A 60,948-nucleotide genomic window follows, 5' to 3' on the forward strand; every position below is an offset into this window, starting at 1 on the left:
CCAGCATCAGAGCCAGAGCACTCATCAGAATGAAGCTCCTCATCATGGGACTGTTGTGGCACCTCCTGCTGCTGGTTAGTAGATCTCGAGACTCTTTTTGTCAGGCGTTCAGGGATCCACAGCGGCTACGTGCAATCCTGGGGAAAAACACATACAGATCCTTGTGCCCATGTGAGCATGGGGTCAGGGCCGTTCCATTGGCCCGTAAGAACATCCTTTCACTTAACATAGCCAGTCACAGAGGCCTGAGGGGACACATGTCTATCAGCCGCAGAGCGGCCATGAATATCCAAATTCAAAAAATTAATGGTAAAAAGAGCTAAGGACAGGCGTTCTTTAGGAGTGTGGTCAACTCCTATTCCCCCTTTTTGTTTTTCTAAGGTTTCTTTTAAGGTGCGGTGGGCACGTTCGACAATGCCTTTCCCTTGAGGATTGTAAGGCAACCCATGAGCAAGTTTTACTCCCATATTAGAACAAAAAGATGTAAACTGTCTGCCAGTATAAGCAGGTCCATTATCAGTCTTAAGGGATGCAGGTGCACCCCATGCTGCCCATGCCTCTAAGCAATGAGTAATGACATTACATGCCCTTTCTCCCGATAAAGCAGAAGCATGAATAATTCCAGAGTATGTGTCAATAGAAACATGTACATATTTGAGGTTACCAAAGTTAGGCACGTGAGTTACGTCCATTTGCCAGACAACCAATGGCTTCAATCCCCATGGGTTTACACCATAAGTAGGAGGATGAAGAAATGTGACACAATGGGGACATTGTAATACTATCTGACGAGCATCCGATCTTGAGATTGAAAAACGTCTGTGCAGTGTCATAGCATTGACATGAAAGTTGTGATGAAACAATTTAGCTTCTTCTAAAAAGGAGGCCAAGCATATCAACTGGCTTCTAGTTGCCGAGTCAGCACAGGCATTACCCTGTGATAACGGGCCAGGAAGAGAGGTGTGAGCCCGAATGTGCATTGGATAGAAAGGGGCAGTACGGCTACAGATAAGCTGTTGAAGCTGATTAAAGTAAGTAGATACATTGTGGGTGTCACTAATAGCTCCTACAGCCTCCAGAATTTTGAGCGCCTGCACCACATAGATGGAGTCCGAAATGAGATTGAAAGGAAAAGAACACTGTTTAAAAACTGCAATGACAATTTGTAGTTCTACCCATTGTGGATTTCCAGGAGCAAATTGATGCTGGACAGGGGGAGAGTCATTAATCACATAAGCTCCCATTCCAGACTTAGAGCCATCAGTAAAAATGTTAACAGCCCCCGGAATTGGAGTGGGCAAAGTTACTCTAGGGAAAATGATAGGATGTTCTTTAACAAAATGGAGTAATGGATGAGAAGGGTAATGATTATCAATATCCCCTTGAAACGAGCAACATAGAATGGCCCAGTTGTCCAGAGTAGCACACAAAACATTAATTTGAGCTTTAGAATAGGGTATGATAAGAGAAGAAGGTGTTTGTCCGAAAAATTGAATGCTCTGTTGAATCCCTCTAAGTGCTAATGCTGCAACAGCATCAGGATAGTATTCTAAAGATTTTCCTGGGGATACATGTGGGTGGATCCATAGTAAAGGCCCATCTTGCCACAGTACTCCAGTAGGCTGCCGCATAGTGGCAAGCACACATAACTGGAAAGGTTTATCACTCTGGAGCCTGCATAGAGTAGCATGTTGTATAGCTTCTTCTACTTTTATAAGGGCCGCTCTGGCCTCTTTAGTGAGGGTACGAGGGGAAGTAAGATCTGGATCACCCTTAAGAATAGCATACAAAGGCTGGAGCACGATATTAGGAATATGTAAATAAGCTCTTATCCAATTAATATCACCCAACAGTTTTTTAAAATCATTTAGAGTTTGGAGATCTTGAGTTTTTATAGTAACCTTTTGTGGTTTTAACATGTCATATCCAATCATCGCTCCCAAATACTTAATAGAATCCCCTGTTTGAACCTTTTCAGGTGCAATATGTAATCCATATTGAGCTAACAACTTCACCAAGTCTTTATAGGCCTCATTAACTGACTGTTCTAATTTGGCTGCCAATAATACATCATCCATATAATGAATAATCTTGATGGAAGGATATTTTTGTCTGAGAGGTGCGAGTGCCTTCCCTACATACATCTGACAAATCGTAGGACTGTTAGACATTCCCTGTGGTAAAACAACCCACTCAAACCTTTGATCTGGTTCCTCATGATTACACGAGGGAAGGGTGAAGGCAAAACGCTGTGAGTCTTTAGGATGCAAAGGAATAGAAAAGAAACAGTCTTTAATGTCAATAGCAATGATATGCCAGCCCTGAGGAACAGAGGAAAGCAGTGGCATCCACCATCCTTGCTACAAAATCTGAAAAGGGTTCTGTAAGGCCTTGTGTAATTTTAGTCAGGTTACCAGACACCTCTCCTCTATTTGGAAGTGATTTCCATGCCCGAATGCGAATATTATTAATCTGGTCATATACTTTAAGAGGAAATCCTGTCTGTTGATTAGCAAATCTCCCTTGCCCCAAAAGCATGTCTTTGTCCCAATGGGGGTGTCCTGCTGCATGATTTTGGGCGGCCTGCTCTGCTGCGCCCTCTAGCACAAATGCTCTCCAGTCCAAATATTTGTCTGGGGAGACGCAAGCCCGAACGAGGCTAGCCCAATCAGAGGGAGTCATGCAGTATCTAGACAGATTCTCTACCTGAGTTAGTGTAAAAGCGGCATCGACCCCATAAGTGCGCACAGACTCCGCCAGGGTCTTTACAATTTTGAAATCCAAAAGCTCATGAAATCTTCCCCTATTATCATCCTGAAAAACTGGATAAGCAAGACCCATCTTAGCGTTAACAACCCTCCATGTTTGGGCGTGGAAACTTCGTCCCGAAACACCCCCGCCATACGGAGGCGGATCGGGAGGCTGTCCTTTTTTGAGCCCTTGCTTATTTCTGTTCCCTGTACCTAAACTCCCTAGCTGCCGAGACAGCGTCTCCAGCTCCTCCTCTTCATTATCTTCTACCTCTGACCCACTTTCGCATGGGGGCGTGCGCAGCACACTGAGATCTGGATAAAGTCTCCTCCCGTTCTCCACGCCCCGCACACTCCCCCCTTCCTGAGACACTTCACTCTCTGTTGTTTTTGATTTTTTCCTCATGCAATTGTTCTAAAACTTCTTGCCCTTTAACAAGCGCTTCTTGGCATCTGCCATCTGTAAGGCAACTACGGACCATCTTCCAGAGGGGTATCACCCTGCCCTCTAACATGCCCTGCTCACAAGCAAAATCAAGGTCTTTGCCTAATTTATCCCAGTTGGGTGTAGTGAGGCTGCCCGAAAATGCAAACCACGGTGCAGCTGTATCTACCCTCTGTAAAAATCTCTCTAAGGTACTGCGTTTCACCTCCAGTCCCTTGGAACGTAAAAGGCCATCTAGGGCCAGAAGAAGTGGACTTGAAGTCACGGCACCCATGACGCAACACAAGAAAACAAAGAAATCGAAAGTGAAAGTACACAAAAACAAAACGAAAATACACAGAAAACAAAACGAAAATACAGAGTGCAATTGCTATGAGATGTAACGCCCTCTCTTTATTTACAGAGGAGTAGGTACCTTTTAACGCTCCCTCTTTATTTATAGAGGAGCCTCCGCTTTTTAACAGCAGGTCCCACCTTACTTGGGACTTACCGGTGCGCCTCCCTGACTGCTGAAAGTTCTGGTTCCTGGGTTTTTCTTTTTTTTTTTTCTTTTTTCTTTTCTCCCGGGTTTCAGCACCACTTGTCACGACCCCCTTGCCCGCAAGGAAGACGCGACTCAGGAATCTTCTTTCAGCAGTTTATTCAGGCCCTTGACATTCTTCTAATAATTCTTCTAATTCCCGGAATAATAATTGGATGCCCCTCCCAGCCTTAATAAAGCACCTCGAACCCCGAAGCTGCCACGTGGATCCTTCTCACAGGGTGCTAGAGAACGACACGCCAACTTTCTCTGATAAGGAGTTGACAATACGCCAACTCTCTCTGATATGGAGTTGTCCTTCACAGACCACAGCGGAGCCAGCGCCATCATGTAATGGCGACCACAGTCCGCAGGAACGGCTCACCACAGTGCTGGGGGCAGGAGGAGTCAGGAATCCCCACATGCATGAGAGATATTCCTTTTACATTTGTTTTGCAGAAGACAAAAAACCCAGAGGATAAAGGCAAAACCCAAGCAAACTGGTTGTCCCCGAAATTCTCAAAGCTCGAAAGGGTGAAGTTTACACTGTACATAGTAATAACTTATTCATTAGCTGTATATGTTTATTTCTGGTTCATTACACTAGGTGCAAACTCAGAGCTAATCAGATCATCCCCAGGAACAAACCTCACCACCAAGCCATCTACCCAAAAGAATATGGATTTAGAGGTGGGGAGGAGCTCAAGAAGTCTGTCCAAGATGAAGAGGAACTTCTTAAGTGTTCATAGCAATTTCAATTGCATCATTTCTTTGATCTTCCAAATATAAGGGAAACAGAAACCTGATTAGGCCTCCAACTCCAAGGTTCCAGAGGAGAAAAGGCTAGACAGCAATTAAGAGTGAAATGCAGACAGAAGTCCGATATAACCTGTGTGGACTTCTGTCTCAATTTCAGTCTTAAGTGCTGCTAGCCTCCTCTTCTCTGGAGTTGGGGGCCTAATCAGGTTGGCGCTCCTAATGGTGCTCCTTATAGATAGAGGAGCACCAGGCTGATAGATAGGAGGACTCAGGTCTCTATGGAAGAATTTGGGATCAGATCCATCACCACTTTTTTTCAACACTTCTGTCTTCTGAATTTTCCTTTTGACTCTGGGGGATGCTGTTTGGAGAAATGTGCCTGCAGAGCATCCCTTCTGTGCCAAGTGGTGCAAGGCCAGTTTATGTGCTGGAAAATGAGGTGAGACAAGAGCTACAGCCAGAAGAAAGGTCACTGTCTCCATTTCCTGAAATTGGAGGGTGAGGTGTCCTTTTTGGAGTTGGTAAAGAATCATGCACTGTCTTACATTGTCTTTTTATAATAAGAACTTCAAGAAGCTACCTTTGGTAAATGCAGTGACTCTGAGGTCCACTGTTCAGTGGGTAACTAAAAGCAGGATAAAGCTTGGTGTTCTGCCTGTATTTGGTATCATTTACTAACTTAATATTTTTGACTGCTCAGCTATGCACATAGACATGTTAATCATTTAAGTAGTGCTCATCTAAAAACTAAAAATACCACATTTATTAACCCAAATTTACCTAATATATTTGATACCCCCTTGAAAACTGAGGCAAAATTGAGGAAACATTAAATCATCAGCTTTTACAGTACCTTGTTTCAGAGACCTGGTGTGGTGCCTAGAAGTTTTCAGTCATTGCTCAATCCCTTCTAAAAATGACACAGCATTATAGACACATCACCATGAGGAGATTCTTCCCTCAACAGGAGCAATCATTTAATGGGACCTACACTGCCCCTTCTAGCATCCCAGGTCTGGTAAATGAACATACTATGCAATACGTTAAATTTACCCACTTCAAGTGATAAGGACTTCTCAGAGTGCTAGAACTGAGATAATGATCCATCAGACTACAGTTTGGCCAAGACTACTTAAAAATGCATACTTCTTCTTCTCCACTTCTCCAATTATTCTTCTATTTAAACCTTCAGGTCATGTCAGCATGCTGAATATATGCCTAAAGCATGTATCACATTGTGGCTGGTATTAAAGTTCTTTTCTTGCTTTTCACAATTAGCATTTGGGTTTGTTTATTCAGGTGAGTGGCCAGATCTGGCTTTTGTACCTGGCCTGGAACTCCTGTAATACTTTTAGTTTATATATTGTGGGAAATCAATAAATCATTGTGTAATTGGTAATGTCATAGGTTATTTGATATCGTGAGAAACCAAAGCAAAGCCACTAGCTTAAATCTCCTTATGTGTCTCTGCAACACAGCTGCTGTTGTTAAAAACAGACTTTCATCAAAACATTCTGAAATCTTTGCCCACACAGTTTTGTCTGCCTAGTATGATTTTGTGCCTCATAAAACATTCCTGCTCAGCCTCCAAAACACATCTCCTACAACGCTTATTTGGTACAGTCTTTCCTTATTTATCTCAAACAGTAGGACAATTTATATTTTGCCTATAATACCCAAGACTCTGGAGGCTGAGGCAGGAGGATTGCAAGTTAAAAACCAGCCTCAGAAACTCAGGGAGGTCCTAAGAAACTTAGATCGACCTTTCCTCAAAATAAAACAAAAAGAGAAGAATAATAGAATGAATCACACATTATTACTCTATGCAAATGATTACTCAACCCTCGTATCTCTACATAGTGTACAACCAATAGATTCATTCTAATATCTTTCTTATCTCCTATCCCCTCTCCTCCCTTCACTTCCTTCTGTGTAATCCAAAGTAATTCTATTCTTCCCCAACCCCCAACCTTTATTGTGAATTAGCATCTGCATATCAGAGAAAACATTCGGCCTTTGGTTTTTTTGGGATTGGCTTAGCACAATATTTTCCAGCTCCCTTCATATACTAAAACATTTCATAATTTCATTCCTTTAGGCTGAGTAATATTCTGTTGTGTATATAGAACACATTTTCTTTATCCATTCACCTGTTGAAGGGCACCAACTTTGGTTCACTGTTCATCTATAAATTTCTGCTCTAAGTACTTGGTTACACAGAAACTCAGCCCCAGATATTTTGATGATTTGAGAGAGGCACACATAAACAGGCAATTTCAGGATGCCAAATAAAGTAATCATAGTGGAATGAGAAACAGCATCCTATCAATCCTGAATGGTGGAGTTTCTTTCTTGCCATGGGATGGTCCGTCCCCTTGTTCTTCATCAGCACATGTGACATCTCTTTGAGAAGCCTGTTCTGACATTCAGGGGCAAGTAAATTGCTCAAGGTGGAATAGTCCCCACATTTCTCCAGTTCATGCAGGAACCAAGAGATCCTATGATCAGGATGCATAAAAGGTGGAATAAACTGGTTTATGCTTTACATTCAAAACACAAAAGTCATAAAATTAAATATGCAAAAAGTAAAAAGAAAGAAATGAATAAAAGAACATAGAAATATTATCTGTGTACCTCAGTTATCAAATGCCCTTTTTTAAAAGTAGGGACTACCTTCATCTTGCAAGTTTTGAGGGGCAGGTATCTAAGCTTTGTAGCTGAGAGAGGGAATGGCCAAATTGTCTGGCCTTTTTGTTTGTGTTGGTGAGGAGAGGTTCAGATCTAGGGACATTCCCTCTTGGCACTGGAAGAAGTATATACCTCACCCCAGTATCACTGAAGGGTGACTGGTCTGGCATGCCTGCTGTATTTAGGATCTGAGCCATGCATTACACATAAGCCAGGCAGAACCTTGGCCTTCACGAAGTTTAAATTTTCCTGGGGGAAAGAAACACTAAACAGCAAAAACAAAAATTCCACTCATACAGATTTTGAATTACAGATTGGGATAAATTCTGTGAAGTAAAAGAATTCTTTACTGAAATCTTTGCAGCAGGATTTGACACATTCATCCTTTTTTTTTTCCTTCAAATCACTCGTTCTTTAAAAAATATAAAAACAACAGGATCAATGGGACTGGAGGCGTGGAAAGTGTGAGGCATTAAGTCTGCCTGGACCTCTTTCGTTATGTGGGAGAAGTTGACCAAAAAGGTCCAAAAGCCTTGTTATCTCAATCAGAAGACCCACTCAGCACTGCCTGCCTATCTCAGGTTTGGCATGAAACACACCCCTTCCACATTATTCTAATTATCTTGTATATTATAGTCCCCAAATTTCTCCAATTCATGCAGAATCCAAGAGATCCTATGATCAGGATGCATAAAAGATGGAATTAACTGGAACTAAAAGATGACACACCTGCCACAGATTTCCTGAGCTGTAAAATCTACAGAGGTCTGTCAATTGGGAGTGCAAAAAAAAAAAAAAAAAAAAAAAAAAAAAAAAAAAAAAAAAAGGAACCGCACACAGAAATCAATAACTCAGGAAAGAATAGCTAGAATTAATTTACTTATCCATATTTTTTATTTAGTCATTTTAGATTTACATGACAGTAGAGTGTGTTTTGACATTACACATACATGGAGTATAACTTATTTTAATAAGAATAACATTTTTGTGGTTGTACATGATGTGGAGTTTCATTGGTCTTGTATTCATATATGAACATAGGAAGGTGACATTCAATTAATTCCACTGTCTTTCCTAGTGTATGTTTTTTTTTCTGTTTGTTTGTTTTAAGAACTTCTTCTTCATTATCTGGCACAATCTATCCAACAACTTTATGAGATTTGTGTGGTTATAGTCATTATTTTATGAATGAGTAAACTAAGTCCCACAAGTTTTACTCATCCACCCATGGTTACCTAGATATTACTACTAGAGCCACTGTTCTAATTTAAATCATCTAACTCTAGAGCCCAGGGTCTTAATCTTGCAACATGGGATTATCCTCACCTACTGCAACATATGTTGAGATAAGGGACTGAAATGTGGCCCAGATCTTCTGAAAGTGTTGTACCCAGAGCTCTGTCTTCTACAAAGGCACAAGTTGAAGATGCCATTTTAGCTCTGTGTGGAACATCCTATCTCCCCTCCTAACTGTGGAAGAGGAAACCTTCTGAAAATTTTGAGGTTAAGAGTAAGAAGATTTCATCATGGCTGCTCACATCCTGCTCCATCCCTGAGCCTTTCTTCTTTTGAAAATAACCAATAAGGGAACAGAGTACCTCATAGTTTAGAAAGCTCATTTACATCTCTCTTAATGATAGATCCTATTTCTACTCTGTGAGACAACTAGAGTTGGTTGTTTTAATTCCCTTGTTATAGCCATGAAACCAACACTGATTAAGAAAATTGCTGAGGCAATTTAATCCTGAAGTGGGGCCCTGGAGCCAGAACTTCTCATTCCAAATTTTGCTGAAGGGGCAAGAGATTCTCTCAAAAACCTGGCTGATGTTTCAGCCTCACATGGGTTAAAATTTCTTTTCACACCTCCCAGAATTCTTTCATAATTGTTATGAAATGGTGCAGAACTGCTTGTAAAGACAAATTCACAGACAACCTTTAGTTTATTACTAAATGTGAATTCACTGAATTTCTGGAGTCAGCAGACAGTCAGAGGTAGAAAGAGTTCAGTCATTTTATAATCTGAATCATTTTGATAGTCAGGAAAGCAGGAAGTAAATGAGGACAAAGCCAATAAATCAAAGAAAAATCAGAATTCATGAAAGAGAAAATGAGTAAGGAGAAGATGAGCATCATGGGGTCATGTTGAAAAGCACTGCAAAACCTGCACACTCTCCCCTCCACATGGGACAGTGAATTTATAACTTGCTTGATGGGACTGCAGGCTGGTATTATCCAGGAAATGCCCTGCTCAGCACTAGGCAGAGCCTTGTAAAATGGGCCTTTTAATATTTATTTATTGATTTTGGTACTCAGACTTTTTACTTTTTTCTTTGAATCTTGGGTCTTGCTAAGTAGGCTATGACCTCACTAAGTTGCTAAGCCTGCCGTTAGACTTGTGATCCTCCTGCCTCAGCCTTTCATGTCACTTGGTTTACAGGAGTGTACCACGATGCCCAGCTGACATTTCTTTTGTACTAAAATCCATCCAAATGCTACTAACACCCAAAGGATAAAACCAAATTGCCTTCAGCAACACCTGATTCTTCTTTACTAAGACATGCTGGCCTCTTCAGTCTTGTCTCACTCTATACCTCCAGAAGATGTTTTAAGGGATTGTTATCATTTATCACATCTCAAGCTCCCTAAATGTGACATGTTCTTGTTTTCTTTTCTCTATACAGGATAGTCTTCTCCTGGAGCGTCCCAACCTGTTTTTCATTAAGTGAATTTCTAACCAACTTTCAGAAGTCACACAGGGCATCATGTATCCCCACTAACCCCTTCCCCTGACTCACCAGAGAGGTGGTGAAGAGCTCCACTTCTGCTCTCTCATAATTCCTACAAAGAATCACCCAGTGGCTGTAAACACAGGATTCCCATTAAAATGGATGTGCATAATCATACAACATGGAATATAATTTGCTCCACTCCAGACCATAGTAATTTCTCTGTCCCTCCTATTCTCATTCCTTTTGTTACCCTTTCTCTATTCTACTAGTCTTATTTCTACTTTTGAAAATTAGTGCTTTATTTTTATAATGAGATTACAATAAATCACTGAGTCAAACTCAATATAGGAATTGGAACTTTTATTCACCACTGTCTGCACTACTTGGCCCACTCCAAGGGTTTGAACACATCATTTATAGTTAAAAACCACAAGTAAAGCATGTCCTACATTAAACATAAATGGCTGTTACTATGACACAAAACAATACACATAAATCATAAGCTCTAAAATCATAAGCAGAGGGGGGAATGAATCAAAACAAACCTAAATGAGTATAACTGAAAGAATAGTTACTAATATCTAGACAATCATTCTATGTAGTTAGGGTACATTGCCAAAAAAAATGGGAACCAAAAAGAGAATAACTTTACATTGTACAAGAAGAAGAGAAACATTTGCATTTATAAGCAGGGTGTGCTAAGCAGGATCAGGATGGCAGTGGCAGGGTTTTTTTCTGGCAAAAGAATTTCTTATATGAAATGGAGTCTCAGAGTAAAATGGTTTGTCTGGTTAAGGGACTTATATCCTGGCCCATAACTTTTCCCCCTTTTGAATGAGGTAGGGGGTTGTAATGGCATATATATATATATATATATATATATATATATATATATATATATATGAATATATATCAATGAATATATATTGTGAATCATATATATATAACAATGAATATATAGTATTTTATATGCAAATGAATATATATTGTGAGTCATATATATAATTGATTCACAAAATATGTTTTTTTATTAATTCTGGACTTAGAACACAGTCTGAGTAAGAGAAAAAATATAATTAACTTTTCTTTTTTTTTAGTTTTATCTTTAGAGGGTGGTTGAGGTCTCTTAGTCTGTCCAATCTTTTGCAGGAGATATTTTTTTGTCTTGACTCAGGTGAGATAAATCCACCCTGTGAGTTCATTTACCTTCATGGCCATTGGGGTAGTCAGGATGAGTGAATAAGTTCCCATCCAACTAGATGTTAATACTTTGTAAAACAATTTGACATAGACAAAGTCATAGTCTTTGTTTTACTTAATAATGAAATTAACAAGACTAAAAATATGCTTAGTTTGTGTAATAGCTATCTTGAAGTTTGGCTATCTTATACATTATATTCCTCTTTGAGATCAAAGTAATCTTTAAAAAATGTATCACTCTTCCAAACATAACTTTATTTGAACTGAAATCCAGCTCATTTTGGAGCCATTTTAACACGTAGTAGGTGGAAGGCAGAGTTTTGTCTCAGGTAAGGTGGGACTTGACAAATTTTAGGTAATGAGTTTTACGTTTGAGATTGATTTTGCCTTTTTAAATGTCATTTTATAAAGTTGGCATATATTATTTCCTGAGTCTATATGAATATTAGTTAACACAATATAACATTACATTTAAAACCTGGATCAGAGAAAGGCTAAGGGGGCTGTTAACTTTCCTTTTGTGTGGGTAAGTGGCAAAATGTTTTCATGTTTTACAAGTTTACCTTAAACAGATAAGGCTCTCATTATTTTTAAAAGTGCATTGATATTTCAATTGTAATGTGAAGAGTAACACAAAATTTTATATATAACTTATTGACAACAGATTACTTTATCTGGTTGTAAAACATTTAATGACATTAATAAATATCAACCCAATTTGTTATTCCTATACATATCTGAGACTTTTGTTACAGATAATTTTAGTTTGTAGAACATCAACATGGCAAAGTGCTCTATTAAGCTTTACATTTTACTGTGTTTAACTTTTACAGTACAGTTTAGTATCCAGAGTACAGTACAAAAATCATACATCTGCATGGGTTTACAAAAATCAAAAGATATCCTTAAATTTATTATACATTTTGTAAACAGTTTAACAATCAGAAACTGCCTTGGTGAAATTAAAGAGATATAGGAGAGATCTCCTGGGACAACATGTGGAAGAAGTAGAACAGACCAACATGGCCCCACACATGAAGGAGGTGGATCAGAGAGATCTAAGCCCCAGAGCAGAGGAAGAGCAGACTGACCACAGACAGACACACAGAGGAGGAGGAACCTGACCTCATCCCAATGTGGGTAGGAGGAGGAAACTGACCTCAGCCAGACACATGGAGGAGGAAAAGGAGATTGACCACAGCTGCGTGTATGGAAGAGGAGATCAACTATGCACATGTGGAGGAAAAGTCCAAACCACATCTACCAATGCATGGCTCTTCTGGCTTAATTCCATCTAGAGACAACATCCAGGACATGCAAGACCATCACCAAGGTTCTATCCTGGTTACACCAGGGGTATCCTTGCTAGCCTACTTTGCTTCATACCCCTTTCACTCTCCCTAGGACCTAATATCTCTATATTCTCACCTTCTACCTCACAAATCCCATATCCTAAAGCCTCCGTTTTGTTCATCATTCAAAACTGTATACCCTTATGCAACCCTACTATTTTTAATGTGGACACTAATTGAATAAATTATTTCTGTTTATTGTGACAAGACTATAATTGTCTAAGTAGGAATTACGTAGTTTAAGGCTGCATATTGTTTGCTTTTGATGCTGTAAATATTAATATACCCCTTAACGTTGAGGTATTGGTAACCTGCAGGGACATTACAAGATTATAGAGTAGAAACTGTAATACCTCAGATCTATACTGCTATAGAGGAAGACCCATAAACAACATTAAAAAAAAAACAAGGGAAGAAAGTGACCCCAAACAAACCAAGATGGTACAATAATAGAATACATTGACAGCTAAGTAGAAGAAATGTCAGAGAAGGACATCAAAATATACACAATTAAAATGATTTTCAAGGCACAGAATAATGTAACACAGAAAATACAGGAGACAATATATCACTCCAATAATGAGATAAGAGATAAAATAAAGGTAGCAAAAGATTACTTCAAGAAACACATAGAGATTCTGGGGAAAAAACCCACAATCCTCAAAAATGAAGGAATAAATAAACCAAATTATAAGTTCATTACAAAGCATCACCAACAGAGTATACCACTTAGAAAACAGAACCTCAGGTGATGAAGACAAAATATATAATCTTGAAGATAGAGTTGACTCTGCAGAGAAGATAGTCAGAAACCATAATAGAACATCCAAGATTTATGAGATAACATGAAAAGAAAAAATTTAAGAATTATAAGAATAGATGAAGAAGCAGAGATACAAACCAAAGGAATGCAGCAATAATTTAATGATATAATATCAGAAAATTTACCAAACCTAAAGAATGGAATGGAAGATTAAATATGAGAGGCTTACATTACCCCTGATGTACAAAATTACACCAAGATACATTAGAATGAGAATGAATTACAGAGAATAAAGGTAAAATTCTAAAGGCTGTGAGAAAAAAATCAAATCACATATGGGGGAAACCAATTTTCATCTCAACTGTTTTCTCAACCTAGACCCTCAAAGGTAGGAGTTCCTGGAATTAAATATTTCAAGATGTAAAAGAAAATAGATGCCAAGCAAGAATTTTACATCTAGCAGAATTAAGTTTTAGATTTAAAGATGAAATTAAAACCTTCTATGATCACAAACAATGAAAGGATTCACAACTAGAAAGCCTGAGCTACAGAGCTTTCTCAACAAAATATTTCATGAGAATGAAGTTAAAAAAGTGGAAACCAGCAAAGGGAGAAACTACACTAAAGTAATATTCAACCAAAGGAGAAACTAAATCAAATTAAAAACCAGAAGCAAAATGACAAGGAATACAAATCATATCTCAATAATAACCTTGAATGTTAATGGCCTAAACTTATCAATCAAAAGACCTAGACTGGCAGATTGAATTAAAAAGCAAGACCCAACAATATGCTCACCTCCTCCAGGGGCATGCTTTCCTCTTACCTCATGAGCTCTCTCCTCGAGTTCTCATAGAGTTAGGAATCTTAAGACACCAGTGGTCTGCTTCGACCAACAGACTTATGTACATCCCAGGCATAGTGTGGAGTAGAAAGTGAGTAAGTGAGCAAATATCAGAAAACTTGCCTCCTGAGTTCCCACTCAGCATGGAGAGATGGAGAACTGCCACCTCTACACAAGGAGAAGGCAAGGTCAACACTTGCTCTGAGTTTCCACTTCTGAAAGTTAAGAATAACTTTTTCCATTGTTAAAATGCAAAAGTAGGTCACAGGAATGTGGATTTTGGGACACATCTACTGAAAAGTTGATTTGGGATAAATGGAGAGGAAATTATTGCTTTTTCAGAGAGAAAATGCATGGAGTCTTTCACTGGAACAAACAAAATCCTCTGAATGTGCCAGAGATTTTGGCTGTGAACCTGAGGCAAACACTAGGCTCCAAAGAAATGAGGTTAGAGCCCCACGGAAATCCTGGCTATACTCTGTGGAGCCCACACACAGTTTCTGAAACCTCAGCACTTTTTCCCAAGGAGCAGAATCTAAATGGAACTAAGTGGATCTTTGCAACCAGGAGAAGCAAAATGGAAACTTAAGCAACCCTTACCTTGCAGCAAGCCAGAATAGTTCCCCCAAACAACAGATGTTTTGGTCCCAGAATCTCCAGCTCCTTTAAAAGTCCACATGAGGAGGTCCCATAGCTATACTGTAAAAGAGAAAGCCAGAACACAGGAATTGTGAAAGTATATGGGGCTTGCCTGTCACAGACTCAGAAACCAGAGCAGTCAAGCCAGGGAGGTGACATGTAGGTGATATAATGACAGCAAAATCCCCAAAGCAATAATTGCATTAACCCACCTTCTTTCCCTCCACCTCCAGTGAGGGACCTCCTAAAACTCATGATTAACTAAAAGAACCTGAATTCTTTATGATCCCATCCTAAAATGAAGAGTTGATAAACATCCTCAAACTACAGTGTTCCTGAGAGCTTCAGACTGAAATTCTGCCAGGGCATTTGATTTGCCTATGTGGATTGGTGAAATTGATTATTCCATGAAATTATGATTCTCATTAATGGAATAATAAATGTGCTAGAAATAGAAAGACTTTTTTTCTTTTCCTTGAATGATAAGATTTTGCTTAAGTGCATCTTCTCAACATCACAAAGTCATGAAGCACCTGTGGTAATATCGTTCTTACAATTTGTTCTGAGGGTTTTATAATTTTTCTTTTCTCTGAAGCATGCTCCTATTTTAGGATCTGGAAGTTCGATCTGTCTTCTCAGAAAGATCTGGGAGTGCTCACAGTGCTCTTATATATATATATAGAATGACAACAGGGTCCAAGGCTTCCCATGATATCAGAGAAATCTGAACCCCTTCAGAGATACCAAAATTGCTGTTGTCAGACACTCCGTATGATTTGACATTTAGGGAAGGCTGATTTTCCACATTTCACCTGAGTGGCACTGGGAACAAAAATGGGTTACTAAGGAACCAATGTTGAGGCCATTCCTCTCCTCATGAAATCTACAACCAGTGATACTTGCATGGTTAGCACAGTGCCAGCCATGCTCACACTTATAAATAGGGTCAGTTACAAAGCCATTCATTTGCTGCCTCTGTCTCATCAACTACCTCTTTATGAAACCCATTAGGGCTGATGCTTCCTAGGGCAGACCTGCCTGCAACTCATCTTTGATATGTCATGTCCTTAAACCCACAGCTGTGGGTTCTGGATCCTGCAAACCTCTTTACTCCAATGTGGCTGAGATGGGGCAAACTTAAGAAAGAAGAGAGAAAAAGGAAAGAGGCTGCCAGCAACCACTGAATCCTGTATCTGTCATTCCCAGAAGGTTGGTCCCATAGTGACAAATGGGAAGGTATAAAAAGTTCTATGTGTATGAAAGGAATATTCCCCAAGAGACCTTTCATTTACAATAGAGGTGCCCTTTGAAGTTCAAGTTTCTTCCTGTTCATAGCAAGAGATGTACTGTGCAATATCAAAAGAGAAACTTTGATGTGTTCCAGATGGTTGAATTAACATCTTCTTCTCCAGAGATGAGCCTTTAAAGCAGACAATGTGTCAAATATTCTGTAAAAATCTAGTAACTCTTGTAAAATATCATAAAATTTATTTCAGGAAAAGACTTGTGTTTAAAGGATCCACAGGCATTCCTCAGCAAGGCCAGCTGGGCTCTGGGATTCCTCCTCTGTATTTCCAACAGCTGTCTCTGCTCTAAAAGTTCAACACTTAGAGGTAAATGGTTCTGCACATTGCATGATGTAGAAATTGAGTTCTAGGAGGGGATGGAGGTTCCAGGGGAAGATCACAGAAAAGAGGGAAGGTGGAGTGTGACCCTCCAACTAGGTAGGGGGTGCACTGTGGAGCTTTTTGTAAATGATGCTGGAGAGTAGGAGGGAGGAGAACAGGAATTCCTGATATCCACAAGACAGTCACACATATCCTCCAGCAGACATAATGGAGAAGATAAAGATAATAAAACAAATCTCCAAATAACCCAGATGCCTCCAGAATTCCCAAAGTTAATAGAGAAAGGGGCGAGGTTCCTACTGCACATGGCGGTCAGTTTTTTAAATTTTTTTTATTTTGTATTATTTTCCTCCATTGTATTCTGGATCATTGGTCTGGGTCTAAAATTCAGTTAATCAGATCATCACAGGAAATAATTTTCTCAATAACCCCTGTAGACACAGGAATAGGAAGTTGGGGGAAGGGGTAGTAACTCAAGAAGATATTAAGCATCTAGTTAAGATTAATAGAAACTTATGCATTTCTAGCATTATCTGTTTTGACCTTCCAAACACTTTAAAACAATAAGGCCCTAAAAAACACCTCAATTCCAGGGTTTCAGAGGAGAAGGGCCTGGACAGCTACTCACAGACAGAGAAACACCAGGCTGATTGTGAAGAAAATCCCAATCTCCATGGAGAAGTTGGGGATCAGGTCTATCACAGCTTTCCATGGACAATTCTCTACACTGAGTTTCCTGACAGCTGAATATGAAAACCTTTAGGGCTGAAAAATGACACTCGGCAGAGATGTGATTAAGGATATATGTGACAGAGATACTTACAGACAAGGAAAAGGACAGGAAGAAAAGCTGGGAGGCAATCTCCAGGCATGGTGAGATTGATTTTTAGCCCAGGAAATTCTTACATATTCCTGACTTCTCTCCTTGACTTTAATGGACTCTGTTTCATAGAGTGAACCCTGGTTCACAGAGGTTGAAACTGAGGCTCAGTGAATGTGAATGGCTTCACAACAGCTGTGGATCACAACAAAATAGGATAGATAGAGCTAACGTGAAGGGAGTTTGAAAAGTCTTCTGCTTCTCATTTCTCAGTACTTGCCATTTCCTGACAGGGTCAACATCAGACATAGCCAGATCTATGACTCTAACAGCTAATCAGTTGAGATTCCATTCCTATCCCATAGTTATTTTCTCAGCAGCTCCCCTGTGGCATTTTCAGAAGTAAGAACACCTCTCCCCCTTTCTCTCTCTCTCTCTCTCTCTCTCTCTCTCTCTCTCTCTCTCTCTCTCTCTCTTTCCCTCCATCCTTACCTTCCTCCCTCAGCAGGGATAAAGAGGAGGAACGAAAATCAGGGAGATACTGAAGGTATTAATGAGTAGGACCATCCTCTGTGACTCCATCAGAGGGGTCCACAGAATGCATTGAAACAAGGTCAGAGTGTCATCTATAACCACTGGCAACTTAATCCCAATGCCTTCCTTATTTTTTTTGGAAATAAATTTCCTGTGGAAATTCATATGTTTTCATTTTCCATTAAAGCATATAATTACAAATACTGTGCCATTACCAAGTCCAACGTGACAGTTCCTCTGCCCTTGTCATCTTAGGCCCTAACCAGAGTGCTTAGACTTCACATACAATGGAATATTACTCAGCACTAAAAAATAACAAAATCATGGCATTTGAAAGGAAATGGATGGCATTAGAGCAGATTATGCTAAGTGAAGTTAGCCAATCCCTAAAACAAATGCCAAATGTCTTCTCTGATATAAGAGGTGTGACTCAAAACAGAGCATGGAGGAAGAGCATGAGAAGAAGATCACCATCAAACAGGGATGAGAGGTGGGAGGGAATGGGAGAAAAGAGGGTAATTACATGGAAGATGGAAGGAGACCCACATTGTTATACAAAAATACATATAAGAGGATGTGAAGGAAAGGGGAAGAAGAGAAAAAATGAGTTATGGTAGAGGGGGTAGAGAGAGGTGAGGTGAGAAAAGGGGAGGAGAGGGGGGATAGAAAGTGGATAGGAAGGGCAGTAGAATACAACAGACACTATGGCAGTATGTATAAATGTGGCTGTATAACCAATGTGATCCTGCAATCTGTAAATATGGGAATAATACGAATTCATACCCCATTTGAATCAAATGTATGATATATGATATGTCAAGATCAATGTAATGTTTTGAGCAACAGATAAATTTCTGATGTTTTTTTAAAAAAGCAATAGCTATCATTACTTGGGAATGAAATATAGTCAGAACTATTTCCCAACTGATGCAAATGGTCTTACTCTACAGGGGATAAAAATAAGAGACATGTTCTTTGTGCCATTTGATTCCCCAGAAGCAATGTTTTCTAACATAAAAAGTTTGCAAACTGACAATTTATTTGAACATATACAGGAAGCACCCAAACCACCCCTTGTCTCCCATCTACTCTTTGTTGTATTGAAGCATCTGCATGTACTTTTAGAGGTCTGCTCTAAGTGCTGAGATTAAAAAGATGACTAAGATTAGGGTGTTCTGGCCAAAAATAATGAAAAACAGATAACTACAGCAAATATTCAAGTATAATAAATGTCTTTGTCAACATTGAATATTTGAGTTTCTGTCTCAGTATTCTTCATATACTATCAATGTGGAGTCTCAAATAATATTCACAGGGCATTAGGCTCAGATCCTATCACTGGATACAGAGTATTGTAAGGATCTCCATGAATCTGATATTATACCTTACATTGTTAGCCCAAGTTTCTCCTCTTATGGGAAACCTGTACTGATTTCTATTGTTTAAGTATTTGCTCTCATTGCAGAGAGGCAGTGTTGTGCTGAAATGATTTGAGTGTTAGATTCAATTTTCACAATTTCTAATCTTGACTGTGAAAAATAGAGAGTAATTTTTTAAATGCAAACAAGATTTTTTTTTTAACTCTGTTCTCAAGAGCTTACACTTCTCAGTAGGGGCACACTTGATTAGGTCTATTTGGGAAACCAGGTGGTATCTAGCTTTGATTGCTGAAGAAGGGGAACAACCAACCCTTGTAGGCCTCATGGTTGGATGTTGTAGGGAAACTGGCAGGTCCCATGGTGTTCTCTCTTGGCATTGGAGAAGGTGTTTTCCTTACCTCAGTGACACTATGAATTGGCTCGGCTGCATGCCTGCTGTGTTTGGGACATGCAACAGCACTGCATATAAACGTCAGAATTATTACTCTCATGGAGTTTAACATGTAACAGGAAAAAAATCCTAATCCTACAAGCATACAACAAATATTGAATTAGAAATAGAACTACTATATGATTCAGCATCCCACTTATGGATATTTATTTAGATAAAATATGTGTCATAAAGGCATGTGTACTCCCATGTTTATTGCAATATTATTCATGATAACCAAGAATAAAAATCAACTTTAGTTTCCATAAATTAATGAATGGATAAAAGGAAAGGTGGAATGTATACAAGAGATAACACTATTCAGCCTTACAAATGATGAATTTCTATCATTTGGGACAGCATGGATGTGACTGAATGGCATCATTTCTTTACAAAATATCCTGCCTCAATTTCCTCATTTTAGTAATAAAATACAGATTTATAGAGAAATTGGTAGTGAGGCATATGGTCATTACTGTAACTAAACTGAAAAAGTGGAAGCATTTTTAGAATTGCAGAATGCCCATAGGTTGGGAGAGTTGGGAAACAGCCAGATAAAAACATACATAGAATTTTAGAAAAAAGAGGAGGAAATAGTAACAGTATTGAAGTGAAATCATTTTAGGAATCTAGAAACATAGACACAAATCTATCACTCACACACCCGACCATGGGAATAAATCTATATTCTTCTAAGTCTAAATCTTTCAATTACATATTCTTAGAGAAAGTAAGTGAGGTGACTGAGACTAGCAGCCAGCTGGAAAATGTCACAATTCCAACAATGTCAGCAAGGATGACATGTATCCAATAGCTTTTTACAACACTATCTCACTAGCAAAATTCTGGTTGAATATTAAACAACAACCTCAGGGGACCACAAAAACCTCAGAAAATGTAGACAATAACCAGTTCAGGTAAGGTAAGAATGGGAATTTGTGACACCCAGGAACATGCTGTTAGTCATTGCTTTAGAGCCTGTCACTAAAAGTCAAGATTTTATTAACAATTTGACACAGATGATATATATCAAAGTGAGTCCTGAAAGGCAGACCTCGACTGCCACCAATAATGACATGTATCTAATGTTTTTCTACCTTGTAGATATAATCCTGGTTGACTATTATCTAACAACTTAAAGTTACACATAAAACTTAGGAAGTTCATATTTTAATCACCCTAATCAGGCCCATTGAGATTGTGAAATCAGCAGACTGATTAACTGGTCACCTTACAACACACCAGTTTGGGCCCAGATTTCACTTGTCATAAAGAACAGTTGGAACTCAAATCTAATTTTCCACGGAGAATGCCCTGTAACCCTGCAGAATTATAAATGGTTCACACCCATTAAATTTTCTAGGGTGTTTAATCAATAAAACCCAATGGTGATTAATTATTTTAGCAACAACAAAGTCAGAAAGTTTCAGACACTTTACCAGAATGAGAGAAGTGCTGCATAGTCTCCTGTGACTACTATAATGAAACAGATACTATTTTTTTTTGCTAAATATTAACATGAAACCATATGAAAATATCCAGAATTTTGGTAAAAGTAAGTATATAAACAACACTAAAAAATCTATAAAATAGTTATTTTTGTTGGTAGATCTTTGCTCCTTTCTGTTATAGGTTATCAAAGCTAAAGGTTAAAATGAAGATAAGTCATGTTAAGTGAAATAATCTAGTCCCAAAACATTAAATGTCAAATGTTTTCTCTACTAAGAGGAAGCTAATCCAAAGTAAGGCAAATAAGGTGGAGATTAAAAAAATACAAGAAAAAGAGAGAGGGAACAATAGACGGGAGAAGTAATTTCATCAAAAAATGGGAGTTCATAATTTGCTTGAATCAAATGTATGAAATATGACATGTCAAGAGCTTTGTAATATTTTGAACAACTAATAAAAACTAGAGGAAAGTTCAGTAGAATAGATGGAGGGGGTTGAGGAGGAAGAAGAAGGGACATAAAAAGGGAAGAAGAGTGGAATGAATCTCACTAAACATGGAATGTGCATGCATGGGTGTGGCACAATGGGTCCCAGCATCACATGTTTTCATAGGACATTAATAAAAAAAATTGTAAATGGATTTGTTATGGGATGATTTGAAAATTAAGTCAGTCTGACCCAATTTTGTTCAGACAATTCACCCTGGGTAGAATTGGCCCCCATTTCTGCATGAGCCCATTTACATAGAAGCTGAAATCGCCACCCTTGTCAACTTGCTCCCTTACAACAATGTCCATAACCGTAGAACTAATGAAAGCTTGCTTCCTGACTATGCACAAAAAGGTGCCAATTCTGAGAAATTGGTTCTTTCCACTTTGTGAAATATGTCTTATGATTGTACTTTCCTCCCCTGCCTCCCTTCTTCGTGCTTTTTTGTGTTTTTAAGATGCCCCCCACCAGCATTCAATTCTTGGGCTGCAGAACTGGTGTCTTTGTGTTCCCTCCTTGGCCCTGGCCAGAATAAATTCTTTATCTTTACTTCAAAAAGACACAGAGTTTTATTTGGGATTTTGGAATAGTGCCTTAATATTTGGAAGCCCCAGAGAGATATTCTCTGGAGTCTAGGCTGTGCCTCTCAGCCACCTGAGACCCCAATGCCACAAACACAGAGAGAAGATCCTGGAACAAAATATATAAAGCTCTGAAAAAAATGGGTGCCATTTGCAGTGAAATGGATGGCACTAGAGCAGATTATGCTAAGCGAAGTTAGCCAATTCCTAAAAATTAAATGCTGAATGTCTTCCCTGATATAAGGGAGTTGACTTAAAACAGAGTAGAAAGGAATAGCATGAGAAGAAGATTACCACAAAACAAGGAAAAGAGGTGGGAGGGAATGGGAGGAAGAAGGGGAATTGCATGGAAGATGGAAGGAGACCCTCATGATTTCACAAAATACATATACGATGGTGTGAGGTTGAAGGGAAGAAAAAAGAGAGAGATGAGTGTCAAAGTAGAATGAGAAGAGAGAGGTAATGGGAGGGGAGGGGAGGGGGGATAGGGAGGGCAGCAGAATACAACTGACACTAAGATTGCTGTATGTATACACATGGATGTATAACCAATGTGATCCTGCAATCTGTACATGTGAAAAAATGAGAATTCATACCCTATTTGAATCAAATGTATGATATGTCAAGATCAGTGTATTGGGTTGAGCAAATAATAAAAAATTACAAATAAAAATGGGTGCAAATCAAGAAGCTTCTATCCAGCAAAATTAAACTTTAGATTTGAAGATGAAATAAAAACCTTTTATGATAAACAAAAGTTAAAAGAATGTATGGCCACAAAATTGGCTTTACAAAACATCCTTGGCAAAATAGTCCATGAAGAGGAAATGAAAAACAACAATGAAAATCAATAGAGGGAGGTAGTACTCTAAAAGAAAAACTAATCAAAGAAGAAAATCAATCAAGTAAAATAACCAAAATAAACAAATATGGCTGGGAATACCATGTCTCAATAGTAACCCTGAATTTTAATGGCTTAAACTCACCAATCAAAAGACATAGGCTATCACACTGGATTAATAAAAGAACAATATTCTGCCTCCAGGAGACTCATCTGATAGGAAAAGACATACAGAGACTGAAGGTGAAAGGTTGGGAAAAATCATACCACTCACATGGGCTGCAGAAGCAAAAAGGGGTGTCCACCCTCATATTAAATAAAGTAGACTTCAAGCCAAAATTAATCAAAAGGGATAAAGATGGACATTATCTAATGCTGAAGGAAGCATATACCATTAAGACATAACAATCATAAATATATATGCCCCAAACAATGGTGCAACTATGATCATCGAACAAACTCTTCTCAAGTTCAAATTGAACACAACATAATATTTTTGGGTGACTTTAACACACCTCTCTCACCACTAAATATATCTTCCAAACAAAAATTCATTAAGGAAACTAAAGAACTCAATAATACAATCAATAACTTACACTTAACTGACATATGTAGAATATTTCAACCTGCATCAAACAGGTACACTTTCTTCTCAGCAATACATGGATCCTTCTCCAAAATAGACCATATAATATTCCACAAAGCAACTCTTAGCAAATACAAAAAAGTAGAGAGATACAATCATGCATTTTATCAGATCATAATGGAATAAAATTAGAAATCAACAAGAAAGTGAAAAATAAAAATTTCTCCATCACCTTGAGACTGAACAATATGCTACTGAATGAACAATGGGTTGCAGAAGACATAAAGAAGGAGATCAAAAATTCTTAGATGTAAATGAGAAAATAGACAAAACATATCAAAATCTGGAACACTATGAAAGCAGTACTAAGAGAAAGGTTCATTGCATGGAGTTCATTCCTTAAAAGAAGAAAAAGCTAATAAATAAATGACCTCATATTACATCTCAAATCCTATAAAAAGAGGAACAAATCAGCAGCAAAAGCAGTAGAAAGCAAGAAATAATTAAAATTAGAGCTCAAACCAATGAAATCAAAACAAAAAAACAATTGAAGAAAATTGACAAAACAAAAAGTTGGTTTTTTGAAAAAATAAATAAAATTGACAGGCCCTTAGCTATGCTAATGAAGAGAAGTAGAAATAAAACTCAAATCACCAACGTACACGATGAAAAAGGCAATATCACAACAGATACTACAGAAATACAGAGAATAATTAGAAATTATTTTGAAAACTTATACTCCAATAAAATAGAAGACATTGAAGGCATCGATACATTTCTTTAAATTTTTTTTTAGTTGTGAATGGATCTTTTTATTAATTTGTATGTGGTGCTGAGAATCGAACCCTTGCTTCAGGCATGCTAGGCAAGCACTCTGCCACTGAGCTACAACCCCAATCCCGATAAATGTCTTAAGTCATACGATTTTTCCATTTGAATCAGGAAGATATACACAATTTTAAACAGACCAATATCAAATGATGAAATAGAAGACGCCATCAGAAGATTACCAACCAAGAAAAGCCCAGGACCAGATGGTTACACAGCCAAGCTCTACAAGACCTTTAAAGAAGAACTAATACCAATACTCTTCAATTTATTTCAGGAAATAAGAAAAAAGTTAAATGTTTTAGACAAAAATTTCACCTATTTTATCAGTCATCCACTTCATGCTGTGAATATAGTCTTTGGCTGCTTCGCCACTGAGGCTTATTTTAATGTGGACAGGATTTTTTTCCTCTTCTTCCTCTCTCTCTTCATAACCTGGGGGTTGGGAGCAAGATTATCTTTTCCCATCCTAAGCTGAGTTATTCATCTGTCTTTGAGCATACACTCACCACAGGAACAAATAAGTCAGACTTTAGGACTGGAGCCATAAGAATGGTTATCTCCCAAATTAACAGGTAAATTGAACCTCTCACAGGGAACACTTGGAATGGATTATATCTTTAAAAACCATCAGTTTTTGGGTTGAGTCAGAGCACTTGCCTAGCATATATGAGGCAGTGCATTCAGTTCTTGGCACCACATAAAAGTTAATAAATAAAGACATTCTGTCCATCTACCAATCCAAAAAAAAAAAAAAAAAGATCAAACAAACAAACAAAAAAGGAACCCTCTGTTCTCCCTGATGGGCAGAATCACAGCCTCTGGGAAAGGAGTCTCCTGTGCTTCTCCTTCCTCAGTAGAACAATAAAACTTTCTTTTTTTCTCAAAACTCTCCTTTTTATTGAATTGACATCAGGGACAAGATTGAGCTTTCAGTAACACTATTGTTGCTTGAGGTACATTATGTGTGTGTGTGTGTGTTGGGTACAGTGATGCACATCTGTAATCCCAGGGGATCTGGAGGAGGATCATGTGTTTGAAGGTTTGAAGACAGATTCAGCAAGGCTGTGAGCAATGCAGTGAGATCCTGTCTCAAAATAAAAAAAAAAATAAAGTGAGCTTGGGATGTTTAAGCAACCTTAGGTTCAATTACTGCTACTAAAAATCCCCAAAATTAAGGTGTGTGTGTGTGTGTGTGTGTGTGTGTGTGTGTGTGTGTGTGTGTGTGTTTGTGGGCAAATATGTGTTTGTGTGCATGTGTATGATGTCCTTTACTCTGTACTCCTAATTGAGAAGCCACTTTAGAATTTTAAAGCTAGGACCTCCTTGGCAGATGTCTTATTCAAGGTCCAGTCTATTCCATTGTCTTTGTGCTTCGTCCTGTCCTCAGGAGTTCTTTGTTTCTGGCTGAACTGGAGGGCCTGGGAGTCTCATGATATGCAAGATAAAGAGAATAATGTGGAAGTGGCATTGTTTTTAAATACAAGAGAATCATAGAGGTAGAGAGAGAGGCAGGTGATCCTTAAGATCCTGTGATTTGAAGGGTATTTACTGAGCCCCTTCTACAGTCAGATGAGGAATTAGAGCTAAGCATACCCAAGTTCTCACACAATCAACCCCACAAGTTCTTTGGATTCTGCTTTCATAACTTACTAAGTAGGAGAGAGTTAAGGTTTAAAGGAAAAATCATGATATGGTTTGACTCTGGAATGTTCCCAAAGGCTCAAGGGTTAACACCTTGGTTCCCAGAGCAGCAATGTGGGGAGGTGGAGATTTTGGGGAGGTGATTTGATTATGAGCTTCCCTAATCTCATCTGTGAGTGAGCCATAGATGGATTCACATTTGTATGGCATTAACAGAAGGTGGTAGAGAGGATGGAGCCTAGGGCCTAGTTGGAGTTAGGTCATCAGGTGCAGATCCTAGAAGAACTTATCAAATCCCTAGCTCCTACCTTGCCCTCCTTATGCTTTTCAATCACCATGAGGGGAGGAACTTTGCTCCATGTTGCTCTTCTGTCATGGCAATCTGCCTTACCACAGCCCAGAATCAATGGATCAAAGTGATTATGGGCTGAAATTTCTTAAATTGTGAGTCCAAATATATCTTTTCTTGTTTATTTAATATGTTTCAGTTATTTTTTCTCTTATGGTTTTAAAATTTTTATTTATGCATTATGATTAGATAGATGAGTAATTTTCATTGTGATAGATTCATATATGCACATAGCATAAACTGTCTATTTCATTCTCAGATCCCTCTCTTTGCTCCTTATTTTCCCTCCACTGATTCCACTTCTCTACTGGTCCCTTTTCTGTTTACCTGTGTTCCCTTTCTTTCATTTATATCTCTCTAGCTTCCACATATGATAAAAAACAAAGAACCCTTGACTTTCTGAATCTGGCTTATATTACTTAGTATGATATTCTCTGTTATAATTTGGGTGTGTAGTGTTCCACAAAGGTTGAGGTGTGAGACAATGCACGAAGGTATAGAGGAGAAATGATTGGGTTATATAGCATAGTCTTAACCTAATCAGTGAATTAGTCCCTGATTTAATTAACTGAATGGGAACTGTAGGCAGGTGGAGTGGGACTGGAGGAAGTGATTCATTGGAGGCATGGCTTTGGGGTATATATTTGTATCTGGCAAGTGAAGAACTCTCTCTCTCTCTCTCTCTCTCTCTCTCTCTCTCTCTCTCTCTCTCTCTCTCTTCTGATCATCATATGAGCTGCTTCCCTCTGCCATAATTTTTACACCATGATGTTCTGCCTCACCTTGAGCCCCCATGGAATGGAGCTGGCCTTCTATGAAATAAGACATCTAAAATGATGAGCCTTTAGATAAACTTTTCCTCACCATACAATTGTGCTAGCTGTGTCCTTTAGTCACAGAAGAAAAAAAGCTGACCAAATCATTCTCTGTTTCTATTAATTTTCTTGCAAATGGCATAACTCTATTTATGTTTATGGTTGAGTAAATCTCCATTGAGTACATATACAATATTTTCTTTATCCAGTTGATGGACACCTAGATTGCTTTTATAACTTAGTTATTGTGAAGTATGCTATGCTACCAAACACATGGATATGCATAGTATGTTGATTAATTCTGTTGGATAAATATGGGGGATTATATAGCTGGGTCAAATATTGATTTAATTTCTCATCTCTTGTCACATCAACCACCTATGTCAAACACTGCTGGGAAGTTCAACAAATTTTCTTTTCTTTTGTAATAAAATTTGTAATTTAATATTATTTGTGTATTTACTTGATTAGCATTGCTCTCCCTTAAGGTTAAATTTCACAAAGGCAAGGATTATGACTGGCTTATAGGTAGAATTTGGCACAAGTCCTGAACACACTACCTAGACAGTTCTGCCAATATACAGTGATACTGATGTTAGGCACACATTGGAAGAGTCCAATAATGAAAGTAACTGTCTCTTTGACCTGACATGCTCCTCAACCTTCCCATACATTAGCCCAGAAGAGTTGGTTATTTCCTCTTCTAGCCACCAAAGCTTAGATACCACCTGATTCTCCAAATTAGCAAGATCAAGTTTAACCAACTGAGAAGAATGGGCACTTAACTAAGTTAGATAAATAATCTTGCTTGCATTTTTTCATAATTGTAATTATAAATTGTGGAATTTGAACCTTATACACAAATCATTCCAGAGCACTTCTGTGTCTCTCTACACCAAGAGAAATTTAGTCAGACAATTCCAGTCAAGATAGACTTTCCATGGGAATAACAACTTGGGCTACCATTATGAAAGAATGGAAATATCATAATGATTGGGACCCTTACATCACTAAGTTTGTGGATCACCTGTTCATTTACACTTATATCAGCCTGATGTTTTCCTGAATGTAATCTGAGATTGGACTTTTATGTGTTGCATATGAAAACAAGAAAGAAGATAAACCATTCATATTAATAAGGATTGTATGTGTCTCATACTTGCATAATTAATTTTATGTGGCTGAACCATCCTTATTTATACTATGTCCTTATTTTTTGCTATCACTATCTGCAACCAGAATAATAACTGGGATTAAACATCTGAATACTTAAATATATAGAACATATCTTTAAAGTATGTGGTGAGCGCTTAACTAAATATGTAGAGGAGATGCCAGAGTCATGAGGGCAGTCTTCTGGCACATAATGCTTTCCTGGACATGCACAGCAAAAATTTAGTATGCAAATATCTTTGTGTTTGATGATATTACCTTCTATGAAATTAAGTTCATGAGGAACATGCCTCTCTCTCTCTCTCTCTCTCTCTCTCTCTCTCTCTCTCTCTCTCTCTCTCTCTCTCTGTGTGTGTGTGTGTGTGTGTGATGACTTCTCCCTGTGTTATCTGACCTTGAAATCCTGGGCTCAAGTGATTCTCTAGCCTCATCCTCTTGAACAACTAGGACTACAGATATTTGCCACTCTGCCTGGCTAAAGCTTTGCTTCTCTGATTGCCCTTTGCAGAAAAAGAACTTTTGCATAGATTGGGGTCCAGCACTGGATGCATTTTTCATCTCATGGAATGTCTAACCCATCTTTGTTGGTACAAATCCCAACCAGTCCAACCAGGTTCAGAGCTATGAAAGATGGGGAAAATAATAATAGCCCTGGCTATTTCATTATAGTAGTCAAATATATGATTTGAAGGAAGATGAAGTTATATTAGTTCTATAGAGGTTTTTTTTATGCAGAAAGTATAAAAAAGATTTTGGATTATGGTAAGATTGTTACTGACAACCTAACCCTGGTACCTACCTTGATTCTGGCTGGCTGGATTTGGCTGCCTATCCACATAATAAATAGACAAAATATGGTAAAATGAGTATTGAACTTTAAGCAGTTTGATCAGCCCAGGAGGAAGTAGTTAGATTACTTCTCCTTACCTATCTCACAGACAGAATTATAATTTACAGAAACAAAAGCCAGGTGATATACATGTGTATATTTGGTTGATCTGAAGAGGGAGCAATCTGGAAAAAAAAAGGCAGGAAATACACAGGTGCAGATTTAGTCTGTGTTGTCCTAGATGGAATGAAATCCCCATTTACATCCTCTTTGGTGCCTGTCAGGGTGGGAGGTGGAAGCCTCCCAGCTTCTACTCTCAACATAAGAAAGTCATTCCCAATTTCAGATGGAGTGCCTCTGAATTCAGTCTGTTTCAAGATTGTTAATTGTCAGTAGTTATCAAATGACACTATAATCTCTCCTTGTATGAATGCATGCCAGAGATGTAGGAAAGGTTGGTGAAGAGTGAGTATCAGTTTACACAGAGTCAGAAGAAAGAGAGAAGGAAGCACACAAGCACAGCTTGAATATCTTCTCATTCTGTTATGTTTTGACAACTTGGAGGCTTTGTTACCTAAACCTCTCTTTCTCAGCCTAGTCAGACAAAGAATTTGACTTAGACTTGAGATGATAAACTGGTATAATTTCCAAACACTCAGACATGGCATCACTCGCATCAGGAATCTGTTGAGTGTCTCACAAGTGACAATTGTTCTTACAAGACTCCTCCTAAACCAGCTCCCAGGATCTGCTCTCCATTCACATTTACCAAAAAGCAGGGAACCACCTGCTCAGATACCTCTTGGCCTAATGAAAAATCTGAGATCATTTTTGGGGGTTCTGGTGCTGGATGTGCTCTCTGTGGTGATATCTGCCATGAGATGGGTGAGTAGTGATTTGTGGTTCACCTGGCCGTGCAGGATACTGTTCTCCTCTTTTGTCCTTTCACACCCATTGGTCATGGACATGCATTATTTTCAGAGACAGAGGTTATTCTTTGCTCTAAAATCTGTCTAAAACTTACTGGCTACTGCAGGGATCTCTTAATGGTGGCACAGGACGTAGCTTGGATTGACATTACTCAGTGCATCCATCAGTGTCATCTTGTTCACCCCGTTTTTTAGGGGACTTCTGGCCATCTGGGTACTGGCACACAACCTGAATGTGCTGGGAAGGTGGCGGTGGCCCAAACAAGACAAATCATCTTTCTGTATTAATAAACCAGGAAGATTAAGTGGTCAGCAAAGACACACAGGCAAAGAACCTGCAGAGGCCCAGCAATCTCACCTGACTCAATAACCAAACGTCCCAGATACCAGCTCTTTGTAGAGAACTCTGCTAGGGACTAGGGGTGTAATAGTGGATAGTACAGAGACCCTGCTCCAGAAAAGTTCACATTCTGGAAAGTTAAACAAAGGTGGAATCCAACAATGTTGTACATAAAGAGGACAACAAAAAGAGAAATGTGTTCCAGGGAAAATAGAGGTTGTCCAGGGGAGGAAGTGGCTCCGTGTGAAGAGGTGGTGTTTAAAGCCTTTACCAGATGAAGTTTTTTCTGAGCTGGGTTTTGCAGGATGATTAAGAGTCTTCTGGGCTGGGGCTGCGACTCAGTGGTAGAGTGCTTGCCTAGAATGTAAGGCCCTGGGTTTGATTCTCAGCACTGCATAGAAATAAATAAGGAAAGAAAGAAAGAAGGAAAAAAAGGTTCATCAACAACTAAAAAAAATATTTTTAAAAAAGTCTTCTCTGAGCAAGAGGGCATTGTAAGCAGAGGAAAGTGCATGAGTAGTTATTTAGATATAACTTTTGGGGGTGGAATTTAAGGGTTTTGTAATGAGAAAACCCAAGGAGACAAAAAATGATTAGAGGACATTTAATTCCAATGTTTCACTTGAGTTTCTTATAAGAAGCAATAACCTTTGGGCATAATGATAACTCATTGAATTTTTTATTAATACTTTTTACAAACCTGAGCTCAAAGATAAAAATGGGCATGTCTCATGACTCACTGCCAACTGCCAAGGTGGAGGGCGCACCTGGCTTCTGCAATAGGGGGTGGGGCACAGGTGATTTCTTCTACTGGCTGTACACCTAGCTCCACTTTCTTTCCAAGCATATAAATATGCCAGACTGACTTCATTGACTCACAGCTGCTCACAAAGGCAAGCTTGGCACCTTCGCCAGTGAAAAGATAGCTCACATAGCTGGAAGTCAAACTCAGAGGAGAAAATTTTGGAAGGAAAGTAGTGATGGAACTGATCCCAAACTTTTCCATGGAAACCTGTGTTCTCCTGGGAATCAGCCTGGTGCTCCTCTACCTGTGAGTAACTGTCCCAGTTCATCTCCTCTTGAAAATTCCCATTTCTGTGAGTAAGAGTTTTAGTGATATGATTTGATTTGGAGCATAAACTTCTGATTGAGTCTCAATTTGTACCCAGATTAATTAGCCGGAGTTCTGTAGAGGCAGATTACAAACAACTAGACACCTTCTGAAAAGTCATGCACCCTCTGCAAACTTTCAGAATTCTCGGGGTAAAGAGGAGTCTTCACAAGTTTCTGTGTCATTGTCTATCTTTTGTGTTCTATGTGCAGTACAAGAGATGTATAGAAGGCTTGTATCCTGTGGAACAGGTGGTTCCTGCTTCTCATCCCATGTCCCAGCACCATTTGTAAAATGTACCAAGTGCACCCCAGGTGCTACCACAGGCTCAAACTCAGTTCTTCCCTCTGTTCTCTTCCCTTTCAGAGAAACAGTCCTCCCTCTAAAAACTCAATACCTTCACCCTGAAATATGCAACTACTGCTGAATGATGAAACTATTGAGCAAAGACTTAAGAAAAATTTTGAGCTTTTATTCTTTAAGTTATCATAAGTGTCAAGATTTGTTTCTTTCTTGATTTGAAATCTAATGGCAGCTTTAAGAGACAGAAGTTAACAAGCCAATTTTGTATTTTAAACATTTTCCCATGATATTCCAGTACAGGAGCATGAATAAAATAATCTAGTAGAAGAATTCCTTTAAGTAGTGGAATTCCTGGGCTGTGGATGTGGCTCAGTGGGAGAGAGCTCATCTGGCATGTGTGAGGCACTGGGTTTGATCTTCAGCACCACATAAAAATAAATAAATAAAATAAAGGTATTGTGTCCGCCAACAACTAAAACAAATATTTAAAAAATAGTGAGATTCCTGGTTTCATGGATCAGGTAAAAAGAGCAGTTATTTCTGACTGAGAGTAGAAGACATTGCCCCAAAGAGATCTTTGACTTCTACCTTAAATCCACTTTTATGAGAGTTGGCATTCATAATGATGTGAAAATAGAAAATATAAACCTGGTGGTAACAATTGAAGTAAAGGGTGGTATTCAGGCATTTGTTGTATCTATTTTCCCTCCAGTGGCATTTTAAAATTAATAGAAATGTTTTAATTTTATTCTGTTCAATAGTGCAATTTTTTTGAGGTATGTTCCTCACGTTCCTTCTGAAGGTCAAAATAGGACCCTAGGGTTCTGTATTTGTGAAAACCAATCTGTTTAAAAATGACCCATCTTTTTTGAACAATTGAAGGAATATTAATCTAATACATACATCCATGTTGTAGATTGCACATATCTTTAAATATACCTTCCCAGCTGGTTATTCTTATTCAACAGTTTCCCCATATGCCAAGGTTCTTAATCTCTTACAGCAGATGAGTAAAAGAGAACATGGACGAGGGATGCAATAAAAGGCATCCAGATAGGAATTATGAAAAAGTGAGAGAATATTTCTCTCTGCTGAGGGAAGAAGGTCCAGAGTGGGGACAACCCCCACTGGAGGCCACTAGAGAGGCCAACGTGATGGTATCAAGTCATCTTCCTGAACTGACACCAGTGAGTGAAATGACCTAGAAGAAATTTAGGCTGAATTGCTCAGGAATTTTTAAGTTCATGTTTGGGGACTTATATCAGATATTCACTGTAGCATTTGGGAGCCTAGTGATGGAATTAGCTGCTCTGAGCTAAGTATTGTGACTTTTGGAGTCTCTCAGGGAATGTGAGAGAGGAGATGATTAGCAGATATGATTAGGGCCATTGGAGCTTTGTTGTTATTCATGGCCTACATGTTACCTGCCTGGCTTCATGGCTCCCATTCTTGATAAGTGACTCTTGAGCCACTATATACACACAGTCACAATCCCTTGATCTGGATTTCTCTTCCACTTTATAGATATGGGACCTATTCACATGTATATTTTAAAAAGCTGGGAATTCCTGGGCCAACGCCTCTTCCTTTTTTTGGGAACTGTTCTTAATTATCGCCAGGTGAGTATCATTTGAGCTCCCTGTTTTGCCTCTTATGGTTGCAAACATCTGCTTAGTTACATAAGTAGAAATTCAGCTCCATGAGAGAAGTTTCAAGATTTCTAAGCTTCAGAAACTGTGTGAGATCCCCATCCAAAGCACAGTGAGGTTTACCCTGGGGCTCTGTTTACAACTCCTCCTGGCCTCAGGTTCCCTTCTGTTGATGAGATCAGGACTCTGGCACATCCACATTGTAAGCTGTGGACTTTATGTTCAGCAAACTGTGAGCATTCTCAGAGGATTTTTATTTTTCTCAGTGCAGGTTATAGGAAGACACACTCAAATCTCTGGGATGCTTTATTTGTACAGTTAAAATATTACAAATAAAACTTAGCATGAGGAAGATTAATTGCTTAGTTTCTATGATGAAAACTCAGAGCCAGTGTCTAACTATCTGTGTCCTATGGGCAGAGAGGTAGCAACTTCCCTTTTCCAAGTTGAGCTACAACATAGGGCAAGTTAGCTTTTTATTTGCTCACTATGTCACTTACTTACTCAACAACAGGATTGTGATAACATAAATCTTTTAGGCTAGAAGAGGTTGCTGGTGTCCTTAAGTCCCTAATTTTACTAGAATTCTAGTTAAAACCTGAGATAAATTAAAATGATCCTCAATGAGGAGATAAAAGTTTATGCGTGGCCCTGGGAAACACTCACTTTCCTCACCCTGCGTTTCCTCATGTGCCCATGGAGGTGATAATTCAGAAGGTCCAAGTATTTATGAGACAACATAAGTAGAAGAAGAAATATTGCAGAAGAGAAGCATGTTGTATTCATAGACAAGGGAAATTGGTTGATTATGTATAATAGAGAAAATCCAAGTGACTTTACATATTTTATTTCAAACATTGCATATTTTCTCTTTTCTCCTCAGAAGCCTCTGAATAAGAGCTTCTCTCTAACCACCTGTTATAAACAAGAAGCCTGATTTCATGAGATTTGGGTCATTTAATGCAATGTCAGTACATTTGCAACAGTAATGTAATTTCATTTTGTTCTTCTTCCTAGGGTTTGTCTAATTTTGACACACAATGTTATAAAAAGTATGTAAAAACATGGGGGTGAGTATTCTGGAAATTTATCTTTGGTAGACTTGTTATGATGTGGTGCCCCAAAGCATGAGGACAACCTCAGCCCCGAGCTTTTGGATGCAACCCTCTGTGCTGCAAAGTCCTTAGAGGCTTGTTCTGCCAAAGGTTCTGCATCTCACCATGAATCTGGGTCTACAGTCTGACTTAGGTTGAGAATGTTGCATGTTTTGGCTTTTCTCCTGCTTTTGATGACCCAGAGTTTCCAGCCTTAGTTTGTGTCCAATGCCTGGCTATTCCTATCTTCCAGATTTTTCTTTCTTTTTGTCCCCTTTAGATGAATAAAATGTATTATTTGAGAATTGTTTTTTAAAATCATTGGCTTATAAATTTATGGCATAATCTATTTCCTCCATTGATTTCCTTTTAATTTAAAGACAAATTCTCTTATTTAAATTTTAGATTTAATGTATGCTTTTGAACAAAAGGCTGGGAGGTACTGGGAAGCAGATGGGAAACCATTTCTGCTCAGATTTTTTCATTTCCTTAACTTTCTTTCTTCTTTTATATTTTCATGATTATTGTTGCTCATATGCCATTTTTAAGTTTTCAGTGTTGACTTTTCAATAAAGCATTTCTTTCTCTTCTTCATCCATTTGATGTTGAGACCAGACATAGGATATAGTTCCACTAGTGAGTTTCCTGGTGAATTGATAGGGTTTATGTTGGAGGGTGCCTCAGCTAAGTAAAGCAACTATTCTCTTTTAGAGCTGGTGGGGGATTGGTGGGAGCCAAAGAAGACATGTAATAATTTTGCTCTCCACTAAAAATAGTGGTAGAAGACATTGACTCTTCTTCTTTATCTTCTCTCATCAATCCCCAGAAAGCCACAGGCCTGGCCAGAGTGTTCTGCTCAGTTGACATGGCCCAAGGACACAACATGTGATCCAAGGATACAACATGCTCCACTGGGTCTCCAAATCCCCCATTTTAGCTACCACTTGAAAAACTTAATAATTGTGAGAAGTTATTCAATTGTCTGCCTTCAATTTTTTTCACAAACCTATATTTGGCTATGTAAAAAGTTATGGAGACTATGGGCTGAGGCTGCAGCTCAGTGGCAGAGCACTTGCCTAGCACGTGTGAGGCACTGGGTTTGATCCTTAGCACCATATGAAAATAAACAAATAAAGGCATTCTGTCCACCAATAATTACAATAAATAATAAATAAATAAGTTATGGAAAATAGTGTAGGCAATACTATTGTATTCACTATCTAGATTTAACAAGTGTTCCAATGCTATTTCTAATTATGATCTCTTAGGTGGTGTATTTTGTCTCTTTCTACCTACTTTATCTACATTACCCTTTATGCTATGAAGACTGCAGTGTCTTCTGAGGTCAGAATCCTCAACTAGAACTTTATGTTGCTATGTATTGTAGGGCTAGGCAGGTAGAATAGGTAACATCAGGATCGAAGTCTGGATTTCTGCTGCAAAATCTGGCCTGTTAGATTTAATAAGCCCTATTTTTCTAACACAGCATATATGATGGTTGACAGCCTGTTTTGTTTATTATGGAGCCAAGCACTATCAAAACAGTGCTCATCAAAGAATTTTATTCTGTCTTCAGTAACCGGTGGGTAAGCATTCACTTTTCAACATTTTCACATTTAATTAGTTATATTTAAGTTTTAATGTATTCTTTTCAGTTATACATGACACTAGAATGTCTTTTGACATATTATACATACAATGTACAACTTCCCAAGCCTGTGTTTGGACATAATGTGAAGTTTCTCTAGTTGTGTATTCATATACGAAGATAGGAAAGTTGTGTGTGATTCATTCTACAGTATTTTCTATTCTCATCCCCTCACCCTTCCATTTGTTCCCCTTTGACTAATTCAAAGTAACATTTATTTATTTATTAACTGAATTTTTATCCTGAGATATTTATAGGTTCAGAGGTCATTCCTTGCCAAAAAAATTATCAGGCAGTTGCATGTATAATTTATTCTGTTTTACCCAATGATAATTTTTTACATGACTATAAATTTATTAAGTTCCTATTTCTATAGTAACAGGAAATTGATACAATCTAAGTTTTTATTTTTATTTTTCCTGTTTTTTGTGCCTATATGTATGAGTGTGCAGCTCTGTGCAAATGTATCACATGCCTACATTTGTGCAGTTTTAGATTGTGTTTTTAATGTGTTTTCACCAATTCTTCATTAACCTTAGAAAAGTGCCTGGTTTCTTGTGTGTTGACCACAGTGGTCAACGTTTGCACCTACAAATAGGGAAAATCCTATCTGTATGCTTTTTATTTGTTTGTTTTTCTTTTCCTCTGACATTAGCTGGGAATTCCAGTGTGAGATTGTATAAGAGCTATGAGAGTGAACATTTCTTTAGAAGGATATAGACTTTAATCTTCCAAAGTTTACCCCAATTTTAGATGAGGCTGATGTGTGTGTGTGGATTCCCATACAATCTCTATCTTCACTTTTTAAAAACTTTGGGGACTGGGTTTAGCTCAGTTGGTAGAGTGATTGCCTCAAAGACACAAAGTCTGGAGTTAAATTCTCAGCATCACAAAAAATTTTTTAAAATCTTTGATTAGTGTATGATAATTGTGGATGATAATAAGATTTGCTGCTATGTTTAATAATACATATATTTCACACTGCCCAAATCTAGCCTCTATTTACTTCCCAACATGTTCAAATCACTAATCTACACTCAGATGAATATTTTTACTTGTCTTTCTGTATGTGACTGAGCATACATTGTAGAATTATTCCTGATGCTTGGGAGAAAGCATTCAGTTTGCCACCAGTAAGTGTATGGTTAGCTGAAATGGATTTTTTGTAGAATCTCTTTGTCAAGTTGAAAAAACTTTCCTCTGTTTCTAATCTCCTAAATTTTACAGTGAATGAGTGTTGAAAGCATATATTTATTTTTGGGTGGGGTGGGACTGAAGATTGAACTCAGGGGCACTCAACCACTGAGCCACATCTTTGGTCCTATATTGCACTTTATTTAGAGACAGGGTCTCACTGAATTGCTTAGCACCTCACCATTGCCGAGGCTGGCTTTGAACTTGTGATCATCCTGTCCCAAACTCCCGAGCTGCTAGGATTACAGGCATGACCACTGTGCCTGGCTGGAAGCATACATTTTAGTACAAAAATATATTATATATGCTGGAACTAAATTTCAGGGGTTTTGCTTTGGTGGGCTAGCACCCAGGTGAAAAATAGAATTATCTTTCTTTCCCCCTCTTCCCTTGTAGAAAATATTGGAAGAAATTCCATTAATAACGTGTTTTTTTTCTGTATGTCTTTTATTTATTAGTTTTTCTTTTCTCTGACATTAGCTGAGAGTTTTATGTAGACAAAATATTTTATGTTTCAAATATTATTATTTTTAAAATTATCATATCTAAGCACCCCTTTATCAAGATGCTTATGTTGTAAATGCATGTAAAGACAGAACTGATCTTAGGTAACATATAGTTGACCAAGAACATCTGTTATCTGTCACCAACCCATTTCTCCTCTGCAATAGCCCTGGGGGTTGTACTAGGTCTTCTTAGGTCTTCTTCCTGTCTATTCCTCTGGAAAAATCTTTCAACCAAAGGAAATTTTACATTTAAACAAGGGTTGGAATATAAAGTCCAAAAATGATGTGAGGTACCTGGGTGTCTCTTCCAAACTCTTAGGTGGTTAGGCATTTGGAATAAATACTATTGAATGTCTGACATAGTAGGCAGTGGATGTTATAGTTAAAGCTTCATCCCAGGGCTTCACAAACTGATTTCCAGACCACTCATATATAATCAAATCAAGCCTTTATTCAGGCACACTGGTGGCAGCTGACCAGAACATAAAACTGTTCCCCTGATCAGCCCCAAACAATTGCAAGGGCATTTTTATAAGCCTGTTTAGGGCGTCTAGTCAGTGCAAGCAAGTCAGGAAACAGAAGTGGGACAGTGCAGTCAAGCAGAGGTAAGCCTAACCAATTAGAGTTAGCCCAGTCACCCCTGTTACAGAAACAGAGCCCAGTTACTCTAGTTACAGAAACAATACCCCATTAGGTAGTTCTGTGTTCTTAAAGGTTTCTATAGCAAAAGGAAAAGAACATCTTGTCCCAGTCATGACTTTTCTACTTGGCATGGTTGTTTTACAGTATGAAGTCATAAAACAAAATGGAGTCACATTTGCTCCTACTATCACATTTCCCACTGGTTTTAGTAGGTTTGATGTCAATCTTGCACATCATTAGGCTTAAGTCCAGGTGTTCTTTTTCTACTATCACACACTAAACATTTTTTAAATAAAGCTTGTTTAACAAACTTTTGCAACTGTGGAGACCTCCACATTTATGTAGACAAAATATCTTTTCCTTTGACTCCAGAGTTTTGGTCTAGTGGGATTTATGAAAAAAGCCATCACCATGTCTGGGGACGAACAGTGGAAGAGAATAAGAACACTGCTGTCTCCAACCTTCACTAGTGGAAAATTCAAGGAGGTAATAAAATAGGAAGGTTTTTCATTGGAAACTTAAAGGATTAATCTGGGTATGGGTAGAAAGTGAGAGAGATAGTAGTCCCTTTCAAATGGATAGTCCTCTGAATTTGAACTTCCTAAAAATGTTTTTTTGTCTTTATGTTTTAGAAGAGGTATAATGGGAATCATTATAAATGTCTCATATTTCTTCATTCTGGGAAAGCCATAGTGTTGGGGACTGAGTCTCCTCACTTAACTATGCATGATCTTTTGTTTTGTGCATAGATATTCCCCATCATTAACCAGTCTGGAGATGTGTTGGTGAATAACATGAGACTGGAATCAGAGAAGGGCAAGTTTATAAACTTGAAAGAGTAAGTAGCAGGGCAGTTCTGGCATTCCAAGCTCCACCAGGAGCCCCATCCAACTGCCTTCTGAATTCCAAATGTTGAGCTAGTGCAATGAGCAGACAAAAGCAAGTTTGGAGTCACAACTCCAACTGTTCATCCAAGAAGGAGCTTCTCCCAGGTGGAGACAGGGAAGCTGGGGAGAAAGGATCTCTCCTGTATCCACCAAGGTTTGTTTGGCTGCTATTTGTGACTTTGGATATACTAGAAGACAAAATACTGTCAAGGTCAAGGTCACCTTATTTGAGCCCTCTAGGAAGACTCAGTTATTCCACCCTTGTCCTGCTGAAGCTCAGTTTGAACAAAACTATCATCATTCACATTCTTTTTGTGCTACTGTAGTATGTCTGATTATGGATCTTATCCCTGTTTGGGTAAGCTTCTTGAGTTCAGAAGTGAGTCTACCTCACCTCACTGTGCCCATCACTCCTGGAACAAGGGCAGTACTCATTTGCAACTCATAAAGGCCTCATAGTAAGTGTGAAGGATCATGGAGTCATCTGAGAGTCCAGCAGATAACGGTGAGTGTGTGGCTCACTGCTTGTCTTGCCTGGGTATGTGAACTTACTCCTACTTTTTGCTGCATGTGTAGTGGAAGGATTGGGAAGAGCCACTGGTTTTAACTTTCCATGTCTTTCTCTATTCAGCATCTTTGGAGCCTATAGTATGGATGTGATCACAGCGACATCATTTGGAGTGAACATTGATTCTCTCAACAACCCACAAGATCCCTTTGTGGAGAAAGTCAAGAAGCTGTTAAAATTTCATTTCTTTGACCCTTTGCTTCTCTCAATAAGTATGTGGACTACCATGTTATTAGTTCCCTCTCTCTATTTAAATAAGATCATTATTGATACATAATTAACAATCTTTTAATTACCCCACTTAATTATACAATTAAATTGTTCAGTATGAAGATATACTCAACCATCACTAGTGACCATTTTTCAACTCAGAACCAGACTACCATTTCATTATAAACTCTGTATTCCTCAAGCCTAAGCAACCATGGATTTATTTTCTAACTATAGATTTGCTGATACTGTGAATTTTCTATTAACAAATCCTACAATATTTGTCTTTGCATGTCTGACTTCTTTCATTTATCATTGTATTTTCAAATTCTTTCATCCTGAAGCATGCGTGAGTACTTAATTTCCTTTTTAAAAAAATTATTTATTTATTTGTTCTAATGAATTATACATGACAGTAGAATGCATTCCACTACATAAAACACAAATGGAGCACAACTTTTCACTTTTTTGTACTTGTACATGAAGTAGATTCACACCATTTGTGTCATCATACATGTTCCTAGGGTAATGATGTCCATCTCATTCCACCATCACTACTACACCCATTGCCCCTCCATTTCCCTTGCCCTATCCAAAGTATCTCCATTCCTCGGATAACCCCCCCCCCATTATGGATCAGCATTCACTTATGAGAGAAAACATTCGACTTTTTGTGTTTTGGGATTGGCTTACTTCACTTAGCATGATATTCTCCAACTGTATTCATTTTTGTAAAAATTCCATGAATTTATTCTCTTTTAATGCTGAATAATATTCCATTGTGTATATGTACCACACTTTCCTTATCCATTCATCTGTTGATGGAAATCTAGGTTGGTTCTACAGTTTAGCTATTGTGAATTGAGCTGATATAAACATTAATGTGGCTGCATCACTGTATTATGCTGATTATTAGTTCTTTGGGTATAAACCAAGAAGTGGGATAGCTGGGTCAAATTGTGGTTCCACTCCAACTTCTCTGAGGAATCTCTATACTGCTTTCCAAAGTGGTTGCACCAATTTGCAGTCCCACTAGCAATGTAAATGCCTTTCCACTCACATTCACACCAACATATATTTCTGCTTGTATTCTTCATAACTGCCATTCTGACTGGAGTGAGATGAAATCTTAGAGTAGTTTTGATTTGCATTTCTCTAATTACTAGAGATATTGAACTTTTTTTATACATTTGTTGATCACTTGTGTTTCTTCTTCTGAGAAATGTTTGTTCAATTACTTAGCCCATTTTTTGATAGGGTTATTTGCTATTTTTTGTGTTAGATTTTTTGAGTTCTCTATATATCCTGGAGATTAGTGCTCTATATGATGTGCATGTTGTCAAAACTTGCTCCCATTCTTTAGGCTCTCTCTTCACCTTATTGATTGTTTCTTTTTTTTTTTTGATAAGAAGCTTTTCAGTTTGAATCCATCCCATTTATTGTTTATTGATTTTATTTCTTGCACTTTAAGAGTCTTGTTAAGGAAGTCAGAATCTAATCTGACATAATGAAAGTTTGGGGTACTTTTTATTCTATTAGGTGCAGGGTCTCTGGCCTAATTACTAGGTCCTTGATTCACTGTGAGTTAAGTTTTGTGCATGGTGAGAGGTAAAGACTTAATTTCACATTGCTACATATGGATTTTCAGTTTTCCCAGAACCATTTGTTGAAGAGGCTTTTTTCCCCAGTTAATGTTTTTGGCACCTTTGTCTAGTATGATATAACCACATTCATGTGGGTTTGTCTCTGTGTCTTCTATTCTGTACCATTGGTCAGCAAGTCTATTTTGGTGCAGATACCATGCTGGTTTTGTTTCTATAGTTCTGCTGTATAGTTTAAGATCTGGTATAGTGATGCTTCCTGCTTCACTTTCTTTTTAAGGATTGCTAGCTATTCTGGGTCTCATATTTTTCCAAATAAATTTTATGATTGCATTTTTATTTCTATGAAGAATGTCATTGGGATTTTAATAGGGATTACATTAAATCTGTATAACACTTTTGGTAGTATGGATTTGCCAGAATTTAATTGAGACTTTTTGCATCTATGTTCATTAAAGATATTGGTCTGAAATTTTCTCTTGTTGATGTGTCTTTGGCTTGTTTTGAAATCAGAGTGATTGAATGAGTTTGGAAAAGTTTCCTCTTTTGCTATTTCATGGAATAATTTAAGGAGTATTAGTTTTTGGTCTTCTTTGAAGGTCTTGTGAGAATCTGACTGGTAGAGCTTTTCTTTGTATGTAGGCTTTTGATGGTGTCTTCTATTTCCTTGCTTGAAATTGATCTAATTAACTTGTGTATATTACCTTGATTAAGTTTGGATAGATCATGACTCTAGAAATTTGTTGATGTCTTTGATATTTTCTATTTAACTGGAGTATAAATTTTTTTAAATAGTTTTTAATTATCTTCTATATTTCAGATGTGTCCATCATGATATTTCCTTTTTATCACAGATTTTAGTAATTTTCCTCTCTTTTTATTAGTGTGGCTAAGGGTTTATGAATTTTATTTATTTTTTTAAAGAACAAACTTTGTGTTTTGTCAAGTTTTTCAATTGTTTCTTTTGTTTCAGTTTCATTGATTTCAGCTCTGATTTTAATTATTTCCTGTCTTCTACTACTTTTAGTGTTGATTGTTATTTTTGGGGGAGCTTTGAGATGTAATTTTAGGTCCTTTATTTATCGACTTTTTATTCTTTAAAGAAATGAACTCCATGCAATGAACTTTCCTCTTAGTACGACCTTCATAGTATCACAGAGATTTTAAGATGTTGTATCAGTGGTCTCGTTTACCTCTAAGAATTTTTTTATCTCCTCTCTGATGTTTTCTGCTATCCCTTGATTATTCAGTAGCATATTATTTAGTCTCCAGGTGTTGGAGTAGCTTCTGTTTTTCATTTTATCATTAATTTCTAATTTCATTCCATTATAATCTGATGGCATGCAGGGTAGTGTCTCTATTTGTATTTGCTAAGAATTGTTTTGTGGCATAATATATGGTCTATTTTAGAGAAGGATCCATGTGCTGCTGAGAAGAAAGTGTATTCACTCATTGATGTATGAAATATTCTCTATATGTCTGTTAAATCTAAGATATTGATTGTATTATTGAATTCTATAGTTTCTTTGTTTAGCTTTTGTTTGGAAGATCTACCCCGTGGTGAATGTGTTGTGTTAAAGTCACCCAGTATTATTGTATTGTGGTCTATTTTACTCTTGAATTTGAGAAGAGTTTGATGAATGTAGATGGCTATTACATTTGGCATTTTCTTGTTATCCCATAATTCATTGTTTGGGGAATAAGTATTTATAATTGTTATTTCTTGTTGATGAATGCTTTTCTTAAGCAGTATAAAATATCCTTCTTTATTCCTTATAATTAACTTTGTCTTGATGTCTACTTTATTTGATATGAGGATAAAAACCTGTGCTTGTTTACACAGTACATGTGAGTAGTATATTTATTCCCAACCTTTCACCTTCAATTTGTGGATGTCTTTTCCTATGTGATAAGTCTCTTGAAGGTAGCATATTGTTGGTTTTTTAAAAAATCCAATCTGCCAGCCTATGTCTTTTGATTGATGAGTTTAGGCCATTAACATTCAGGGTTATTATTGAAGTGTGGTTTATATTTCCAGTCATTTTGCTTTATTTTTGGTTTTTAATTTGACTTGGTTTCTTTTTTGATTGGCTTTTCCTTTAGTGTACTTCCTCTCTTTGCTGATTTTCATTGTTGTTTTTTATTTTTTCTTCATGGAATATTTTGCTAAGGATGTTCTGTAGTCCAAGCTTTCTAGTTGTAAATTCTTTTAATTTTTGTTTATTATGGAAGTTTTTCACTTCATCATGAAATCTAAAGCTTAATTTTGCTGGATATAAGATTCTTGATTGGCATCCACCTTCTTTCAGAGTTTGGTATATATTATTCCAGGACCCTCTAGCTTTGAAGGTCTGGGTTTAGAAATCTGCAGAGATCTTAATTCATTTTCTCCTATATGTAATCTGATTCCTTTCTCTTGTGGCTTTTAAATTTCTTTCTTTATTCTGTATGATAGGCATTTTAATTGTTATGTGCCTTGGTGTAGAATCTGTTGTGATTTTGTACACTTGGTGTCTTGTAAGCCTTTTGTATTTGATTTTCTAATTCATTATTTAGGTATAGGAAATTTACTAATATTATTTCATTGAATAAATTGTTGATTTCTTTGTTTTGAAACTGTATGCCTTCCTCTATCAAAATAATTCTTACATTTGGACTTTTCATAATTCATGAATGTTCTACTCATGGTTTCTTACCATCTTCACTGTGTGGTCAACTTTACTTTCAAGATTATATATTTAGTCTTCATTGTCGGAGGTCCTATCTTTCAAGTGATCTAATCTGATGGTGATGATTTCTATGGAGTTTTTAATTTGCTTTATTGTTTTTTTTTATTTCAATGATTTCTTTTCCTTTTTTTGGTAGAATCTCTATCTCATTATTGAAGTAAACTTTTGCTTCCTGTATTTGGCTATGTAACTCTTTATTGAAATGACCTTTTGTTGCCTGTGTTTGCTTTCTTATATCATCCTTTAATTCACAGAACATTTTAATTACATACATCCTGAACTCTTTTTGGACATCTCTTCTGCTATGCTGGCCATTGGTTCTAGTAATGTATCTCGGTTTTTTGGGGGCACTTTCTTCCCTTGTTTTTTCATATTGTTTGCATGTCTTTCCCTTTATCAGTGCAGATCTAAGGTATTACAGTTTTTACCAATAGACTTATAGTATTCCTGCAGAATTCCATGACCTCTCCTTTAAAGAGGAGATCAATATTAACATATCCCCATGCAAACATTATGCAGGCTTAATTAAACCAAATAGCTTCTTTTGAGATGTTTACAGGTTTGTCACAATAGACAGAAATGGTGAGTTTGATTATTATTAACAATGTAAACAGTAGGTTGCAAAAAGATCTACAGTTTATAATGGTGGACAAAGAGAGAATGGGGGACTGATTTAGGATGAGATGTTAAGGAGGTAGGAAATGAGGATATAGAGTTATTAGATCTTAGGAAGCATAAAAGAGGAATCAAAAGATGTTGGCTAGTAGCAGGAGAAAAGAGACAAAGAGACTTTGAGGATATAGATAAGTGGGAAGGAGAGAAAGAGAGAGAGAGAGAAGAGAGAAGAGAGAGAATAGAGAACAACAAATAATTTTATTTGCTAATATTCTGTTGAGATTTTGCATCCATAATTATAAGATATATCAGTTTGTAGTTCTCCTGTATTATCTTTGTGTTAAGTCTTAAGATTAGGTTAACATGGGCATTTTAAGATCTTTTACAAGTGTTCACTGTATTCTATATTTATAAAATAATAAATATTTCTATGAATGTTTGTAAAGAGGTAAAGAATTAGTTCTTTTAATGTTTGGTAGAATTGTCCTTGGAACATCTGGACCTGAGCTTCACTTTGTAGAAAAGTTCCTAATTTAGTCTCATCACAGGATGTATGTCAATATATATTTTGCATTTCTTTTTGTGTCAGTTTCTGTTGTTTGTGTCTTTTTAGGAATTTTTCTATTTCATTTATGTAATTTGTATAATTGTTGTGTAATCTGATTGTTACAATATCTTTATAATTCTTTCTATGTTTATAATGTCAGTATTTCCCAAGTTTTCATTTTGAATGCTACTAACTGTAGCCTTTCTATTTCTAGGTCAGAGTAGCTATTATTTTGTGAATTTTGTTGGTTTTTTTTTTCAAAGAATTGCATTTGTTTTAATTAATTTATTCTATTGATTTTATTTTTTATTTGATTAGTTTTCACTTTGGTCCTTAATATTTTCTCTCTTCTGTTTCCTTTAAGTTTAATTTGCTTTTTCTTTCATGATTTATTATGTAAAGTTTGATCATTCATTTGCAATCTTTGTTTTTATTTAATAGATGAGAATTTATCTCTGAGCAATGATGGCTTTTTCTCCATTCCATATTATACCTTCTTTATTTCCTTTCAATACTTTATCTATTTCACGTTATATTTCTTCTTTCATCCAGTGTTTATTTAGGTGCATATTGATCAATTTGTCCATACTTTGAGTTTTTCAATTTTCTTTCTAATAATGCCTTCTGGATTCCTTATGTGGTGATTGAAGAAAACATGCTCTGTTGGTCCATCCTGACTGCTCTTTCTTGAAGAGCATGATTAACTGCAGCTTCAGACAAAAGCCTAGTTTTATCCAAAGCCACTCTATTCCAGTACAATAAGGGGAAAGGGGTCAGGGTTTTCATCTTGCTCCTTTGGTCACTCCAAAGAGGCATAAGGGGCCACTGATCTCACTGGTATAGTGGTGATCCTATATATGACATCTTCTTCCTCATCCAGTGGCCTGGAGCCCAATCAGTGGTCCAAATAGAAATAGTTCCTCTTTAGGAACTCCTGTGATTTCCACTTTTCCAATTGGTAGAGAAAATGTAATTGCTCCAGGTAAATTTTACATTTTTCACTGAAGTGTCCTTTGTTTTTTCTTTCCCCTGCAGTAATATTTTCATTCCTTACTCCAATTTATGAGAAAATGAATATCTCTCTGTTTCCAAAGCATGTCACAAATTTTTTAAAGAAAGCTATAAAGAGAATGAAAGAATGTCACCTTCAAAAGAAACAACAGGTAAAATCTGGTTGTGGTTACAGAGGTTCATTTTTGATAATTTATTTGCCTATGGGTGTATGACTTCCATACTTCTTTGTATATTTTTAAAAGGTAGATGAAGAACTCTTGGTTGGGAGTAGTAGAGGGTTTCATTTGGGGAGAATAAAGAATTTAGCATCTAGTAATTGAAAAACAAGAATGAATTAGAGAGGGAACTGAAATAGAGTAAGATATATTCCATGCTTTTATAATTATGTCAAAATGGACTCTACTCTCATATAACTGAAAAGAACTAATAAAAAAGACTTAAATAAATAAAATTATATTTTCCAAATACTGAAAAAATAATGAATCAGAGGGAAAGCATTTACAATTAAATAATGGGCGTGGAATTTAGTTTGTCAAGGCATAAATATTGCTGATAGAAAAAGTCCCAAATGCTCTAAAAAGGAGTCCTTGTATGTTGTTGACTAGAATGCACATTAGGACAGCCTTTATGGAAAACTATGAGGAGGGCCCTCAGAAATCAAATACAGACCCACCGTATGATCTAACAGTGTCACTACTAGGTTATAACCACAGGAAATGAAATCAGTATGTCAAAGAGAGATATGCATTCCCATGTTTATTGCAACACTACGTTAAAATTGTTCTTATTAATTTTTTTAATTGTTTTTTAATTTTTTTATTGGTTGTTCCCAACATTACAAAACTCTTGACATATCGTATTTCATACATTAGATTGAAGTGGGTTATGAACTCCCAATTTTACCCCAAATGCAAATTGCACAATCACGTTGAATACACATCCACAATTTTACATAATGCCCTATTAGTAATTGTTGTATTCTGCTACATTTTCTATCCCTTACTATCCCCCCTTCCCTTCCCTCACATGTTCTCTCTCTACCCCATCTACTTTAATAATTTCTCTTTTTGTTCATTTTCCCATTCCTTTCACAACCTCTTATATGTAATTTTGTATAGCAATGAGGGTCTCCCTTCATTTCCATGCAATTTCCCTTTTCTCTCCCTTTCCCTCCCATCTCATGTCTCTATTTAATGTTAATCTTTTCTTCCTGCTCTTCCTCCTTGCTCTGTTCATAGTTGTTCTCATTATATCAAAGAAGACATTTGGTATTTGTTTTTTATGGATTGGCTAGCTTCACTAAGCATAATCTGCTCTAGTGCCATCCATTTTTCTGCAAATTCCATGATTTTCTCATTTTTTAGTGCTGCGTAATATTCCATGGTGTATAAATGCCACGTTTTTTTTTATCCATTCATCTATTGAAAGGCATCTGGGTTGGTTCCACAGTCTAGCTATTGTGAGTTGTGCTGCTATGAACATAGATGTGGCAGTATCCCTGTAGCATGCTCTTTGAAGGTCTTCAGGGAATAGTTCCAGAAGGGCAATAGCAGGGTCAAATGGTGGTTCCATTCCCAGCTTTCCCAGGAATCTCCATACTGCTTTCCAAATTGGCCGCACCAATTTGCAGTCCCACCAGCAATGTACAAGTGTACCCTTTTCTCCACATCCTCGCCAGCACTTGTAGTTGTTTGACTTCATAGTGGCTGCCAATCTTACTGAAGTGAGATGGTATCTTAGGGTGGTTTTGATTTCCATTTCACTGACTGCTAGAGATGGTGAGCATTTTTTCATGTACTTGTTGATTGATTGTATATCTTGCTCTGAGAAGTATCTGTTCAGGTCCTTGGCCCATTTGTTGATTGGATTATTTGTTATTTATTGTCTAATTTTTTGAGTTCTTTGTATACTCTAGATATTAGGGCTCTATCTGAAGTGTGAGGAGTAAAAATTTGTTCCCAGGATGTAGGCTCCCTATTTACCTCTATTATTGTTTTTCTTGCTGAGAAAAAACTTTTCAGTTTAAGTAAGTCCCATTTGTTGATTCTTGTTTTTACTCTTGTGCTATGGGTGTCCTATTAAGGAATGTGGAGCCCAACCCCACAATATGTAGATCAGAACAAACTTTTTCTTGTATCAGATGCAGAGTCTCTGATTTGATATCAAGCTCCTTGATCCATTTTGAGTTAACTTTTGTGCATGGCGAGAGAAAGGGATTTAGTTTCATTTTGTTGCATATGGATTTCCAGTTTTCCCAACACCATTTGTTGAAGATGCTCTTCTTCCTCCATTGCATGCCTTTAGCCCCTTTATCAAATATAAGATAGTTGTAACTTTGTGGATTAGTCTCTGTGTCCTCTCTTCTATACCATTGGTCCACTCGCTTTTTTTGGTACCAGTACCATGCTGTTTTTTTCACTATTGCTCTGTAATATAGTTTGAAATCTAGTATTGCTATTCTGCCTGATTCACACTTCCTGCTTAGAATTGCTTTTGCTATTCTAGGTCTTTTATTTTTCCATATGAATTTCATGATTGCTTTATCTCTTTCTACAAGAAATGCCATTGGGATTTTTATTGGCATTGCATTAAACCTACAGAAAAGTTTTGCTAATATCACCATTTTGATAATGTTAGTTCTGCCTATCCATGAACAGGGTATATTTTTCCATCTTCTAAGATCTTTTCTACTTCTCTCTTTAGGGTTCTGTAGTTTTCATTGTATAAATCTTTCACCTCTTTTGTTAGGTTGATTCCCAAGTATTTTTTTTTTTTGAGGATATTGTGAATGGAGTGTTTTTCCTCATTTCCGTTTCAGAAGTTTTGTCGCTGATATACAGAAATGCCTTTGATTTATGAGTGTTGATTTTATATCCTGCCACTTTGCTGAATTCACTTTTTAGTTCTAGTAGTTTCTTTGTAGACCCTTTTGGGTCTTCTAGGTATAGAATCATGTCATCCACAAATAGTGATAATTTAAGTTCTTCTTTTCCTATTTTTATGCCTTTAATTTCTTTTGTCTGTCTGATTGCTCTGGCCAGTGTTTTGAGAACTATGTTTAACAGAAGTGGTAAGAGAGGGCATCCCTGTCTTGTTCCAGATTTTAGAGGGAATGCCTTCAATTTTTCTCCATTCAGAATGATGCTAGCCTGAGGCTTAGCATAGATTGCTTTTACAATATTGAGGTATGTTCTTGTTATCCCTAGTTTTTCTAGAGTTTTAAAAATAAAGGGATGCTGTACTTTGTTGAATGCTTTTTCCACATCTATTGAGATGATCATATGGTTCTTATTTTTAAGTCTATTGATGTGATGAATAACATTTATTGATTTCCGTATATTGAACCAGCCTTGCATCCCAGGGATGAATCCTACTTGATCATGGTGCACAATTTTTTTGATATGTTTTTTAATCCGATTCACCAGAATTTTATTGAGGATTTTTGCATCTAGGTTCATTAGAGATATTGGTCTGTAGTTTTCTTTCTTTGAGGTTTCTTTGTCTGGTTTCGAAATCAGGGTCATGTTGGCCTCATAGAATGAGTTTGGAAGAGCTCCCTCTTTTTCTATTTCCTGAAATAACTTGAAAAGCATTGGTATTAATTCTTCTTTAAATGTTTTGTGAAACTCCACTGTATATCCATCTGGTCCTAGGCTTTTCTTGGTTGGTAGTCTTTTGATTGCTTCTTTAATTTCATCCACTGATATTGGTCTGTTCAAATTGTGTGTATCCTCCTGACTCAGTCTGGGCAAATCATATGCCTTAAGAAATTTATCAATGTCTTCAGTATTTTCTATTTTATTGGAATATAGGTTTTCAAAATAATTTCTAATTGTCTTCTGTATTTCTGTAGCATCTGGTGTGATATTGCCTTTTTCATCCCTTATGTTAGTAATTTGAGTTCTCTCTCTTCTTCTCTTCGTTAGCATGGCTAAAGGTCTGTCGATCTTATTTATTTTTTCGAAGAACTGAATAGATTTTGAAATCATCCACCATTAGGAAATGATAAATGCAATTAAAATGTGTCTGAACTGACATAAACTTCAAACAGCATATACATATATCAAAGTAATCAGGTACCTGTTGATATGTATATTTTAATGTTTTAATATATCAGTTGAAATAATTTTTTTTAAATAGAGGGAAAATGTTTCATCATATCCCGTCTATTTAATAGGTAAAATTTCAACATAAAAGTTATTTTCCTGGTGATTTAATCTGATGAGATTTTATATAGTCAAAAATCATTGCATTTCCAAACCTTTAAAAACTCTCACTTTACATACTCTCCACAGAAGGCATCCTCAGGGTAGCTGGAACTTTCTGGCCCCTCATGGAGCAGGCATGGGGTTCTTTAGGTGAAGATTTTGTTTCATGTATGAAGCCTGACACAATAATGTGTGCATGCCAGGGAGCCAGGATGAACCCTCCAGGGGTCAGTACAAAATTCATAGCTTTAAGCATGGTGGGAGTTTTCAAGAAACTTGCCAAAAATCTGATGATGAGCTCTAACAATTGTAGGAGATTAATCTGTGGCATCTTTGGTGAAGAATTAAGGTAGTAAAACAAAATATTGAAGTCCAGGACTTCTCTCTAAGCAAACAAATGCAACAAGAGACAAAGCCAACCACTCTCTGGCCAGGAGGCTGTGTTCAGAATCCACAGGAGCTCACAAGTAGTGAGAGCAAAGGCCAGTAGCTATTGGACACCACAGCCAGTTTTCATTCAGGGAAATATCCTACTCTTCAAAGTTTGTAGATGGATGCTTTTCTTCACTGATGACTTAGGAAACTCCAGCTGGACTTCTGTACTTAAAGAATTCATAGTATCAGAAGGGAAGATAAGTTCTGCACTCTTAATGCCCTGCTATCTTTGAAATCTCTCTGTTTCTAGCATCGGGTGGATTTTCTTCAGCTTATGATAAATTCTCAGAATTCCAAAGATGTGGAGTCTCATAAAGGTAAACAAGGTTGCTATCTCATCTACTGATGGGGAAACTCAGAGGGAAAGATTGTTCTGGAAATGTACAGAAGATTTTCCAGGAAGAAGAGTATTTCTACCTAGTTGCAGAAAGTGCATGATTGGATGTCATATACAATAGCCTGAGGAACTTTCTAGAGAAGCACACCTAGAGCCATGTTCAAATGTTGAAGCTGATAAAAACAAGTATTTCTTTCACTAGCATGGTAGTTTTATTCAACTTATTTTCTTACTATTTTTATTTTGATGCTCAATTCTCCCATATTTGTCCACTGGAATCCCTTTCATGTAGGCTCCTGAGTCCTCTATTATTCTTGTCATCTTTTTTTATGATTGTTTTAAAAGTAGCTTCTGTTTATTCTGGCCATAGCAATATTGAACTGAAAACATAGAGGTTCTCCATGTAGTCTTGAATACACTGCTTCACTCCCCATATCTACCACCAGAGACTTATATTTACACAGTTCAGGAACCTGTATTGACACACTTCTAGCATTCACAGTCCACAGATTTTCTTAGGGTTTGCTCGTAGTCTTGTACATTTTATGACATGTAACCACATTATAGTAGGATATAGTGTATTCTGTGTCCTTTTCATTTATTTTGTAAGTATTTTCTTGCTTTCTGATTTAAGATATTCTAGGTTTCTGCGCTGTTTCTCATGACAGCTTTGTTTTTTGTTTTTGTTTTTGCAATTAATGAAATTTAGAAATCAAAATTTTTAATCATCTTGTGGATTTTTGCTTTTAGATACTCTCAGTAGGCAACATTATTAACATGAAATACTTCTACATGCAACAGAGGAAAGAAATATTTCTGTATCTACTCACATCCAGTGATATAAACTATTTTTCTCTCTCCTTCAATTTTTTTTTCTAATTTATTGCTTTTTTTCTGTAATGCACAAATACTTCCATTGCAGTTCTAATTCATGGTACCCAGTACTATGACAATCAACTGAATAAAGTCTTGAATGTTGACCAATTAATTCTAGAGATGAGGACTGGGCTTACTACAACCTGCCAGTATACATATTTTTTAAAAGATATTTTTATTTTTTAGTTATAAATGCACACAATACTTTTATTTTATTTTTATGTGGTGCTGAGGACCAGTACCTCACGTGTGCTAGGTGAGTGTTCTACCACGAAGCCACAACCCCAGCCCCAGTGTACATATTTTTAGGTTCACATGTACATATTATCTATTTATCTATCTATCTATCTATCTATCTATCTATCTATCTACTTATCTATCCATCCATCCATTCATCCATCTATCCTGTATGTATCTACCCAATTCTATTCAGCTTTTTGTGATGAAGTAAACAGTCTGTAGTTTAACTCTTCAATAAAATAACCACCAAACACATGTGCCTTCTTAGCACTTGACATGTGGCTAGTGCCACTGAGGAATTGTTTAAAATTTAAACATTCACGTGTGGCTAGTAGCTACGAATGCAAAAAGCCAAGCTCCAAACCTTGACTTTTTTTGGTGCAGGGGAGAGGGTTACCAGGAATTAAACTCAGGGACACTCAACCACTGAGCCTTATCCCCAGCCCTACTTTGTAGTTTATTTAGAGACAGGGGTCTAACTGAGTTGCTTAGCACCTCCCTGATGCTGAGGTTGGCTTTGAACTCATGATCCTTTTGCCTCAGCCTCCCACTGAGATTACCGGTGTGTGCCACTGCACCTGGCCTGAACCTTGACTTTATAGTCCTATTTCATGGGGTTCATACTCACTGGGATAAAAGATTTGGTAATTAAATGTTCTCATGACAACATAGAAAACCATCATCAATAAATCTGAACTCTGTAGACCTTTCAAACACTTGTTGTGTGTATTCTTTTTTTTAATCTTGAATTGCATGATTTGCACAGAGACCATGTTTATTTCAGGGCCTAGGTATCTAAAAGTCCATGTTGATCATACTGTGTATCTTAGATAGAAATGGTACCTCTTGCAATTACCTATCTTTGGTGGTGCTGAGAATGGCATAGTTAGTAGCCAAGTCCAAGAGTGTTATAGACCTCAGGAAAACAGGAATAAAAAAAAGTTTTTCTTTGTCTCCCCTATCAGAGAGACATGAAAGTGAAAACCACTCTGCGAGTGACTCTGAATTGCTTTTCCATGGTCCTACATAGTGATCTGTGGGGTTTAATGGGATTTTTCTTTATCTAAACTCTGATGTTGGGATTTGCTGAATTTACCTAAATTGTGTTTTCTCTTCTATTAGCCCTGTCTGATCTGGAGTTTGTGGCCCAGTCAATTATCTTAATTTTTGCTGGCTATGAGACCACTAGCAATGCTCTTTCCTTCATTTTGTATGAACTGGCCACCCATCTCGATGTCCAGACCAAACTGCAGCAGAAGATTGATTCGACTTTGCCCAATAAGGTGAGAAGATGTTATCTGGAGAGGGAGGAGGGGAGGCTGAGCCTCAACAAGACTGCCTCCTTTTCACTTCCTAGGAGGCTTTGTCAAAAATATAGTCACTGATTCTTTCCACCACCTCTATTTTTAAAGGATTTGAAGAGACAAATGAAGGAGAAAACAGTATTTTGGGGAAAATGCTATTCCCAAAACTACAAGGAATTTTTAAAAGAGTGTAGTTTCAGTTGTATCCATTACCAGTTACCATCATTACACCCAGGAAGTGTAAGCATGTGTCACTCAAGTGTCCAGATCATTGGCTCTGCTGAGCTGTGGCATGAGCTCCTGCCTGGTTGTCTGCTGAGTGAGCCTGGGCTTGATGGGCAGGACGAAAATGCTCTGCTCCACACATCTAGTAATGTATTTGAGAGAAGCAATTAGGGGATGAGTCAGGTTTTCTGACTCCTGAGCCAAATTCTTTACTTCTACTTTGTATCCTCTCCAATGACACACCAGGCATTAGTCACAAGTAGTACCAGCTGTCCTTACTCCTCTGCCTAAGTAGGGAGTCTATTGGATATGAAGACACCTGGTCTCTGGGGCTGGCATGGCTGGTTTGGAGTGAAGTGGGCACAAAGCCTCTTCTTCAGAGCTCACAATGAATCCCTGAAGAACAACCAGGAGACTGGTCCAGCAACAGAGGGTGGGGCTGAGAGTGGCTTCCTGCCCTCCTTAGAATGTACTCTGGAACTGAAATTGTGTGACATGGTGCCATCCAAACTTGGACTTCTTTTGGTGGTACTGGAATGGAACTTACCAGATTCTCCCAATATTTTTTCCATGATGTAGTGTTATCTTAAAGTTTCATACACACACACACACACACACACACACACACACACACACACACACACACATATATATATACTCAAAGCAGGATTATTCAAAAAAATTTATATATAATTGGTTATTTCCTCTTTTCTATTTTCGTGAAATAGGCATGTGACTTTTCTAGAGAAAGGTAACAGTGATTTTTACATATTTTCCCTCAGTGTAATTGTCATATTCTATTAGTTACTTTTCCTTGCATGAGGAAAAGTAGTACATGATGATGCTGAGGATATTATACACTGAATTTGGGATTGTCCCAAAGGTCTCTTATGTACAAAACTACTCTGCACTTCTCAACGAGCCATGGACATGGTTGTCAAATGGACATGATTGTTATTACAGTGCTTAGTCAATTGTAAGCATTACTCTCCTTCTATATTGTGTTATTCCTGGGACTTCCTAACACTTTAATAAAACTACGTAGATTGTGTTTAAAGTTAGTTCTAAACATAAATTTCCAAAAATCTCTTTTTTTCTCTTCAGGCACCTGCTACCTATGAAACTGTGATACAGATGAAGTATCTGGACATGGTGGTGAATGAAACTCTCAGGTTGTACCCAATTGCTGGCAGACTTGAGAGGATCTGTAAGAAAGATGTTGAAATCAATGGAGTGCCCATTAGGAAGGGGACAGTGGTGATGATATCAAGCTATGTTCTTCATCGAGACCCACAGCACTGGCCAGAGCCTGAGGAGTTCCGCCTTGAAAGGTACAGGACCTCTGGGAAAGGGAACCACCCTGGGCTAGGGTTGTCCAAGCATGTCCTTGTATTTCTTATCATAGATGACATATAGGTAGCTATGTAATTATTTTCATATATGTCTTTGTACTTTAAGCAGTTTTCCTGTTATAAATATAACACTTTCTTGCGAAATGATATGAATTTGTGACAAGGAACAAAACAAATACTATGTCTATTCACTATCCTAAATTCTTTTTTTAAAATTTTAAATTGATTTTTTAAAAAATAAATGACAACAAAATGCATTACAATTCTTAGTACACACACATAAAAACAATTTCTCATATCTCTGTTTGTATATAAAGTATGTTGACATCAATTAATGTCTTCATACCTGTACTTTGGATAATAATGTTCATCACATTCCATCATCCTTGCTAATCCCCTGCCCCTCCATTTCCTTTCCACCCCTCTGCTCTATCTAGAGTTTATCTATTCTTCCCATGCTTCCCCTCCCTACCCCACTACAAGTCAGCCTCCTTATATCAGAGAAAACATTCATCATTTGTTTTGTTTTTTGGGAACTGGCTAACTTAACTTAGCATTATCTTCTCCAACACCATCCATTTACCTGCAAATGCCATGATTTTATTCTCTTTTAATGTTGAGTAAAACTTCATTGTGTATATATGCCACATTTTTAATCCATTCATCTACTGAAGGGCATCTAGGTTGGCTCCACAGTTTAGCTATTGTGAATTGTGCTGCTATAAACACTGATGTGGCTATATCTCTGTAGCGTGCTGTTTTTAAGTCTTTTAGGTATAAACCAAGAAGAGGGATAGCTTGGTCAAATGGTGGTTCCATTCCCAGATTTCCAAGGAATTTCCATACTGCTTTCCATATTGGCTGCACCAATTTACAGTCCCACCAGCAATGTATGAGTGTACTTTTCCTCCCACATCCTTGCCAACACTTATTGTTGTTATCATAATAGCTGCCATTCTGACTGGAGTGAGATGATATCTTAGAATAGTTTTGATCTGCATTTCTCTAATTGCTAGAGATCATGAGCATTTTTTCATATATTTGTTGATTGATTGTATGTCATCTTTTTAGAAGTGTCTGTTAAGGTTATTGGCCCATTTATTGATTGAGTTATTTGTTTTTTTGGTGCTTTGCTTTTTAGTTCTTTATATACTCTAGAGATTGATGTTCTATCTAATGTGGTAGGGGTAAAAATTTGCTCCCAAGGTGTAGTCTCTTTATTCACCTCACAAAATGTTTCTTTTTCTGAGAAGAAAATTTTTAGTTTGTTAAATTCTTTAAATAACCATGAATTAATAATATGATCATGTTCTCATAAACATATTTCTATGTATAGATAGATATTTTTGCTAAACTAGATTGTATCATATTTTATTTTTGCTTGCACCTGATAATATATACATTCAACCTCTGCATGTATGATTTTTTTTGCGTGGTACCAGGAATTGAATTCATGAGTGGTCGAGCACTAAGCCACATCAGTAGCCCTATTTTGTATTTTATTATAGACAGGGTTTCACTGAGTTGTTTGGGGCCTCACTAAATTGCTGAAGCTGGCTTTTAACTTGGGATCCTGCTGTCTCCCAAGTTGCTGTGATTACAGGCATGTGCTGTGCTCAGCCTTATGTATGGTTTTTCCATCTATAATTTCAACTAACTTATAAACTTTTTTCTTGTCAGTTTCTCCTAAACAGTCTAAAAAAATAAGTATTTATATAGTATTTAAATATTATTACTTATTATAAGCAATCCAGAGATGATTTAAAATATATTTCAGGATGTGCATAGGCTATACATGTATTTCCCCATTATTTTTATAAGAGCCTTCAACACCCAGGATTTTGTTTATTCTGATGCTAAAATGAATTCTCCTCAGATATGGCACATTATTCTGTGTGTATGAGTGTGTGTGTGTGTATGTGTGTGTGTGTTTGTGTTTTCAAATTTTAAAGCATGTGCCATAACTGACATAACCACTATCTCATTTTATTTTATGTATTCACTCTTATACTCCTTAAATTTTATGTGTGTTTTGTTTTCTTTACTGTCTCAATTTACCATGATTTCCTTTGAAACAGCATTAATCTCATCTCAAAAAGACGGAAAGATCCTATAGGCTAAGGGGGAGAAAGGTGGAAAAACTTCTATAGGCTAAGTAATAGAAAGGTAGAAAAATTCCATAGCTTAACAATTCTCATAGCAAAGCCACAGCTGGATTTCAATGACCAGCCCAGAAATCATCTTTTACACCATTGCTTGAGAGTGTCAAAGGAACAAACTGAAATAAGTAACTGTTTAGGTTTTAATATTTTGCTTACTTCTCATCTATTGTGGGACAAGGTTCAGTAAGAATAACAAGGACAGCATCAATCCTTACGTGTACATGCCCTTTGGAAATGGACCCCGAAACTGCATCACCATGAGGTTTGCTCTCATGAACATAAAACTTGCTCTTGTCAAAGTAATGCAGAACTTCTCCTTCCAAACTTGTAAGGAAACACAGGTCAGTAGGTTTTCATATATACAATGTTTTATTTGAAGATGTTTTTCCAAACAGAGGGGGCCAAGTGACAGAAAACTATATGCTCATTCATCATTTAATTTTTAGATCTATAGTCCAGTGAGTCTCTTTTGCACGATCTTTGAGATTTAGAGTTCTACACCATGGGGGCTCTAAATCTATGGCTTTATGAAGACCAAAGTGTAAAAAACATATGGACTCAATGCAGACTAGTGTTCCATGTGTATGTGTGGACTGTGAACTTGAGCACAGTGTAAATTCAGCTCCAAGTCTCCTGGAGAGACCCTGTACACAGTCATGAGGTGTGGTTACCACAGGGTTCTGATGTTTGAGTGAAGCTCTCCTCACCAGAACTTACAGAACTTCCTTGTCTCAGGCCTTGTACAAGATAAATGTTTATGAAATAATTTTTCAGATAAGTGAATAATTTTACTATCCAATTATGACACACCTTAGAGAATGAGTAGGACGAATTCAAAGAACATGATACTAAAAGTAGTTTTTTTTGTTTGTGGAGCATTACTGGGCTTAATGTATCTTCTTGACTTTGTTGCTTTGGTTCCTGGTGTTTCATTCATTTCTTCTCTATGTGCTTGTCTATACATTACAGATTTCCCTGAAATTAGCCGATCAAGGAATACTTCAATCTGAAAAGCCAATTATTCTGAATTCTGTGTGCAGAGATTGGATAATAAGTGGAGCCTGAACTTCCCTAATGATTTGTGCATTGTTGTCCTCAGATCCTGGGACCCAGAACATCAGAGAACAAAAATGTATTTTGTGAAGAAAACTCAAAATGAAGATAGACTCTATATTCCTCAATTGATGAATGATAAGAGATGCTGGACCTTTGCTGACCTTGCTCAGGGTCTGTGCAAAGTATTATGTATTTTCTAATGAAAAGGAGGTGCCCACTTCAGTGCCACACATGAAGACTCACCCTTTCTGGGTCTAATGGGCTCTCTCCTCTCACTTCCAGTTATTACTGGCAGCTCCTCCTGAGCTCTAATTAGAGAATCAACAATTATCACCAAATTTTTCAATAATTTTTAATGAAAATGAAGGTGGTTGTGGTGGCTTTTGTAGTGACATTGATATAAGATGTGTTCTTTTAAACATGTTATGATAAGTTTTATAATGAGAAAGTCAATAAACATATCCTTATAGAAGTTTATCTGAAGCCTCTATGCCCATTTAAGGGGATATATAGTACTCAATCAGTGAAAGTCAAAATTCAATCTTTTGATCATCACAATAAGTGAATACATGAAGCTTTTTATGAAATTCAAATTAAATAGTAAGATAGAGTTAATCCACTGTGAGTTTCCCCATTGCTGGAAAAGAATATTCATAGTGGCCTTCTGTCATTTTTGAAGCACAAAATTTATAACACTTTACTGAGGTAGTTATTACTATCTCTCTAGCTTAGATTTCTTACTTCCATCCTATCTCCCTTGTTGATTCTGGAAAGCAAGAAACATATTTGTAGTCCATCTTCAACTCCTAATTTGATCACAAGCACAATTAGCATTGAATTAGAAAGTGGTTGATAGTCAATTGTTTTTATAGCAATGCTCCTGAGATTCAACTGGTATCAGGAGCTACACAGGATTTTTTCATCTTCTGTCCTGTACCTTCTCTTCCTTCTCTCTACATCCCCTTCCCTTCTTGAATAATTCACTCCTAATGCCATTAGGTGTGGTCCAGCATTGTGAGGGCACACTTTGCGGTGGAGAAGGAAATAATGGTGGCTTCAAGTCAAATATGAGATACAATTGGGAAGGTGCTCTCAGAAGGGACAGCCTGCCTGAGTATGAGAGCCCAAGCAACCTGAGATGGGCTCCAAGCAGAGGGATGCCCTATCATAAACACTTATTTGCGCCGGAACTCAATGTAGCGGGAACCCAAGGTAGCAGGAAGCCAAGGTAGCGGGAACTGCTTTATTGTTGAACAGTAGAGGTATATATACCTAACTGATTACACACAGCTTGACTCAATTAGCATCATCTAGATACAGCAATCCGCCAATAAGTAATCCCCACCATCTTAATGGCTTGGTGGCGTTGCCTCACAAACCACTCCTTCTGGCAAACTGCCAGGCGCCATCTTGACTTGATTGCAGCCCCCAACACTCATTGACTAAATAGGGTAAAGAACACCCAGGTAAGCTAAGGAGGGCTTGTGGGGTTAGAATAGGATAAATGGAATTTAGTTGTATAAAGAGAGATTGTTTAATAAGTAAATACATGAAGAACAATGAAATCCAATTTTCATAGGAAATGTTGGTGAAATGACTCTCTGGTTCAGGAAAGAAAATTGGCATGAGACCTGTAAAGTAGGATTGAAATGAAGTGTATCCCTGTGAATTCATGCTTTTCCAGATAGAAAAATAGAGAAACGTGTGTGTGTGTGTGTGTGTGTGTGTGTGTGTGTGTGTGTGTGTGTATGAGAGAGAGAGAGAGAGAGAGAGAGAGAGAGAGAGAGAGAGAGAGAGAGAGTTTGAATGTAGAAAACTAAATTCATACTTGTCTGCAAAAATGGGACTGGGTAACAGTGACATTTTAATAGCAAAGACCAGTGGATCAGTCTTGGTGATCAGATCCTAGAACAAAAAAAAAAAAACATATTTCACTATAGGAAGCAGGGCTGGTTAGACAAAAGGCTGATTCAAGGTTAAAAATCAGGAAAAGCCCAAGGTGAGCCTTTACCACCCTTCTGTGCAAAATGCAAGAAAACATTCAAAAAAGGGTAGAAGAAATCCCAGGTCCACCCAGCTGACTGGCAGACCTACAACAGAAC

At 37.3% G+C, this 60,948-nt stretch overlaps 1 protein-coding gene across 1 annotated transcript; it reads left to right on the forward strand.

Annotated features, from left to right (window-relative positions):
• The first annotated feature begins 32,769 nt into the window (after positions 1-32,769).
• Positions 32,770-59,323, forward strand: LOC144374384 (cytochrome P450 3A9-like). The gene is made up of 8 exons (XM_078037230.1): positions 32,770-32,934; positions 38,853-38,966; positions 39,230-39,318; positions 39,999-40,147; positions 53,870-54,030; positions 55,381-55,607; positions 57,969-58,131; positions 58,760-59,323. Exons 1-8 carry the CDS (start codon positions 32,770-32,772, stop codon positions 58,853-58,855), a joined length of 1,164 nt encoding a protein of 387 aa, XP_077893356.1. The 3' UTR covers positions 58,856-59,323.
• Positions 59,324-60,948: the final 1,625 nt, after the last annotated feature.

Source organism: Ictidomys tridecemlineatus, unplaced genomic scaffold, assembly GCF_052094955.1.
Source record: "Ictidomys tridecemlineatus isolate mIctTri1 unplaced genomic scaffold, mIctTri1.hap1 Scaffold_67, whole genome shotgun sequence".
NCBI classification, from domain to species: Eukaryota; Metazoa; Chordata; class Mammalia; order Rodentia; family Sciuridae; genus Ictidomys; species Ictidomys tridecemlineatus.

Excerpts from the sequence above, each read along its gene's own strand:
- LOC144374384 (XM_078037230.1), top strand. The coding sequence starts at position 32,770 with ATGGACGAGGGATGCAATAAAAGGCATCCAGATAGGAATTATGAAAAA. Across the intron at positions 40,148-53,869 it reads CCCTTTGCTTCTCTCAATAA|CCCTGTCTGATCTGGAGTTT; the intron begins GTATGTGGACTA and ends CTCTTCTATTAG. Across the intron at positions 54,031-55,380 it reads ATTCGACTTTGCCCAATAAG|GCACCTGCTACCTATGAAAC; the intron begins GTGAGAAGATGT and ends TTTTCTCTTCAG.